We start from the raw sequence: 64,473 nt of genomic DNA, 5'->3' as shown, positions 1-64,473 counted from the left end.
GCAAAACTCTTTGTCAAATTGTCTTAGCATTACTGAAAATAATACTTCACATTTTGTGTTGTGCCTTACGGGGTTTCAAAGCCTTTTCATAAAGCTTTAATATTTGCAATAATCCCTTTGACAGGTGAGGCGAGCATTTGTTTCTCTACAGGCAAGGGAATGCCTTTTTAATGGGGATGATTTTATATGCCTTAAAAGTTTCAGAGAGGTTGATGAGAGTTTCAACAGTATAAGTGAGTAGAAGCGCCCACTTAAATGCGACATGTAAGTGGATCAGAATAGAAAGTGTTTAAAACCAAATATGCACCAGTATTTGGACTAATAGGAGCATCAGGAGAGTGTCTGGAGGAAGCTAACATCCCCATGTTCTTTATCAGCATCTCCTATTGTTTTTGGCACGGCTAATTAATGTTTTCTGAGTCTTTTGTAAAGTGTCACATAAAAGCAGCTTCAATGACCCCTTCCAATACCAAACTCCTCCTGAAGAGATACTTACCTTGGAACCAACCCTGGCCCTTTTCTGCTCAGTTTGGCTGTAACTTGCTTTTTATCCCTAGCTAGCCTTGTCTTGACTTTTCTGAGACTGAATTTTTAATCTTCAGTCTTTAAAATGAAGGATTAGATTTTGATATTCGAGATCATTCCACCTCTATGAGTCTTCCCTGTTACACAACACTACACATCTCTAATAGCCAGGAACAGTTTTGATTAAACAGATGCCCAAATGGCCTTACCTAATTTGAGAAAGAAAAAGAAATTCATAAAGGTCATTTAAAAAAGGGATTATGTGATTGATGGCAGGCTTTGCTAACTACATGTTCTATTTGCTGGGGGAAGGGGAGCAGCATCCACAGTCTTTTGGTAAGTTGGTGCCACATAACTTTGAGATTGTGATGAGTGTGCACAAACTTGACTGTTGTACTCTCAGAAAAGTGATTTGACCCCTGTGATAAGCAGAAAATAAAAGATTCCTGTCCTCCAACTCCGCCAGAAAAACCATACTAAGATAAAAACCATATGCAGGAAGCCATGATCAACTGGAGAAGAGATGGCGTGGCCAAAGTTCTAATGCTACCTGTCAGAAAACACCCCCTTTTGCGGAAAACCATCAATTGGACAAGAAATGGTGTGGCCAAAGTTCTAATCAGAAAACACCCCGTTTTAGGGAAAACCATCTTTACAGGTGGGTAGATCCAAACTACATCAAGCAGTACTCCAGAAAAAAAAAAAAGATTTGTTTTTTAGCCTCAATTTAGAGCTAATGTCCTTTAAAATGAATCTTGAGTCCACAAATATCTTTTGAACACTCATTACATACAAGATGCAATGCTTGGCACTGTGAGAAGAAGTCCTAGAAGATACACCCTGTGCTCTAAAAAGACCTATTCATCTAGCAAGCTATTACATTTTTGTGCAAATAAAAACTGTTTAAAGGTGCGCATGTGCCAAATTCAAGAAATGATACCACCTTAGTCAGCACTTGATAGTGTTCAATTTTATTTTGGTCCATTAAGTGATGCTGTTTTTGGTTACCTGACATATTGTTCAGCATTCCACATGATATAGAGTGGAGAACTAACAGGACTGTAATTCATCAATTTCCCTGGGATGGTTGCATTTGTATGTTAGACAAAAACTTCTGTCCTGGTCAGCTGCAAGTGCAGAGATGGCAGAGAAGCTAGTTGCTATCCTTCAAAGTGCCACAAAGTCACGGGGGAGAGTATGGACAAAGCAGGCTGAAGCCAGCGCTCTCAAGTTTTGCTGCCCACGGCCTTCTGTAATTGGCACATGGACATTATTCTAACAGCGATAGACGGTGGATACACCAAAGCAGAAAATGAATGGGTTGGTTGGGGCTGGGGACTCAAAGGAGACAGTCTTGACAGCAAATCTAGCAGCTAAATCCAAATTAAGCAAACCTGCTAATGCCACTCACTTAAAAAAAAAATCTTTCTTGCTCTCGCAACCAGAGCACCCAAGCATGATAACTGAGACCACAAGAAAAGGACAATGTGTGCTGAAAGGAAATTTGAGGGCTAACTTCTGTTGAGGGTAAATTTGAGTGATATTTTACTTATGAGCAGAAATCCAATTTTAATGTTGAGAAAGTGAGCTCTAATGGTCCGTTTGGAGCAGTGAGAAGGACGCTCTTCTCTGAAACACTGCATCAAGGACAAGACCACGTCTAGCCGGAATGAGAAGAAAAGTTTCTGGTTTACCCTAAAAGTGAAGTGAAAACAACACTGGGGAAGGGAGGAGATGTTGTGGGGGGTGGGGGCGCATGGGCGGTAGAGGTGGAGAGCCTTGGAAGGACAGGTTGTTTAACTGGAAGCAACTAGGGGCCTACATTATACCTATTTTCTGCTATCATCTAGAAATCAAAGCAGCAGCATTAGAAAAATTCACCCTTGTTCCCTTTTTGTATTGGCTGTCAAGAAACTCAACACTGCTTCTGAACCTTTATCTCATCAACAGCAAATATGTCAGCAGAATATAATAATGTTTTCATAGTACCCTGGGTTAAATAAAAAGGCTGCTGTAGGGCTAGAGGCTACTGCTGAGGGCTCCTGGGAATGAGCATCTAAGGAATGTCAGTATTCCATCAGTGGCAGTTAGTGGACACACACCAGTTAGGAGATTCTGAATTACAAATTGGCCTATTATATGTATCTATATCTTATATATTACATATTATGAATTGGCATATTATATATATCATATGTATGCATATATACCATATATGATCTTAGTTTTAGGCCCATATATTGGTCCATATTTTTGTAGTACTTGTTCTTTCCTCATAATAGATGGCGTTATATCTTTTATTTCTCTTTACATAATCTTACTTGATTTTAATTTCAAATTTCTCAGTTATTCTTTAGGTAACGTGTGGAGTACAAATTTAAAATACCATGCATATTACTTGGTGTGTTTGCTGTGTGCTAGGACCTATGATTTTACTGCTGTAAACCCACAGCAATAATAATAATCCTACTTCTTGGCAGGGTGAGGAAGCCAGCTTTTTTGAGGATTGGATAAAATCAATTCAGATAAAACATTTAGCCAATGCGTGGCACCTAGTAGGTGGGCTTTACACGGTAGACTTATTATTTTTCCATTTAATACTCCAATTTCCCTTTGTGGGGAATCGGGGGGATAAGAAAATGCAAGCTTCAAGGAGTAAAGGGCTGGACACAACCACATAGATACAAGACACTAAGCAAGAATTAGGAGTGCTCCCTGGCTTCAAAGCTGGTGTCTAAAACGTCTATCCCCTAAGGGGCCCTTGTATCGTGTCATGTGTCAGACCCCGGGTTGAACGCGAGGATTTTTGTGCTGTTCCCAGGGTCTCTCAAGAGCTCTCCTAGTACCGACCTCCTTGTGCTCGGTGGCCCCTGGCCCGAGGACCCCAGATGGGTGGCGGAGAAACGCAGGGGATAGAGACTAGCCCCCTAGCCGGGCTCCGTGGGCCCGGAGTGGATTCAAGGACCGGTGGCAGAGGGCGACTGCAAGTTGGCCCCGCAAAGCCAACAAGGGGAAGGGTAGGGTAGTGACGACATCACCTGGTCCTTCAATAGCCTCCCGGGAGGCTTCAGGAACTCACATCTCTTTCCCTTGACGAACAACGCAGGTGGTTTGCTGAATTAAGTGTTCCCGCCCCAAATTGAGATACAACGGGCTTTTTAGCCAGATTGGCGCAGACTGGGAGTTAAATCCAGCATTTTCCCGGCAAAGCTGAGCCTGGCCGCCGCGGAGCCCTCTTTCCGCTGTGCGGTGCCTCCGGCTCCGATCGCGGGCCCGGCGCCCCGGGACGCGCCGCCGAGGGTAGCTACGCGGCCGGGCTGCGGCCTCTCCCGGAGAGCCTGCGTGCGTGGTCTCTCTAGCTTGCTGCCCGCCGGCCAGGAAAACTCTGGGGACAAGCTGGAGCTGGCGGAGGTTCCCATCCGGCCACCCTTCCCGTCTGATTTCCTGAGCTGACGGTCACCGCCGGCGTTCGGGGACCAGCGGTTCCCTGTGCAAAGGGCTCGTTTCTCGATCGCCGCTGGATAGACCGCAACCGGGTTCTCAGAAAACACCCGAGCTACAGACCGCATGTAGCTTTAAACAGTTTTTAAAATGCGATTATGCTTGCGTCTTTATGAAAGCACATGGATGCAGTTATACGTATGCATTAAAAAACACAAACAATTCTGCATTGATTGCAAAGGAGCGCTTTCTGGTGGCAATGTAAACGGTCTAGTTTGAGACCCGTGATGACACACGTGAACTGAGTTGCCAAACTCATAGAAACTCCACACGGTAGATCTGTACATTGTGTCCCGTGTTAATTGTACGTCAACTGAAAAATCAGAACTTACATGAAAAGTACGAAGTGCCACTGCATACACGCATATCTAAAAGCCGGTAAGATGCGGCTATAGATGAGCACATTTACAGCAATGAAGGGCCACTCTGCCGGGTTGCTAGCTTATTCAAGCTTCGCATCGCCGGGAAAGGGATGGAAAGGCAGCTGACATCACTCGGGGCGGGGCCGTGAGTCCTGTGAAAAGTCGATGGGACTCGAGCAGCAGCCTCAGCTGCCTTGCACAGCCTCGCAATGAGCTGCCACAACTGCTCCGACCCCCAGGTCCTTTGCAGCTCCGGGCAGCTGTTCCTGCAGCCCCTCTGGGACCACCTGAGGAGCTGGGAGGCCCTCCTACAGTCGCCCTTCTTCCCGGTCATCTTCTCCATCACCACATACGTGGGCTTTTGCCTGCCCTTCGTGGTCCTGGATATCCTGTGCTCCTGGGTGCCCGCCCTGCGGCGCTACAAGATCCACCCTGACTTCTCGCCATCCGCGCAGCAGCTGCTACCTTGCCTGGGGCAGACCCTCTACCAGCATGTGATGTTTGTGTTCCCCGTGACGCTGCTGCATTGGGCCCGCAGCCCGGCCCTCCTGCCCCACGAAGCTCCCGAGCTGCTCCTGCTGCTGCACCACATCCTGTTCTGCCTGCTACTCTTCGACATGGAGTTCTTCGTGTGGCACCTGCTGCACCACAAGGTGCCCTGGCTGTACCGCACCTTCCACAAGGTGCACCACCAGAACTCGTCCTCGTTCGCGCTGGCAACGCAGTATATGAGCGTCTGGGAACTGTTTTCTTTGGGCTTCTTCGACATGATGAACGTCACACTGCTCGGGTGCCACCCGCTCACCACCCTGACCTTCCACGTGGTCAACATCTGGCTTTCCGTGGAGGACCACTCCGGCTACAACTTCCCTTGGTCCACTCACAGACTGGTGCCCTTCGGGTGGTACGGGGGTGTGGTGCACCACGACCTGCATCACTCTCACTTTAACTGCAACTTCGCTCCGTACTTTACACACTGGGACAAAATACTGGGAACGCTGCGGACTGCATCTGTCCCAGCGCGGTGATGTGGCTGCGGTGGGTGCCCCTAAGACTCGGGACTGCTGTGCCTTTCACACTTGAATGAAGAGAAACACCTGAGCTATATATTTTTTTAAAGCAACTAACTTATTGCTTTATGTTTATCTATGAAAACCATAGATAAAATCTGATGCATTTTTGTAATCTGACAAAGTAATTTACATACTGTTTGTGTATCAATACAATTTTGTGTTCTTGGTATTCTTAGTCTAGCTCACCTCAATAGCCTTGAATCCTGCATATGAATTAGACATTCATCACTGGCATATTTAGAATATCTCTAAAAGGACTTGTTTGTAGAATAAGGAATTTTCTATGTTTCAAAGTGTTCTAAAACCTGGCTAAAAGAATGTATTTTTGTGGATGGTGTTGACTTCTGACTCTAAAAGCAATCAAACATGTTTCTGCTGGACAGTGACCAAGAATTATAGTACCTTCTTATATTTTTTTATAGAACTGTATATTTATTTTGAAAGAAATGTTATTCGTGCTTTAAAAAGGAAAAAAAACCATGAATCAAATAAGTATTGACTTCCGTTTCACTGGTATTTTGACTGATAAAAAAGGGAAGAGGGAGCGGGCATACCAAGTGTCCTTCTAAGCCTCCATCAGCCTCACCATGGAAAGAGAGGAATCTGGGTGTAGGGTGTTCTGTTGGGGGTTGTTAGAGAAAAGGAGGCAGGAGAAGGGGCTCTGTTTGTTGTGCTCTAGCAATTTCATGGAGGAAAAACACGCTAATATTCTTAATGCTTTTCAGCTGATTTCTGTATAACAGGCAAATGATAGGATTACTCTGTAAAGTTTCATAGAAAGATTAACGCTGAGCAGTCAATCATTTTATTATTTGTGGGAATGGATTAGGGGAAGAACAGAATTGGAGGCGTGCCTTGCTTTGCAAAACTGGTGAGTCAATAGTATACACTAGAGTGGCTGATAGATGTGCAAGGGGATTCTGAGGAAGCCCCTGTTTTCATGAATCCATCCATAGCTACTGCAAATGAACATCAAAGCATTGCTTCTGAAATCTGGAATTTCTGTATATTCAGTTTTCTTAATTAAAACATACATGCAGCAGGTACAGCCCTTTCTAAAAGAAAGATAAAGTGAAATTTGGCCCTGGATCCCTGATTCCTCATGTGGAAAAGGAGGAGGTGTCCCAGATGTTCTTGCAGATGACAGTAAATATTCCTATTATTAACCACACACCCATCACCCATCACTCACCCCATCTAACTCCTGCCTATTCATTTTAGTTTTGTTTTTGGAATATATATAGTGTAGAGTTAAAAATCAAGACAATTTAGACACAATATAAAGAATGGCAGCTTTGTGTGTAATTCTTGGCTCATTATATTTGAACCAAACTGTCATGTTTAAAGGTAAAGCATCCATTTAGAGACCTGGTCTCCACGGTCTGCCAAATGAGACTCCCAAGAAATATGGTTAGGCCCTCCAAATGTTTGGCAGAATGCCCCAGAATGTGGAAGCTCACAGCCAGTTTTCCCATGTTCCCTTCAACGTGTGTGTTCCTTTAGCTTCTTGACTGAAGTTACCTCCTCCTCTGTCTGTATCAGGACCAGGCTGGGATTTAAAGATGATATTGATTTATAAAAGTGAAATCCATGAAAAGAGGAAGTGAGATGTGAGGAGAAAATGCTACATTGACGGTAGTATATTATTATCATGATGCACGTGGCACCTGGAGTAAGAAGAGACGGATAAACAGGCAGGTGTGGAATCTATGGTGCAACTATGAGTTGTAAGCAGCTGTAGGCACTCCAAAGCTGCCCTGTAAATCATGGATAATAACAATTTATCACAGCGTATCCTCAGAGAATTGTAAAAATGTATCATGTTGCATCACTGCATAAGGTAATTTTAGATTTTGGGCAAATTATACACATGGAAAGTGCACAATTTGGATTTAGAAATACTTTCTTACAATCGAATGTCTTAACAGTTTTTAATGCCTTGGGAGGTAGAACCGCGGAAGTGGAAAGGATGAGCAATTTTTCAGATAGCTTGAGAACCTGTTAATAAAAATAGTAAAGAAAAAGTTCATATGCGCATGCGCTGTCACACAATTTCTCACTTGCTCCTTACAACAACACCATAGGGATGTAGAATAGTTACTATTATCATCATCACCTCTGTTATGGATAGAGGATTGGTACCCACACAGGTTAAGTACTTTTTTCCAGATTACAAAATAGGAGGAGTGGGAGCCAGTTCTACTAAACTTAGGTCTGGTGGTGTATACTGTGCTTCTCTTCTGATAACTGCCAGAGAGCTGCAAACCCTGCAACACCAACAAATGGCCTCCCTCTGTTGTTCCTCCTTTGTTACTACCCCTAAAACAGTGTTACCCTGGCCCACTACTTCACTTCCACATGGCTGCCAAAGCCTCTGCCTGGGTAGGGGAGAAAGCCAGGGGAGGTAGAGCAAGGCCAGTCTAAGCAAGCCCTGGGAGAGCAGGAGGCAGGTCAAGGACTGTTTTCTGCATCCTTCATTGCACCTGTGCTACAAACGCAACTATTGCAGCCAGATTACCTGGGTGGGAATCTGGGTTCTGGGACTTACTAGCTGAGTGGCTTTGGATAAGGTACTTAACCTCTCTGCCTTAGCTTCCTTATCTGTTGATCATAGACTGTTCCTTGCTGAGTTGTTGTGAGGGATTTTTGAGTTACTAGACGCAAAGTGCTAGATGAATCCGAAATCCTGGCTGTAGTCGTGTTTGCTGTGACTGATGCTTCCCAGTGTGAGTGCTAGGACTGCAGTTCAGAATGGTCAAAGCTTTTTGTTCACAAACATGCTTGTGCTCGCTCATATTCCGGGGAATCAAATAAAGCCAAGTTGTTGGTTCTGCTTCCATCACAAGCTACTTCTCCCACCATCCTTTCAAGGCAAAAGTTTTATAAAGAGAAAGAAGTCTATGTTTGTTTGATTCTACTTCTTTACCTCTGAGTCATTCTACTCCCATTCCTCTGGAAACTTTTGCTCTGGGTTGCCTACTAATTTCCTAATTCTCAAATCCAGTGACTTTTCCCTGCTTGGTGTTCCATTTCCTTGGCTTTCTTTTCTTCTTCTTCTTTTTTTTTTTTAGAGGAATTTTATTTACAAACCAGCTCATCTTGGAATGTGGTTCTTGCTTTGCTTTAGTGAGGTTTCTCTCAACTCCTTTCCATCCTCATTCTCCAGCTGTTCCTTCTCTCTTCAATGGCTCTTCTTTCACCACAATAGGGAGGCAAGCCTCAAGGTGCTCCTCATTTTACTAAAAAATACCTGTATTGTTTATAATTAATATCCTCCCTACCATCTCCTAATGTAGTCTATAAATGTCCTACTGCATTGCATTCTAGTAAATAAGCACAATGTGTATACGCATGTATATTCACATACACCATGTATATGTGCATATGCATGTAACATGTAGACACGCTATATATGTACACACTATACACACAAACTCTATGACTACATGCTATTATATGTACACATAGATGTATTTAAACACTATATACATATGCTGTATATATGCACACATATATAAGCACACTGTATAGTATATATGTGTACACATTATATGTACACACACTATATATGTAAACATGTACAAACCTGCTATATTTGTACTAGATGTGTATACACACACTATGCCTCCTCTTCTCTCTCTCTTCACATACATAAACATAAACACACAACTATTTTTTTCCTATCTACCATTTATTTCTGCCTGTAGTACTATGCCTAGTTCTTAATAAACATTGGTTCAGTGTTGCATGAATCCTGGAAGAACTAGAAACACACCTTAGCCATTAATCATGCATTTCTCAAACATTCCTTCTTGTTCTTCTCCATCTTCCATCACTAGTCAGTTCCAGATTTCTAACTCAGGCCATGATCACCACTCATAAATCTCTGTTCTAGAGGAAGTCACACTCTACTGGGAAAGAGAGTCAGGCAAGCAAATGCATTTAATCTAATGTGGCCAGTGCTGTAATGGAGGATGTTAACAGGTTGTTAAGGGAGTTCAAAAAGAGATGGGACATTTGAGCTAAATCATGAAGGATTTGTGTCTTCACTAAGCAGGGTACAGGGCATACCTGGCAGAAGAAACAGCAGTTGCAAAATTAGAGAGAGATCAAAGAACTTGACATTCCTGAAACATGGCAGGAAGCTCTGAGCACTGAATAAGCAAGGAAGAAATGTGTCCGACACTCAAGGTATTCAAGGTACATGTCTAACAAGGCAGTTACAGCCTGGAATTGGGTCCCAGCAACAAACATTTGCTGTCTTGCCTCTTCACAAGCTATTGAAACTTTTTAGAACTGTTGACTCACCTGCTTATGTCCCAGGGTTTTTGAGAGATTGTATGTAAAATTGCTTTGAAACAAATGTTAGAGCTTCTTGTTATTTGTCGATTTATAATGAATAGACGGATAAATGCATTGAAACCTGGACTTGGGCTATTGAGGGAGTGGGGAGGGTGGTCCACAGATTTCAAGCAAGGGAGTGACATTAGATCTGGTTCAAGAAGGTAACTGGCAGCAGTGAACAGTGACAGTGATTCCAGTTAGGCGACCGTGGCAAGTTCTGCCTGGATTCCAATCCTGGCTCCACTGCTTATAAACTCTGTGACCCTGAACAAGTTACATACTGTCTCTTGCTGAGTGAGTATCAAGAAGGCAGTTATGGGACACTACTTAGAAATTGCTGCTATCAATATTCTTTGCTAATCATTTGCCTAAACCCAACATAAATAGCTCCGCCGACTTGTAGCAACTTGAGTGAAGTGTTTATTTCAAATTTTGCTAAGATCCACCCTGCCACATACTTTTGTGGGTTCATAGTGTGAACATTTTTTTTTATTTCTGCGAACTCTGAAAAGCTTTGTTTAAAAAATGTTTAAAAAAGCATTCACACAACGGACTATGACTCAGCAATAAACAGAAAAAGATGATTAATACATGCAGCAATAAGGTTGTGTCCTAATTATGCTGAGTAAAAGAAGCCAGACAAAAAAGATTATTTACCATATAGTTCAATATAGTTCAATCCTATAAAACTCCAGAAAATGCAAATGAATTCATGGGGACAGAAAGTAGATCAGTAGTTTGATGAAGGGAGGGGCAGCAAACATAAATTACCAAACGGGTATGAGAAAACATTTAGTAATGAGGGATATGTTCACTATCTTGATTGTGGGGATGGTTTCACAGGTGTATACAAATACCAACAATTATCAAATCGTATACTTTAAATATGTGTAGTATATAGTACGTCAATTAGACCAAATGTTGATGGTGATGATAAATTAATCTAGGACCTCATGTTCTGAGTTTTAGCTTTGAAGTCAATTTACCATGAAAACACACACACACACACACACACACACACACACACATACACACACCAGTCTATAATCCATCCTTTGCTCATCCATTCTCCTGACCTACCAGAGAAAGCCTCTGGTAGGAAGGCATGTCTGGGAGCCTGCAAAACCCATACCCCTTTCTTTAAGAACTTCCTCAACTCCCACTATGTACACACACAAACACAGATTGGGTCCCTGTATCTATTGTTATACTATATGATCCCTACATCATGGCCACAGCTTTCTGTACCAAAGTTGGAAATCTGATCCACCTGGGAAGAATTAGGCTATTTTCCAGGAATTTAGGATATGTAAACCAGCAGATCCAGGTGACCATTTTGGGGCTGCCATTCGTACTGTGTGAATAATGATGCCAAGAAAGCCCATCTGTACATAGAATGAAAGGAGGATGAGCAGATTTTCAGGGAGTGGGAAATGAGAGACACATACCCCTAGAAGGAGTGGAAAGGGCAATGGCAGTTCTGGGAGCAGACCACTGACCTGGTTTCTGGAAGCTCTATAGGCCCAGGTTCTCGACCCTAAACCTGCTACACTTTTTGCCTTTGGGTTCCATGACTTTCTAATAGATTCCTCTTCTTGGGCTGGTTAAATACCTTTCTGGTTCTTGTATGTAAAGAGGACATTGGTTAAAACCTGAGGGTTCTGTGGTGTCCTTTTGCATTTAGGTTGTAGGAGGAAGCCCCTTAGCACAAACCTCTATAGGAGGTTTTTTGTGGTTGTCATCAGTGGACAATGAATAGCCACATCCTAATTGACAGCCAGAGGCTGTGGTGCCCCACAGGCCAGGAAGGCAAACTGACTATGTGTGGTTGTTAGGGGCCAATGTGGAGAACAAAATGAGCATTCTGACATTATTTAGTACCAGCCAACCCCATCTTGACCTCCTATTACCCAAGGTGAGCAAGTGCTGTTTTATAGCAATTCAAATACAGACTTTATTCCAAATGTTTGCTAAAGACATCTCAAGTCTCATAAAAAAGACTTTGAACCAAAGCCTAATTGGAAGCCCAAACTTTATCTCAATCCCATCCTTCCCATGGAGGGTATATCCTTATTTCCTAACAGACCTCTTATGGGTAATGGGTCCTATAGTGCCACATTGTGTTCTCCATGGGTTTGAGGTCCCGGCGGATGCTAGCAGCTTTCTAATACACACCTTGACTTCCTCTGTTGGGCTAACTTTCCATTTGTCACATCTTGACACCTCTTGGTATTTTTCCTGTCTCAGTGTTTGTTTCCAGCTGTGTCTCTTTTCTGCCTTGTTCTTTTGTTTTGTTCTTGGCTGACATTTATCAAATGCTTACTAGGTACGAGATTCTCTCAACTCATTTTACATCCAGTAACTCATTTAATTCCTAACAGCAACCCATGAATGACACAGAGACATTCAGAAACTCATCTCATATCTTTTAGCTAGTAAGTGGCAGAACCATGGTACACACCAGGCACACCCTTTTGGAACCTGCCCTTATCAGTTGTCATCACTGGACTCTGCCATCCCCTCAGGAGCTCAGTTTTTCTTTGTCACATCTTCTTCTCATGATCTCATAGAAAAATGAATCAAAGTTTGCTTAGAAGAGTTTTGTCTTTGAGAACTTGTTCCATTTTCTGCAAGGAAAAGGTGAGTTGCTACAAGCACAGATTATATTTTCATAACAAGAAGCTAGACTGTGAATCAACCCATTCAAAGGGATATGACCATAGGCAGCTTTTCCCATATAACCCACTACTAGACTTGCTCACGGGGATGGTATGAGATTGGATAGAAGGACTAGTATTCATCGATGAAAGAAAAAAGTGGACCATAAATGAAAAAAGTTTGCAAAAAAAAAATTTGTATACAGTGCAGGTATAACATACATTATTCTGGTCAGATGGGGAGGAGACCTCCTGAAGGGCAATGAAGAGGGACGAGAAAGGGACTGCAGAGGTGGGTTTCAGACCTGGTAGCTGTGCAGCCAGCCAGCTGTGCATCTAGCCAGGAGCTGTGGTCTGGTTGTCCAAGGTTGGGACTTTTTTCTGGTTTGACCCTCCTAGTGGGCTGCTCTGGTTGAGGGCTTTGACCGTGTTACCAGCACAGAGCCCAGCACATCAGGCCATTCAAAACTACTCTATGTTGCCTCCCTGGCCTAATGCTCAGCACTTCAATTCAACCAACACCTTAATGAGCACCTACAGTGTGATAATAAATAATCATGGTAACAGTGACAAGAATAATGATAATAATGGCTATTATAGAACAATTACTGACTATAGCTCATAGGTATTGTGCTAAATGCTTTGCACATATGATTCCTTTTCATCCTTAAAACAACCTTCTTTTCTTTTCTTTTTTTTTTTTTTTTTTTTTTTTTTTTTGAGATGGAGTCTTACTCCGTCAACCAGGCTGGAGTGCAGTGTCGCGATCTTGGCTCACTGCAACCTCTGCCTTCTGGGTTCAAGCAATTCTCCTGCCTAGCCTCCCAAGTAGCTGGGATTACAGACATGGACCACCATGCCCTACTAATTTCTGTATTTTTAGTAAAGATGGGGTTTCACCATGTTGGCCAGGTTGGTCTTGAACTCCTGATCTCAGGTGATCTGCCTGCCTTGGCCTCCCAAAGTGCTGGGATTACAGGCGTGAGCCACTGCGCCCGGCCAAAACAATCCTATTTTCAAAGCCAACAATCTGCTTGGTTAAGTAATACCTTTATTAACTCACCTCAAAGATCCACCCCAGATGATAAACAAATACATAAACAAATTAATTTCAGATTATGTTAATGCTATGAAAAACAGTGAACTGATTTGATATGATGGAGAGGATCTGAGAGGTGGGGAGGCTTCCTGCAGAAGGGGGATAAGGGAAGGCCTCTTTGAGAAAGTGATGTTTAAGAGGAGACCTGAATGACAAGAGGGAGCCAGCCAGGTGAAGTAGGTTGTGTGTTCATTCCTATTTCTCAGACAAGAAGGAAAGTTTAAAGTAATTGCCTAAGATCAAATAGCTCTATGGTAAAAGCCAGAGCTGGGGCCCAGGGTGGTCCTATCATTTTGCTCCAGTCTCTTCCAATGTGTTCACTCAGCATGTCATGCCCTCTTTCAGCTGCCATTGCTTCACCTGTCCAAGGGTTCTTCCTTGTTTCCGGCTATTGCCATTCAAATTCCTTTCCTGTTATCCATTTCTCTCTTACCTCTGATTTTCCAGGTTCAAGCTCATTAGCCAGTTGTTAAGGCAGGTTTTATCCTTAGATAAAGATTATCTTCTAAAGCGGTATCCGGCCTCCGTAGTAACTGTGGCCTAGGGTTGTACATGCCTTGTGCAGAGGCACTGTGTCTGTAGGATGCCCTTGGGGCTGAAGAGCTTCCATTCCATCCCAGATCCCAGCCTGCAGAATAAAGATAACTAAACTCTGACAGGTTGGGATATGGAATGGAATGGACGTATGCAAATAAATTATGTATGCAAATAATGACATTCTACCTCTTCCTTTTCTGTCTAGATGCCTTTTTTTTTTTTTTTTTTCCTTTTTCTAGCTTTCTTGCTCTGGCTAGAAGGCTATAACCTCCAGTAAAAATGGACTAGAAGTAATATAAGAGAGGATATCCTTGCCTTGTTCTTAATCTTAGAGAAAAAACACTCATTGTTTCACTGTTATGTCTGAAATTATCTCTAAATGTTTTGTACATGACCTCCATCAGATTGAAGAATTCCCTTTTATTCCTAGCTTTCTGAGAGTTTTAAATAAAAAATGGATATAATGTTAAAAATGAAATTTTCTTATTATCCTCGTAGTATCTGTAGAATGTATATTTATCTCACATACCCATACCTAACATAGATAAGTTGTGTCTTTTTTCCCTCATCACTTTAAATAGAGGTTTATCAATTTTACTGGTCTTCTGAAAGAATGTGCTTTTGCTTTCATTTGTTTTTTATATTGTTTTCTTTTTATATTTCACTTATTTCTATTTTCATCTATATTAATTCTTGTAGTCAGCTTACTTTGATTTGAATTTGCTCTTCTTTCTGTAGGTTCCTAAAACATGAACTGGGTTGATGTATGGAGAAGAACTGGAGGTGAGGGAGAGTTCCTGCCCAAAGGGTATAAGGGAAGGCCTCTTCCAGGAAGTGCTATTTAAGAGGAGAAAGTTGATGTCATTGCTTTAATATTTTCTTTTCTAATGATATAGATATTTTGACACTATAAAGTTCCCTACAAGCACTGCTTTGGCTGTAACCTAAAAATTTTGTTATGTTGTGTTTTCATTTTAATATAATTCAAAATAATTTCCGATTTCACTTTTGATTTATTTTTTTGTCCCATAACCATGTCAAGTATGTTATTTAGTTTCAAACATTTGGAGAGCTTCCAAATATCTCTCTGTTACTGATTTCTAATTTAATTCCATTTTGTTCAGAGACCATAGTTTGTATGTTTTTTAAAAAAATTGAGATAAAATTTACATAACATAAAATTCACCATTTAAATTACTTTAAAGTGCCCAACTCAGTAGATGTCAGTATATTCACAAAGTTGTCTGTCACCACTATCAAATTCCAGAGGATTTTCATCACTCCCACCCAAAAATCCATACTCCTTACCAGTTACTCCTCATTCACTGCTCCTGCTAGTTTCTAGTAGGGAACATTAATCTTTCTATCTCTATGGCTTTATTTATTCTGCCATTTTATTAAAAATAGTATAATTTAAATATTATAGCTATTTTGATGGGACAATAGTATCTCACTGTGATTTTGATTTGCATTTTCTAATGACTAATGATGTTGAGCATCTATTTATGTTTTTTTTTTTTTGAGACGGAGTCTGTCTCTGTCGCCCAGACTGGAGTGCAGTGGTGCGATTTTGGCTCACTGCAACCTCCGCCTCACAGGTTCAAGTGAGTCTCATGCCTCAGCCTCCCAAGTATTGGGATTACAGGTGCCCGAAACCATGCTTGGCTAATTTTTGTATTTTTAGTAAAGACAGGGTTTCACCAGGTTGGCCAGCCTGATATCAAACTCCTGACCTCAGATGATCCACCTGCCTAGGCCTTCCAAAGTGCTGAGATTACAGGCATGAACCATTGCACCCGGCCTATTTATGTTCTTACTGATAAAATAGTGTGGAACTTCAAATATAATGTTGAATAGAAGTGATGAGATTAGACCTCCTTGTCTCATTATTAGGGAGAGCACTTACAGTCTTTCACCATGAAGTGTGATGTTATCTGTGGGGTTTTTATGCTCCTTATCATGGTCCCTCTGTTCCTAATTTGTTGTGTGTTTTTGACAAGAAAGGGTGTTTGATTTTTGTCAAATGCTTTCTCTGTATATATTGAGATGATCGTGTAGGATTTTCCCCCTTTATTCTATTAATTTAATCTGATTGACGTTGAAGCACACTGGAATAAATCCACTTTGTTATGATGCATAATCATCCTTTTAATATGCTGCTGGATTTGGTTACTTAGCATTTTGTTGTGTATGTTTACATCTATGCTTATAAGGGATTTTGACTTGCAGTTTTCTTTTCTGTATTGACTTTGGCATCAGGGTAATTATGCTGCCTTTCTAGATTGAGTTAGAACATGTTCTCTCCTCATCTATGTTTTGGAATAGTTTGAGAAGGTTTGGTGTTAATTATTCTCTGAATGTTTGATAGAATTCACAAGTGAAGCAATTCGAACCTGCACTTTTCTTTATTGGAATATTTTGATTACTAACTCATTATCTTTACTTGTTAAAGTTTTATTCAGATTTTCTATTTCTTCCTGAGTTAGTTTTGGTAGTTTGTATGATTCTAGAAATTTGTTCATTTCATCTAGGTCATCTAATTTGTTGTCATAAAATTGTTCATTGTATTCTCTTATAATCATTTTTATTTCTGTAAAGTTGGCTGTAATATCTTCATTTTTATTTCTTATTTTACTTATTTTAGTCTTCTCTTTTTTATTGATCAACATAGCTCAAGATTTTTCAATTTCATTAATATTTTCAAAGAATCATCTTTTGGCTTCATCAGTTTCCTTTTTTTGTTCTTTTTTAATTCTCTATTTCATTTATCTCTATTCTAATTTTTATTACTTCTTGTCTTCTGCTGGCTTTGGGTTTTGTTTGCTCCTCTTTTTCCTGTTCTTGAAGGTGTAAAGTTCTTGATTTGAAGTCTTTCTCCTTTTATTTTTGATTTTTTTATTTTTGGAGATGGAGTCTTGTTCTGTCACCCAGGCTGGAGTACAGTGGCATGATCTTGGCTCACTGCAACCTCCACCTCCTGGGTTCAAGCAATTCTCCTGCCTCAGCCTCCCAAGTAGCTGGGACTACAGGTGCACACTGCCATGCCCGGCTATTCTTTCTCCTTTTAAAATGTAGAAACTTACAGGTATAATTTTCCCTATGAGCACTCTTGCTGCGTATGATAACTTTGGCATGTCATGCTTCCATTTTTTTTCATCTCAAATAATTTTCTGGTTCCCATGTGGTTTCTTCTTTGACCTATTGGTAATTAACAAACATTATTTAATTTGCACATATTTGTGAATTTTTAAATTTTTTTGTTATTGGTTTCTAATTTAATTCTTTTGTGGGCAGAAAATATATTTCACATAACTTTAATCTTTGGAAGGTAAAGGGAGGGAAAAAGACATTCTATATGAATGGACACCAAAAGCAAACAGGAGTAGCTATTCTTATATCAGACATAACAAACTTTAAAGCAACAGCAGTTAAAAAAGACAAAGAGAGACATTATATAATGACAGAAGGCCTTGTCCAACACGAAAATATCACAATCCTAAATTCCTAAATGTATATGCACCTAACACTGGAGTTCCCAAATTTATAAAACAGTTACTACTAGACCTAAGAAATGAGACAGACAGCAACCTAATAATAGCGGGGGGCTTTAATACTCTACTGAGAGCACTAGACAGGTCATCAATACAAAAAGTCAACAAAGAAACAATGGATTTAAACTACACCCTGAAACAAATGGACTTAACAGATATTTACAGAACATTCTACCCAACAACTGAAGAATATACATTCTATTCTTCAGTGCATAGAACTTTCTCCAAGATAGACCATATGATAGGCCACAAAACAAGTCTCAATAAATTTAAGAAAATTGAAATTACATCAAATACTCTCTCAGACCACAGTGGAATAAAACTGAAAATCAACTCCAAAAGGAACCTCCAAAACCATGCTAATACATGGAAATTAAATAACCTGTTCCTGAATGATCATTGGGTCAACAATGAAATCAAGATGGAAATTAAAAAATTCTTCCAACTGAACAATAATAGTGACAAAACCTATCAAAACCTCTGGGATACAGCAAAGCAGTGCTAAGACGAATGTTCATAGCCTTAAATGCCTACATCAAAAAGTCTGAAAGGGCACAAATAGACAATCTAAGGTCACACCACAAGGAACTAGAGAAACAAGAACAAAACAAACTGAAACCCAGCAGAAGAAAGGAAATAACCAACATCAGAACAGAACTAAATGAAACTGAAGCAAACAAAAAAATACAAAAGATAAATGAAACAAAAAGCTGGTTCTTTGAAAAGATAAATAAAATTGATATACCATTAGCAAGATTAACCAAGAAAAGAAGAGAGAAGATCCAAATAAGCTCAATTAGAAATGAAATGGGAGATATTACAATTGACACCACAGAAATACAAAAGATCATTTAAGGCTACTACGAACAACTTTATGCACATAAACTAAAAAACTTAGAGGTGATGGATAAATTCTTGGAAAGATACAATCCTCCTAGCTTAAATCAGGAAGAGTTAGAAACCCTGAACATACCAACAACTCGCAGCGAGATTGAAATGGTAATAAAAAAATTACCAACAAAAAAATTCAGGACCAGATAGATTCACAGCTAAATTCTACCAGACATTCAAAGATGAATCGTTACCAATCCTATTGACACTATTCCACAAGATAAAGAAAGAGGGAATTCTCCCTAAATTATTCTATGAAGCCAGTATCACCCTAATACCAAAACCAGGAAAGGACATAACAAAAAAAGAAAACTACAGACCAATATCCCTGATGAACAAACATGCAAAAATTCTTAACAAAATACTAGCTAACTGAATCCAACAGCATATCAAAAAGATAATCCACCATGATCAAGTGGGTTTCATACCAGAGATGCAGGGATGGTTTAACGTACACAAGTCAATCATTGTGATATACCACATAAAAAGAATTAAAAACAAAAATCACATGATCATCTTAATGGATGCAGAAAAAGCATTAGACAAAATCTAGCATCACTTTATGTATCAGTCAGGGTTCTCTAGAGGGACACAACTAATATATATATTAGTTTATATATAAACTCCCCTTTATATATATATATATGCACACAATAATATATATATGTACACTACATATATATAATATACCCCTTTATGTATATATACACAAACTAATATATATATTAGTTTATATATATTAGTTTATATATAAACTCCCCTTTATATATATATACACACATATATACATACACACATATATATGTACTTTATATACACATATATAAAAATAAATAAAATGGATAGACCATTAGCAAGATTAACCAAGAAAAGAAGAGAGAAGATCCAAATAAGCTCAATTAGAAATGAAACAGGAGACATTACAAGATATTACAATGGGAGAAAGATGTAGGCTGAGAGGCTAAGCCAGTCTCGTCTTTTCACGTTCTTCTGCCTGCTTTTTATTCTGGCTGTGCTGGCAGATGATTAGATTTCGACCACCCAGATTAAGGGTGAATCTGCTTTTCCCAGCCCACTGACTCAAATGTTAATCTCCTGTGGCAACACCCTCAAAGACACACCCAGGATCAATACTTTGCATCCTTCAATCCAATCAAGTTGACACTCAGTATTAACCATCACAGTTTATGACTAAAATCCTCAGCAATATCAGCATACAAGGGACATCCCTCAATGTAATAAATGCCATCTATGACAAACCAACAGCCAACATAATACTGAATGGGAAAAAGTTAAAATCATTCCTTCTGAGAACTGGAACAAGACAAGGATGCCCACTGTCACCACTTCTATTCAACATCACGCTGGAAGTCCTAGCCAGAGCAATCAGACAAGAGAAAGAAATCAGGGGTATCCAAATCAGTAAAGAGGAAGTCAAACTGTAGCTGTTTGCTGATTATATGATCGTACACCTAGAAAACCCTGAAGACTCCTCCAAAAAGCTCCTTGAACTAATAAATTCAGTAAAGTTTCAGGATACAAAATTAATATACAAATCAGTACAAATCAGTAGCTCTGCTATACACCAACAGCAATCAAGCTGAGAATCAAATCAAGAACTCAACCCCTTTTACAATAGCTACAAAAAAATAAAGTACTTAGAAATATACCTAACCAAGGAGGTGGAAGACCTCTGCAAGGAAAACTACAAAACACTGCTTAAAGAAATCATAGATGACACAAACAAATGGAAACACATCCCATACTCATGGATGGGTAGAATCGATATTGCGAAAATGATCATGCTGCCAAAAGCAAGCTACAAATTCAAGGCAATTCCCACCAAAATACCACTACCATTCTTCACAGAACTAGAAAAAACAATCCTAAAATTCATATGGAAGCAATAAAGATCTCTCGTAGCCAAAGTAAGATTTAGCAAAAAGAACAAATCTGGAGGCATCATATTACCCAACTTCAAATTACACTATAAGGCCATAGTCACCAAATACCATAGTGCTGGCATAAAAATGGGCACATAGGTGAATGGAACAAAATAGAGAACCCAGAAATAGACCCAGATATTACAGCCAACAAATCTTCGACAAAGCAAGCAAAAACATAAAGTGGGGAAAGGACACCCTATTCAACAAATAGTGCTGAGATAATTGGCCAGCCACATGTAGGGAATGAAACTGGATCCTCATCTCTCATCTTAAAAAAAAATCAACTCAAGATGGATCAAGGACTTAAATCTGAGGCCTGAAACTATAAACATTCTAGAAGATAACATGGAAAAACCGTTTTAGATATTGGCTTAGGCAAAGATTTCATGACGAAGAACCCAAAAACAAATGCAATAAAAACAAAGATAAATAGGTGCAACTTAATTAAACTGAAGAGCTTCTGCATGGCCAAAGGAATAGTCATCAGAGTCAATAGACAACCCAAAAAGTGGGAGAAAATATTCATAATCTATACATCTGACAAAGGACTAATACCCAGAATCTACAAGGAGTTCAAACTAATTAGCAAGATAAAAACAAACAATCCCATCAAAAAGTGGGCTAAGGGCATAAATAGATAATTCTCAAAAGAAGATATACAAATGGCCAACAAACATATGAAAACATGCTCAACATCAGGAATGATGAGGGAAAAGCAAGTCAAAACCATAATGCAATACCACCTTACTCCTGCAAAGATAGCCATAATCAAAAAATAAAAAAATAATAGATGCTGGCGTGGATAAGGTGAAAAGGGAACACTTCTACATTGTTGGTGGTAATGTAGACTAGTACAACAAAGAACTAAAAGTAGAACTACCATTTGTTTCAGCAACCCCACTACTGGGTATCTGCCCAGAGGACAAGAAGTCATACAGAAAAGATACTTGCACACGCAAGTTTATAGCAGCACAATTCGTAATTGCAAAAATGTGGAACAAACCCAAATGCCCATCAATCAATTAGTGGATAAAGAAACTGTGGTATATACATATATGATGGAACATTACTCTGCCAGAAAAAGGAATGAGTTAATGACATTCACAGCAACTTGGATGGAATTGGAGACTATTATTCTAAGTGAAGTAACTCAGGAATGGAAAACCCAACATTGCATGTTCTCACTCATAAGTGGGTGCTAAGCTATGAGGATGCAGAGGCATAAGAATGATACAATGGACTTTGGGGACTCTGGAGGTGGGGGGGAAAGGGTGGGAAGGGGGTGAGGGATAAAAGACTACAAATTGGGTTCAGTGTATACTGTTCAGGTGATAGGTGCACCAAAATCTCATAAATCACCACTAAATAACTTAGTCATGTAACCAAATACCACCTTTTCCTCAAAAAACATATGGAAATAATTTTTTAAAAGGTAAAAAGTCTTGTATTTCCCTGCTGATCTTCCATCTAATTATTCTGTCCATTATTTAAAGTGGGGTTTTGAAGTTATTGTTAAACTGTTTCTCCCTTCAATTCTGTCAGTTTTTGCTTCACACGTTTTGGGGATCTGTGCTAGGTGCATATGTGTGTTGAATAGCTATATCTTCTTGAAGAATTGAATCTTTTATCATAATCCAATCATTTTTGTCTCTTATAAAAATATTTGTCTTTTTTTTTTTGAGACAGCTTCTCCTAAGCTTTTCCTTTCAAGTCTTTCCTCCCAAGGTTTCGGTTAGTTAATTGCTTGCCCAATTGCTATCTATTGCCCAAGCAGCAGCACTGGGTGAATCCAAATTAGGTTAGATAAAGGCAGGCTTTTTGGGCTTATCCTCCAAGCAGACACCAAACTGGTCATAACAAATGACCAAAGTTCTTTGGGAACAAAGTGCATTCTGCTCCTGCCATTACCAGTACCTGTAATAGGAATGCAGAATGTTATCTTTAAGGCAACTGTTGAGATGGGAAATGGGGCATGAAGCCAGGGTAAATTAAAAGGACAAAAAGTTATCTGTTCTTATTGAGAGTCAGCCAATTTTTATTCATTAAGCATTTTCCTGGTTCTTGCAAGCTTTTGTTTAGTTTCCAAAGTTCCAATAAAAGTTGATTCTGATAGTTTTTGATAGTTTTTCCGTTACCTTTAAGAAGGGATAATTTTTTGAGTTTCTTACCCTCCATTTCAACTCCTACTTTGTATGTTTTGAATAATTTAAAATTTCTGAAGGCTGTTTGTGGTTGAGAATATGATCTATCTTGGAAAATGTTTCACGTGTGCCTGTATGAGTCAGCTTGGGCTGCTATAACAAAATACTATAGATTGGCTGGCTTAAACAATAGATATTTATTTCTCATAGTTCTGGAGGCTATGAGGTGCTGGCCAATTCAGTTTCTGGTGAGGGTCCCCTTCCTGGCTTGCAGACAACCACCTTCTCACATGATGCTGAGAGGGCAAGCGATGGTCACTCTTCCTCTTCTTAGAAGAACACAAATTCCATCATGGGAGCCCCACTCTCATGACCTCATCTAAACTTAATTGTCTCCCAAAGGCTCCACCTCCAAATACTATCACATTGGGGGTTAGAGCTTCAATACTTAGGGCTCCAAAATAATTTTTTTTTTTGTTTTTGGAGTGGAAACAAACATTCAATCTATAACAATACTTGCAAAGAATATGTATTCTCTTCTTGGATGAAGTATTCTGTAGTTGTTTAGTACATCAAGTTGATTGAAGTGTATTCCATGTTTCTTATATCCGTATTTTCTTTCTACTTGTTCTCTCAATTATTGAAAGTGGGTTTTGGAAATCTCCGATTATAATTGTAGATGTGTCTGTTTCTTCTTTTAGTTTTATCAATTTTTGCTTCATTTATTTTGAACTCTGTGAGGTATATTTTTACATGAGGTATACAAAAACTTAGGATCATAATGCACTCCTGATTTACCAAGCAACTACTGTGTGACAACCATTCTTCTACTTGCTTTTTTACATGTAAACTCCTTCACTGTTAAAAGCTTATTCAGTAAATGCCATCTTATTTTTAAAGAGGAGAAAAAAATGGAGGCACAAAGTGGTGAAGAACCTCACACAAAGTTTTATATAGCAGAATAAAAACCCAAACATGAGGCTGCAGTGCTCTCAATTTTAACTAGTATGTTATTTTAGGTGTGGAGGGGGGATTTGAACTTAGAGTAAGGTCACACAGAGGAATATGATTAAATTGCAAGCTCCCTTGGAAACTGAGCCTTTGTCGTAGCAGTTGTTGAACTGGTTCAAATCATAGCATATCAAGTATATCTATTATTAGACGAAAGCACAAAACATATTTTCTTGCAAAACAAAAGTAATTTAGCTTGGAGGCATCATTTAAATTTCACATGTTTCTGTTTCCATCTTGGTAGTCATGTGTGGTCTTAGAGCTGATTTCTCTTTTCCTATCCCTGGATTATACAAAAGCAGTCCCAAGGTGGCTGATGAGAAGAAAGGATATATCTTAAAAAGATTTTAGTTAGTCCTGTAAAAGCCATTGCCAAGGAAGCTCAGTAGTCAACCCCAGTTGGCCAATAGAGCTTTATTCAAATGCCTTCTGCAACCTCCTCTGTTTCTTGCTAAATCATTTAGAGATAGAACACTGGACTTCTAATGAAAAGAAGGGATTTGAGTTTTAGCTTTTTCACCTACTAACTTTGTGACTATGAAAAAGTGACATAACTAATCTGCACCATCAAACTACTATAGTACCTACTAAAAAGGTTATTTTGAGGGTAATACATAAAGCACCATTTAAATATGGGGTATTTTCCTTATTCTTATTTTTCTTCTTTTAAATAAAGGATGCCTGCCTCCTCCAGTATCTGCTTGGCAGCCTGCAAGTCATTACAAATAAATATTATTTAATAAGTTCCTTCCATTTATCAGGCACTTTTGTCTACACCATCTCATTTAGCCCTCATTAACCCAGCAACCTTATAGAATCTTTTTCACAATTGCCAAAGGAGGAAATTGAGGTTCAGAGAGATTACATGACTTACCCATAACTACCCAGAGTGTATGTGGAAAACCAGGGTACAAATTCAGTTTGTAAGTAAAGCGTTTTTTCCCCACCCATCACCTCCTCTCTCCTCTCTCCAATAATATGCTCTCTAAGTCAGCCATGTACAGCCATGCAGGTTGTACACTGAACAACTCCAGGGAGTGTCATTTTTGTAGGCGGTAATGTGAATGGCACCCCCTAGAGATGTGGAGTGCTCAACTTGCAGAGCTATATGAGGAGGCCCTGGATCCTGTAATGTGTTTTGTTCAGAGTCAAGAAGATTTTACTGATAACCATATCCTCACCTCAGCCTTCTTTCAATCATTCTGGAGTTGCTTTCAATGCTTTTATAAATCTGAGTAAATGACCTAAAGGAATCTGTCTGATCACACCACCTCTCACCATGTGGTGGGACTTTCTCAATGTCATGGTAATTCATATGCCTGCATTTGTTCTATTAGTTGAGTATTTGCTTTCCACATGCTTCTACCTGCCTGCCAGCTTCCAAAAATTACCGTGAAAGAAATTGGCTGGATTTGGCAGGAAGAGGCCAAAACAGGCAAAAAGTGAACTACTGCCTTTGAGTTTGTCTTGACAAATTGCCTTAATGCACTTGTGAGTGTTTAAACCATTTAAAGACTTAGAGGCAGTGTTCAAAGAAAGAAGCCCTTTCATGTCTTATTTTCCAGAAAATGCAGATTAGCACCACTCTGTGCTTTTGGCTGTGAGATATGACTTCATCCATATATGGGAGGAAGTAAAATTAAGAGATAAATTAGAGAACATGAATACTTTTCATTTAGGCTTATTTCTTTCTTCGCTAGGACAGCTCCCTAAATGCTGTGGTATAGAGGCCCTTCCTACCAGCTAGGTTTTAATAAAGGTGTTTGTACTCAAGGGAGTGCAAGCAGTAGAAACACTTTTGGTGCAACTGAGAAGGTCTAGGGCCTGGGTTGGGCCCAGTTAATGATTTGATTTAGTTACCTCAGTTTTATAGAATGCTTTCCAGTCAGGAATGTTTATATATATTATAACCTTGTGAGTTTGGATTGATAGACAATTTTTCATCTAGCAAACAAGTCATCTGGAGCCTGAAGCTGAAAATGTCAAACAAGATGTCCAAGTTCACAAAACATTTTCACTTTCAATTCAGGATCCCCATAGCAACTTCTGTATCCATTTGGAGGTCATGGAGATTTAAATCCTTTGCTTTCTCTAGTCCTAAACCCAAAGATGGATAACATTTAAAACCTCTCCAAATTATTATAGTGTTTCTAGACTAATTATAGTTGAGTGACCATTCCAGTAGAGTAAATTCATAACAATGTAAGCAGCCTTATCCAGAAACAGCCCTTTCTATATTAACAGCCCTTTATCTCAACTGCAAGTGCCAACATAAACAGTAAGTGGGAGGAACTTCAATCATTGTCTATTAAGAATTGCTTCAACAAGGACTACCTCAAGACCAAGCAGATATTCACACCCCAATGTAAACATGGGGTGTTTACATTGTTACCCTGGGATATAAATAGAAATGTGATAGGAGCCTAATGTAAACTTTACATTGCACTCCTGTAAACTTTACATTGGCCTTCTATTGACCTATGGAGTTATAGGTGGCTAGAGTGAAGACAGCCCAGCCTATTGGTTGTCATGCAGCCAGATTATGATGCTATTTTCATCCACTGGGATTTGGAAATAACCATCCTCTCCAGGAAACCTGTGTTTACAACCCCGAATGGTCTCCTTTCCTACTCCTATCTTAAAATGTGGTCTCCCAGGAAGCACGGGTCTTCTGTGTCTAAATGTGTATGTTGATAGAAGCATACATATTTATACATGATTCACTGATGCCAAAGAGTCTCTTGTTCTTTTTCAACATCTAGGTTCCTGTGAACAATTGAACGAACTTGAAGCTAGGCTCTTGATGTGAAAGGCAAACATTATTTTGGAAAATGGAATTTGGTGTTGATTCACAGTTCAACACAGAGTTAAGCAAAGAGATTGGCCTAGACCAAGAAAAATTGGAGCAGGTTGGAAGGAGAGGGATAATTCAGGACATCAGAAAATTAACATTGGTAGCTTCAAATATCACCTGTGTGGCTTGACACGGTCCCAAAAACTTCTTCTTCCAAGTAATATAATAGGGCAGTCTTTTCCCTGAAAGTTAAGATTTCTATTGCTTCCAGCTCACTTGAGGGCAAATACCTTTATAAAGCTTAGCTGGTGGGGAAAGAGGTTTTGCACGTAAGCACCAATTTGAGGCATATTTTCTCTGATTTGCCAGAAACACTGAAAGAAGTCAAGAAGGGGAGAGTTGAATATAGAGTTGGAAACTTTGTTGGAGATAAATATTTGGAAATGTGTCAATTCTACACTGTTGTTTTATAAACTTTTTATCTTGTCTTAGCTGAAATCTTGTGTGGAAATGTAATAAAAATAAATATAGAAAAACGGAGCTGTTATGGTTGAAGGGGAAGTAGTTGTACAGAGCCAACTTGACCTGCCACCCACACATCCCCAGGGGAACATTGAGGCACCTCAGAACTCTAAGAAACACAGTGTAAAACCAGTGAACTAGGAGATTTCTAGAATTTCTTTGTTTGGAATAGGGTGTTTGTTCTCCAGCCATTGCTGGGGGGCACCAGGAAGAAAGGATTCGATTCTAAACTCTTTGATGTGAAGCATCCAATTTCATTAATCTCCATGCTGTTGTTGACAAGCACGAGATCCAGGTCTTGCCAGGGGCTGATTAATAGTTGTCGAATAAATGAATTCATCTTTAAAGCTATGTATTTGAGTGACCAAAGGTATCTAGAACCAAGGGAACACAGGAAAGTGAGTATATTAAGAAGAAAGAATGTGGGTTTGATGTTGCCTTGATGTCCTCATGATTTCCTTCCTACTTGATCCTAACGAAGAATGAAACACATGACATAAATGCACCTTCCAGCTCAACACAACTTTACATTGACAAATTATCAGGTCTAGTTCCTATGGTGCCCTAGAAGTCAGGCTTAAAGAATCCATCACACTATGATTCTCCAATTTTAGAATGCATAAGAATCACTAGGAGAAACTGCAAAAACAAAAACAAAACCAAAACAGCACACACACAGTAACATTCATGGTCTATAATTCCAGAGATTCTGATGTAGTGGGTCTGAGGTAAGGACAAAGAGTTCTTATGTAAATGGTTCACGGGCCACAATTCAAGAAACCTTGACTGCACTCAATGAAACATGCAGGAGATGAAAAGTAACTGCTTGTTCTTTGAGGTGACAACTGTATTTCCAGATTGTGTGAATTCTCAGCAAACCAAAAACCCCAACATTAATCGTGAAGGCAGCCCTAGAAGTATCCCCATTCCCCAAGAGTTTCTCAGAATGGTAGCTTCCACCTTGCAGGTTCCCAGCTCACATGATGTGGTAGGGCTTGCAAGGATGGAGTCCTGGGAAGATGACTCCAATTGTAGCTGAAGCCTAGAGTTGACACATTTCTTTCCAAAGCTTGGAACAGCCTCCAAAAATATCAGGTAGTAGTCAGAATGAAGCCAAAATAATGTGGAAAGAGTATCAGAGCAATTTTCTCTGTAACCACATTCTTACAGAGAAAGCCATTCTTACAGAGAGTATATTCAAATCCATGAGTAGGACAGAATGGCAAAATGAAATTCCTTTGTGATTACAGTATTTTCTGGTTTCTAAATATTATGACTGTAAAGGCATACATGGTAAAAAACAACCTACATTTGTATACAGTGTGTTAACAAAGGACTATTTAAATCAGTCTACAAAGAAGCCTTGAGAAGGGAGGTAAAGGCAGATTTGACTTTAGATTATCAAGTATATTTTTAAACAAAGAAATCTCATTTTAAATGATTTTGGTTTTATAGTCAGTTCCAATGTCAAAAAGTTTTTTAATACTTTGGAAAATGGTTAAAATACTATATAGCAGACAAAATCCTCTGAAGGTACTTTCAAGAGAAAGAGAGAGAGAGAGATCTCTCCCAGAATATTCTGAGCAACAGTGGCATCAGTATACGAGGTGTAAATTAGTCCCTTGAATTAGTCTTTGAAATGGATCAGTTATGGTATGCTTGTTTGAACAAAATAGGGAATAATCAGCTTGTTAGCCAAAATATTTGTAGATTATTGCTGAAGTCTACCATCTCATCTATCCCTCAATACTGTCAGTTTGTACTCAGAGATAGCTGCATGTGAAACTGGCACATAGGTTGTAGCAGGTTGCAGCAGTACTCTTCGCAGGCAGTGGGGGTGTGAGTGTGTGCACACTCTGATGAGGCCTGAGTGATTTTTGCCCTTTTGGAAATGCTGACTAGACTGTCATCCTGCAGCTGAGTATGAGCCTCCTGATATGATGAAAAGCAACTAACGAATAGGCTGATAGATCCATGGGAACTGGAAAATGGCAGGGAAGAGTCACAGGACAAGTTCTTTCTAAACAATTCTTGGTGTTTGTATGAAATTTGGCGTTTACCGACACCTGTCTTCCAATTCTTATAATAAATATGCTACAGATGAACAGCACATTGAACAAATCATTACGTTAAGGAGTCACTAGGAAATCAATAATTTTTCTCATCAAAGAATTGCATTATGTACTTTGCCCATTAAAATTACATTCAAATGCTTACAACATTTGTAGATACTTAAAAAAAGTAGAGAGTTGTAATATAGTCTAAAAAATATACACCAAAATTTTAAAAGAGGTAGTCTCTGGATAATAAAGTTATAATGGTTTCTTTATATGTTCTTTCCTTATATTTTCAATTTTTCAAAAAACACAAGCATATATTACTTATATATTAAAGGAAATATAAATGTTGCATAAAAACAATTTAATAATAACTGCTAATAATTGTCAACTTTATCTGCATCAAGCTCTGTGCTCAGTACTCTACACATTGTCTATTTTTAACCCCCTCCAAAGACCCTTTGAGAGTAGAACTTGGTCTGTCCACAAGGTTAATTGTCCTTAACCAATTAAGGAACAGGTTTATCTAGGTTCAGTGACTTACCTAAGTTTGAATATGTGAAATATATGGCAAAGCTGAGATTTAAAATGTGAGACAAAGCAGCAAACCTATGTTTGCTCACTTCTGCTCTCCAGCATAATTTCACACAGCCCCTGACTCTATGAGCAGCTCTATGGAAGAATGCTCTGAAGACAAAGCAGGATAGAGCACCTGGCCCCTCATGTCTCTTTCCCAAGTCACTACATCCTTAAAAGATATATAATCCTAGTCCTTGCCTTTTCCTACTCATAAGATAATGTCTGACAGAGTTAGTGACTATGCCTCTGTAATCTATAACCAGATGTACTCTTGCACCTAAACTTTAGGTGATTCTGCTTTAATGTAACTTCTGAACAAATTTGATGTAACTTCTGAACACATACTGAACTTCCACTACCTTTGTGTAAGCTGTGAGCTGGAATACTGTGTCAGAGCCGTCTGACAGAACCTCTCTGATGGGCGCTTCCAGGGCTGTAGTTCTCAACTGATAGCCCTCAAGGCTTCTGAAAACAAGCTTTAATGAATAAACACATTAATTAATTAATTAATTAATTAATAAAACATATGTTAATTTTTTAAAACATTGCTATTTTCTTTAGTCAACAGAATTCAGGTTTCTTGTGACCCTAGGGCTTTTGTCCTTGATTCTATTAATAGAATCAGAACACTTCTTCAACTCTTATTGTTGTCAAATCCTAATACCCTTTATGGGATATCTCTAAAATATCTCTCCAACATGGCAAATTCTGAATTATTTCAAGCATCAGATATTTCCTTCACATTTTACCATCTTACTCCTCTTTTTTTAAACCTAGAATATCAGGAAATTAATCTTTTGAGCAAATGACAAGAAAAATGATTCTCAGGTTCATTCTCATTTGTCAGGACTTTTTAGATAGCCTAAGAGCCTGGCTGAGAATTAATGAATGTCAGAAAATTAGGTATTTTCACAAATTTTTTATTTTGATTTTTCTTGTGAATTACGTCTCCCTTTCTAAAAGGACAGAACTCACATACTTTTGATTGAATAACAGTTCTTTGGACAAGTTCTGTTTAATGGAAGACTTATTATGTTCCCTATGGGAGAGAAGTCAATGAGATATTTATACACAAAGGTGATATTAAAAATATCTAACATCAAACACAGCACAGGTACTAAGCAATCAGAATGGTGGTCTTCCGCATTTTAGAGGCCGCTCCTAGACCTTCAGCTGATAGACAATGGAGAGTTCTAGGAGGGTGCGTGGCTAGAGGCAGAGGACAGGGCAGCCAAGGCAATGGGAAGACACTCATCGTGGGTAGGACTAGTAGTTACTTACTAAGGAGTGTGGAAGTACATTTGATTCTTGTTATTCATAATGGTATGTTCTATAAAGTTGCTATAAGCACTGAATTAGTAAATCCTGAACCATTGCTCCTAGGGGAAATATAGGGTTGGGTTCCTGAGAGCTTCTGATCACAAGATTTTTTGTCAACTGACCAATAGATAACCTTGTTTTATGTGTGTTTCTGTTTAAAACCACCTTATTTAAGACATATTATTGATTCATTAACATTAAACATGGCCAATAGCACTATAACTCATGTCTGAAGTAAGCTTTTCTAATACATGTATTTTCTCCATAAGGCACAGCATAGCCTCCTTTTATTTAGGATCACTAGAAAGCACTTTGGCATTATGCTTGGGGCGATTTTAAACAGCAAAATCACCAACAAAAACACAAAAGTGTGAAAAACGTGGCACTAAATAGACCATAGCAAGGACATGTGTTTACAGAAAGAGAGCTAATGCAAGAAGATAGAACATTGCCTTGTTTGACCTCAGCTGGGAATGTGCCCAATGGGTGACTCAAATATTTTGCTGCTCTGAGCATGTCCACAAATGACAATGAAAGTGCCATGATTATTGATTTTTGAGGTTACATATACATTTTAGCAAGTAGGAATCTGTGAAGAATGAGGATGACTGATTTCAATATTTTAAAATCCAATAAAGCCATACTTGTGTACGGAGCTAAAGATCAGCAATGGCATAGGATTCCATGGCCTTGGACAGCTTAGCTGTGCTCTGTGAAGCTGACCTTCTCCCTCGGACCTTAGACCACCATCTATGCCTCCAGTCTGGCAAATTACTCCTTCCTTTTCCCCATTTAAACTCATCTTAAAAGCCTGTCAAAAATTAAACTTCCTCCATAAGGTCACCCTTGATAATTTTATATTAACCCCCTAACTCCCATCATAAATACCACTCTAATGATATCTTGCTTCTCAGCAATGGAACTCCTTCTTCTACACCTACTCAAGGGTTACAGTAGAGTTAATTTTTGGGGACTGTGGCCTCTCATTTCATGTCTCCCTTACCCCCACCAAAATGCTCCCTTCTTCCACAGAGTTCAGTAAAATAAATTTTTAGGCAGCCATAAAATGCAAAAGCTTTTATGGGCTGCTGGGTTAAAACTTACATTCATAGATTAAAGCTTCATTGAGTTCATTTAGCCTAAAACTTTAACCCATAAATCTCTTTCTTTTCTTTTTCTTTCTTGCTTTCTTTCTTTTTTTTTTTGAGATGGAGTTTCCCTCTTGTTGCCCAGGCTGGAGTGCAATGGTGCAATCTCAGCTCACTGCAACCTCCACCTCCTGGGTTCAAGTGATTATCCTGCCTCAGCCTCCCAAGTAGCTGGGATTACAGGCATGAGCCGCCATGCCCGGCTAATTTTGGATTTTTAATAGAGACGGGGTTTCTCTATGTTGGTCAGGCTGGTCTCGAACTCTCAACCTCAGGTGATCCGCCTGCCTCGGTATCCCAAAGTGCTGGGATTACAGGCGTAAGCCACCACACCCGGTCCCATAAATCTCTTTCTTAACAGATCTAATTGAATTCTACTGCAGACTTCACAGTTCCTTAAGCTCTGAATTTTGATTTGGGTGCTTACATTGACATCTCTAATCCAGTTCAAAACCACTTTTCTCTCCAACTTGGCTGTAAACCTCATTGTGGGGGAAGGACCATGTGTGCCATGTTTACCATGGAATCTCCAGTGACCTGTACAAAATAAATGAATATAGTCACTTAAACTTCAGTGTACAGATTCTATTCTCAGGTTGTTCTGAACCTGGTTAAGCAAATCTGAGTCTGCCTTCCTTGACACAAAGTGGTTACTTGTCACACATTCTGAGTCTTCTCAACACAACCCGCTTTGAGATTTTTATTACTCCCTGCCCGCCCCTTGTCATAGCACTTAATACACAATGTTTTGTGTTATTGTGATTTGTGTTCACTTAGCATCTCCTCTTCAGCACTATTAACACCTCAAAGGCAGGAATTGTGTTTCAGTGGCCTTCCACTCTCACGATAGTCCTCAATGCCTAGCATGTATGTAGGTATATTTTCACTAATTTATTAATTCATTCACCAAATGCGCACCTACCATGGGCCAGACACTGTTCTAAACACTAGAATATAGTTGTGAGTTAAAAAACATTCCAGCCTTCCTAGAACTTACATCATAGTGGGGGAGACAGGCAATAACCAAGATGAATGTGTACATTTCACACTATGTTACAGACTACCTAGTGCTAAGGGGAGTAAATAGCAAGGGAGGAGTAGAGGAGAGTTTGGCCAAGGTGGTGGGGTTGTCATGCAATTTCATGTAAGGAGCGAGGGAGGGAAAGCTTCCCCAAGGAGGTAACATTTAAATAATACCTAAAGGAAATGAGGGAAACATGAAATTAACAGGAGGGAATCCTAGGTAGAGGGATCCCAAGGGTAATAGTTTCTGAGGTGAACACATGCTCAGTGCCGTGAGGAACAGAAAGGCTGAAGTGTATAGTAGGGGTGTATAGAAGAAGAGTTCAGAGAGGCCAGATCATGTAGATCCTTGTAGATATTATGAGGACTTTAAGGTTCATCCTTCCATGAAAAGCCACGGAAGGATTTGTGCAAAGTCATGTCATATTCTGACTCTTTAACATGCTCACTCTGGCTGCTGGGTGGAGAATAGACTATAGCAGCAAGTTTGGAATTAAGTAGAGAGTTGGGAGATGGCTTGCACCAGGGTATAGCTGTGAAGCTGGTGAGAAATGCTGGGATTCTAGATAAAATTTGAAGGTAGAGAAAACAGAATTACAGAGTAGACTGAATGTTAGGTATGAGGGAAATTGACGGGTTTGTCATGAGAAGGTAGAAGAATGGGATTTTTGGATTACTAAGATGGGAACATCTACTGAAGGAACAGAATTTGGGATAGGTGAAGATGTAGAAGCTCAGCTTTTGATATATTAGGTTTAAGATGTCTGTAGAAATCTAGATGGAGATTTCATTTAGGCAGATGAATACATATATCTAGGGATCAAGGGAGAAGTGTGGACACAGAAATACACATTTGAGAATAATTAGCATACAGAAAGTATTAGAATCTGTGAAACTCAATGTGATTCACAAAGGAAAGAGCATGAATAGAAAAGAGAAGACTTCATTTTAATATTTACTGTGAAGAATGAACAAAAGAAACTGAAAAGGAATAGATGGAGAGGTGGGAAGAAAACCAGGCATGAGTGGTATCTTCAAAGCCAAGTGAAGAGAAAGTTGCCAGAAGGAGTAGGGGAGCTGCCAGCCAAATGCTACTGATAGTTTGAGAAGGAAGGCAACTGAGCACTGACTGCTGGATTTCATGATATTGAGACTCTGGTGATCAGCAAGAGCCATTTTGGCTGAGTGGTCAGAGTGAAATTCTGATTGGAGTGAGTCCAAAATATAATACGAGGAGATAAATTACAGATAAGTTTCACAGATTTTTTTCCTATAAAAGGAGAGAAATGAGAAAAGTGAAGTGACAATTTTTAAAAAGGTAGGTAAATTAACAGCAGATGGCATGGTTATGGGCATTGTTGGTGGAGGAAAGTGGAGAGTTGTCAGAGCTATATCTGTGAGGAAATGGGACGAGGTGGGACCCAGTGCACTAATGGATGTGCTGGCCTTTGCTAGAAGCATGGGAAATTCTTCCCACAATGATGGGGAGAAGGAAGCAGTATGAGCATCTGTGCAGATAGGTGGGTAGAGGTGGTAGTGGGTACTTGTGGAAGTTTATGATTGCTCCTATTTTCTCAGTGAAATAGCAATCAAAATTACTAGCTGAAGGAGAACATAAGGGAAAAGGGACTGGGAGTTCAAGGAAAAAGGAGAGGGAATAAAATAATCATCTAAGAGAGTGGGAAAATGAATGAACTACGGGAAAAAAAGAGTGTGAGTGCCAAGCAACATTACAGTCCCACCTAGAGTGAGTGGCCATGAGTTTAAAGCATAGTCAGTCAGCATGATTGTGTTTTTTCTCCATTTCAAGCAGTTGTGTGGGGGCAGGTACAAAACAGGTGGAGAGCTGGATTTAACAAGGCTTAGGGTTTTGCCAAGCAGCTATATCAAACAACAGAGGTAATAAAGATGGGGGGAAAGATTAGAACAACTAACCATGACATTTAACCTTGGGAAGGAGGAAAGTGAGAATACAACTGGTGAGGCTACTGAAAAGTGAGAAGAATCTATGAGTTATAGGTTCTGGTGGGGATGAGAAGATTGATGAAGCTGGAATATTAGGGAAAATGAGGTGCAAAGACAGGTAGTGGGGTGGTCAAAAATGGCAGGGATAAAATAATATTCTGGTTGGAAAGCAGTTATTGATAATGACAATATCTTGGCTACGACTATGAGAGTGAGTGACTTAGATTGATCTTGTGGTGGACAAGATCATTGGAGCACAGGAAGTAATAAAATTCAAAGATCAGGGAATTGGAAAGATCTTTTTTTGGCGAATATTAAAATCATCAAGAATTTTGGAGAGAATGACAGTAGGCCAGGAGCTAAAATCTTCAAGGAATGACAGGAAGTAACTCAGGCATCTTTAGAAGACTGAAACAAGGATGGATGGAGAATGTTACAATTTGATGCCATGAGAATCAAAGCTAGGTGATTTTAGGGAGGAGGAAGGGAAAATGGTTGGAAGAAGCATTAAAGAGCAGGAAAGACACCTACTTACTCATCTTCAGATCCAGTATACAGTATGGGTGAGAGAGGATGGTATTTAAGAGGCCTATGGGGGAAGTAGTATCCTCAGTGGGGAGCCAGGTTTCAGGTAGGACATGGAGTTGAAAGGAATCCTCACAAAAATGTTGCAGATAGGGGAGATTTTGCTGATCTGTCTTGGACAATGAGCCTGGGAGCTGATTTTCATTTTGGTTACAGGAGATGGAGGGAGGTAGGAGATGGGATCAGAATAGGCAGTGGGGATTAGAGCACAGCATTTTTAAGGCATGAGTAACTTGCTTCTTTTTGGATTATCCCTAAAGTTCTCCATCTTGCAACATACCATTTGGTCCTGTTTTGATCAAAGTCTCCTGCTGCCTATTCAGCACACAAAGCTAGAATTTCAATCTCTACATTAATAAGGTAGTCATCAGAAAGAGCATGAGGGATTTGTGGCTGCAACACTCTTCCTCTACCCTGAATCTATGTTCTAAATTTCCCCTCTGTGGGACGAGACTTCTGCCTTCTGAGGTGATAAGATACTCACTCAATTCAAATATTAATATGTATTGACTACCACCAAGTGTCAGGCACTCAGCTAGACACCGTGTGGAATGCACACCAGCCAAGGACACTTATATTTCATACTTAAATGATAAGTTTTCTAGAAAATTATCCATTTTTTATTTTCTTAGAATTCCACTAATTTTGGCCAGAGTTGCAAATTTACTTGCACAAAATTTAGCAAAATAGTCTCTTATGATTGCTTTAATTTATTGTTTCTGAGTTTATTTTCTCTTATTTTATATTCTGTCTATTAAATATGAAATTTGTCTATTAAACATTCCCCTTTTCCCCATGCCCATACTTTTTGTAGAGTAGATTTGTTGGTGGTTTATTTTATTTATTTTTCTATTTTCCTAAAATAACTAGCTTATATATTTATTATTTCTATCTTTTTTTGGTTTTCTAATTTATAGATTTCTGGATTTATCTTTATTAATTCCTCCTGCTTTCCTTTGATTTATTATGTTGTTTTTTTTCTAAATTTTTATGGTAGAGACTTTATTTGATTTGATTTTTTGCTATTTTTGTGTTTTTGGAAATTTGGGGGTTTTGGCAAGAGTCAGTTTTGTGACTATCCTAAGGACTCTTGAAAATAAAGAATGTTCTCTAATTTTAGAGTGTAAGTACGTACAATCAACATTATTGGTTGTTATTTAGATCTTGTATATGTTGTCTTACTTTTTATCCACTTATTTTTCATGTACTGAAAGAGATGAATTAATGTTTCTCACATCTATCAAATTCCTATTTCTTATCATATTTCCTATATCTTTGATTTATGAATATTCTTATGATATTATTTTACTTACAGATATTTGTAATTATTATATATTAATTATGAATTATACTTTTTAGCATTATAAAGTATTCTTTTAGTGTCTCCTTTAGTATTTTTCAACCTGAATTCCACCAGGTTTGATATTAAAATAATGACCTCTACTTTCTTTTCATTTACATTTCCTTGGTATTACTTTGTTCATATATTTATTTTCAGTCTTTCTAATTAGCTTTGTTTTAGGTGTGACTTCTATTTAGCTTAGAGTTGTGTTTTGTGTTCCACTCCAAAATCCTTTTCTTTTAATTGATGTGTTAAAAAATTTAGATTTATTGTTTTACAAGTATATTTGATCTTAATCTTGCCATATTACTTTACATTATGCTTTCTGTTTTTATGATTTCTTTTAAAATTGTTGACTATTTTGTCCTTTTTTGTTTTTAGTTCTTTTGATAGTTAAAAAAAGTTGAATTTTTGTTTAGTGATTAGCCATATACATAGCAACTTTAGAGCTCTCTTTCCTTAGACATTATATATTAGTTCCCATCACATCATTTTAGTCAAAATTATTTTTCTTGGTGTTTTTGTTCATAATGTTAATATGTTACCACATTTATGATTGATTTTGTCAGCTTTAAATATCTCTGACTCCCAAGTTTTGCAGATGAGGCAATCAGCAAATTTACTTATGTGTTCCCTTCTTTCCAATCCATTTCTAATTTTTTGTAGTTTGCTCATTTCTACATTGTCAGAGTCTAGAAAATTTATATTCCATTAATGTCAGGGTCTAGAAAACTTACATTGCACCTACTACATTTGTTTTATTTTTAGTTCTATAGTAAAATATATTCATTATCACTAATCTTTTTTCCTATAGTTTACTCAGTCATCCCTTGTTTGGATAAAATTTATCCTCCTGTGGTTTTCTCAAGAAAGACTCACTAGAAAAGTGTTCCCTGAGGTCTCCCACATTAAAATAGATTGGTCTGCAGACTTTATACTTGGAAGGAAAGTTTGAATGGATATAAAATCCTTGGTTCACATTTTCTCAAACACCTTGTGGTTTTGGTCTACTTTTTTTTTTTTTGGAATTGCAGGTAGCTATGGACAAATCTGAGGTCAACCTGATTTTCCGCCACTTAGTAATTTGGTTTTCCTGCCTGGCTGTCCAAATGAATTTTCTTTTTAATCTTTGAAGTGCATAACTTAATTAGGATATGTCTTTATGTCTAAATACATTCTAGGTCATTTTTATAGGATACATTGTACTCTTCCATTATGAAGATTCATTACTTCTTTTATTTCAGCAACTTAAAAAAATATAAATTTTATAATCTATCTTTGTTTGGAAATGTTTCACACTTTCATTCTTTCTGTCTTCTTTGGATTTTTTTTTTTTTTCCTATTTCTGTATAGGTTTATCCCTCAACTTTTGTTGAAAACAAAAGATACAGCTTTTGCCTTTCAAAATGGGCTCTTCTCTTTCAGAAAGTTTATTTGCTGGCACATTCTAAGATCTGCCATTACTAGCTCTCTTATAATTCTTTATGCTTCCTCTTGATTGGCTTCTTCCCAATCTTACCACATTTTGATATTCTATCCATTGTGGAGTTTTTTTTACATCTCTTTCCCAGCTTTACTGAAACTATACTTTTGTTGTAGTCACTGTTCTCCTCCTCTTCCTTCTCCTCCTCTTTGTTTTCCCCTTCCTCTGCATGATATCAAGAGTGAAAAAAAAATGCTGACTCATAAAACCATTTTTATGTGGCAAGGTTGTGTTAATTTAAAAATAAATTATGTATGTACAGTTATCTTTTAAAAATGCCAACTATGGTTTTACTTTTCATATTTTAATCTTCTAGAGACACTTGTTAATAATTGTGTCTCTTATACTGTGGCCTCTAACATCACAAGTTTCTCTTTTCTTTGCTCTTCTAAATCCCCTTTCCTCTCCTTTCCTCTGTCTGCAAATACCACAGTAGAAACACTACGTGGCTACCATTGTTGTTTGGCCCCTAACAGTCATTCATTCCTTGAATCCCTTTTGTGTATCGTATACTTCTTGCTAAGAAGTCAAAAAAATCTAAATGCTTCTCTTTCTGTCTCTCAGCAGATGCAAATTATTTTTATAATGAGCTGACCATGCCAGTAGATGGGAACTCACTGATCTTTCCACAGTTGTTTCAATTTAAATAAAAATCTGAAGAAAATATGTAACCCATATATGATTTCAATTTGCTTTACTCTTTTGATCCTTGTTTTTTTGGCAAATACTGAGCATTCTCCCTCTTCTTGTATACTAATTATGTGCCACAAGGGAATATGAATCATCAAAATATCCCTGAGGACAAATTGCAATGTAGGAGTGAATGATGTTACACACACACACACACACACACACACACACACACACTGCACCCTGCCTCTACCTTTTAACTTCCAGAGACTACCCTGTACTCAAATGGGCACCTTCTTCCTAATGCAGCCATTAGCTGCATTTCATCAGCATGAGGATAATGGGGAAGACTCAGATATTAGAAACAGAATCTTGACTTTGCCATGTACAAGATGTGTGACCCTATTCGAGTTTACTTGACCTCTCTGAGCATCAATAATACTGAATTCCTAGGGTGGATCTGACCATTAAAGAGACAATGTCTTTAAGCAGTCTGGCACTTAAGTACTACACAAAGGTTTGTTTCACATAGAGTATATAGTAAGCTGGCAGTGGATGGGAATAGAATAGTGAAAAGATAGTCTACAGACAAATCGGGTGTCCTGCATTCTGTAGTACTGACTCAGATATCTGGTAGGCGTGCTCCCTTGTGCTCTGGTGATCCTTCTGAGAACATGGAAGGATCATGGCTGCCTCTTTGTCTGTGCCCCAGAATAAACACACATGGAAGAGATTTGAACCAAATGATAGCTTGAAGCCAAGCCTAGTCGAAGTATAGCCTGAAGCAGAGCTGCTCAGCCAAGCCCGTTCAAAATTAGCCCATGTATAGATGACCTGCAGATTAATGTGCTTGAGAATAAGTGTTTGTTGTTTTAAACCCCTAAGTTTTGGGGTGGTTTGTAACTCAGAAATCTTAAAGGAAACCTTCTCTGAATTAAATGGCATCCACAAAGGACATAACCCTTGGCATAAAGGAGAGTCAGAACTAAACTTCCTCTCCCACCTCAATTTTAGGAGACTTTAGAGAAAGCTCTTGTGGTAGTGGCAGAAAACAAAGACAAAGAGCAGGAAAGACATCCCCGGGAATTTGTGGTTGCAGACTGGCTTTCATATGGATCTGCATCTTGGGTTCATACAACCCATACCTGCCGGGGGACATTGAGCAATGAACTTGACTTGAGGTTTTCACCAGCTGCAAACACCAGAGCTGTCTGCCAGAAGCAAAGGTAAGGGCTTTCTGAAAGAGGATATACTCAATGTTAGGCCTCAGGGATCATTCACAAATAACTTTTTTTTCAAGAGCAATGACTAGCATGCAGGCAAATTTAACAGGTATACAAAGAGACAAGGCTACATGGCTGCTAAGCAACTGAAACAACAGAAATAGGAAAAAGACTCTTACTGACTTCAGGCATTGGAATTTTAGAGGCAGACTGAAAAAAAACACACTTACTAGGTTTAAATAATTCACTGGGTTTGGAAATATCTGCAAAGAACAGGCCACTAGAAAAACCAAGGAGCAAATTTGGAAAAAGTATAGATATGGTAAAAAAAAGAACTAAAATTGAAACTTAGGATATGGCACAGATTGGACATTACAGAATAGAGAATTAGCAAATTAGAAGATAAGAAGAAGAAATTATCTGGATTATGGTACAAAGAGACAAAATGTTGAAAAATATAGGAAAGAGTAAGAATATGGAAAATACTTTAAGAATTACTAATAAATACAGTACAGAACATGTACAGAAGGATTAACACGTTTGATTAGTGAAAAAATAAAGGAAAGGCAAATTTTCAAGAGATAACTAAAAACTTTCCAGAGCTGTTGGTACCCAACCATTCATAAGCTTATGCAAGCAAGATAAATGTTTAAAAATCTACATTTAGACATCATACATGTAGAGAAATACAAAAGCCAGGAGAAGGTTTTGAAAGCAACCAGAGAAAAGACATCTTACTTTCAAAGCAATGACAATTAGAATGATTACTCACTCAATGAAAAGAACAGTGGAAGGTAGAAACCAGTGGTATGGTATCTTTAATGTGTTCATTAAGAAAAACTACCAACCTAGAATTTTTAACTCAGTTAAAATATCTTTAAAAAATGAAGATAAAAGTAAAGGAATTTTCAGAAAAATTATGTGAGAAATTTAGTAATCAATAGATTACTGAGTTTCCAGGTTTCTGGTTTGCCTTACATACTTAGGACTTGCCAATGTCCACAACTGCATGAGCCAATTCCTTAAAATAAATCTCTGTAAAGACATACTTTCTTCTTGGTTCTGATTCTCTGGAGAACCCTGAAAAATATAGAGGTCATACCACATCTTTTCCTGACAGTGACAACGGGTTTTAAATGAAAGTCATTCAGATAAGTTCTCAGGTATTGATTTACCAGGGATGAGAAGAAGCAGATGGTAGCTGATGCTTCATTAGACTTGCCTCATGAAACAAAGGCACAGTATAACAGCTTCCTTTAGAGGAGAACTCAAAACCAAATTCATCCAAGATACGTTGACACTTAGAAGAGTAGCAGTGAGGTACTAAAATGCTTTTTCCCAGGTTTTTTTTTTTTTTTTTTTTTTGCCATAGCTCAGTACATACCCCTTGAAACATAGCTAGTATCCCTCGATGCCCTGCAAATCTTCAAGCATATTCATTAATTCCTATATTAATTTATTCATTCATGAACTACTTATTGAATACGGCAGGGACTCTTTGTCCTGTTACTACTATATTACCAGCATATACCACAGTGCCTGGGATATGGAAAACATTCAAATATTTGTTAGATGAATGATGTATAAATTGCCTATTTGTGTGTCAATTGCATAAATAAGTAAACCATAACATCTGCAGAGGGTTTTCAGCTTCCTAGTTTGCTCTACGCCAACTCCTGGCCGAAGTATTTACAATAACCTGCCTTATTTATTGCTCCCACATTAGAAACCTTTTAAGTGCAAGGCACTTGGCTCCTATCTGCAGACTAATTCTGACTCTGCGTTTGGGACGGGTGATGTTCTGGAAGGCAACACTTGAGAAGCTTTTACTCTGCTGTTTTGGGTAATCAGAAGGCATCACTCATTCCTGGGCATGCTCTGACTGTAGACTTCTGTGCCTGTGCTAGGCGCTTGCATTTCCCTTGTTTAGGGCATGCTCCCACTTTTTAGTCCAGATCATTAATGCTATGGTAGATCCTTCTACTCCAAAAGGGCAGTGTGGTGCAATGTCACAGTCATGGGCTTTGAACTGCCTTGCACCTGGGTTCAAATTTTAGTACTACCTTTTATTAGCTTGAGCCCTTTCTCCCTCATCTGAAGAAATAAACATGATAATGCCCCTCTTGTACAGTTGTTTTAAGTATTAAGTGATGATATAAGCTCTACCACTGAAAAGCACAGAAGGGTCACCCGATAAATGTTAATTTCTTCTCCTACATTCTGGGATTTAAGCCTATCTTGATTTTCCTTGTGCTTCCAGTGGATGCCATGATTTGGGCAAGCCAATTTACCTCTGTGGGCGAACATTTCCCCACCTATCCAATAAATGGTTGAAACCAGATCTTATTTTCCAAACTATATTTTGTGAAACAACAGATGTTTTTTGAACAATTTATGACAAACAGTTTTTGAGTGCTAAATTTGTTTCAGGCACTTCTGTGTGCTGAGGATACAGTGGTGAACAAAGAAGAAAAGAGTCATGTTTACCTGGAGTTTTTACTTAACATGCAGAAAATTAGGCATCACTGAAATATGACAGAGTGGACCAATGGCTAGTTTAAATTTGGTACTCAGGAAAGTTTCTCTGAAAAGGTGCCATTTAGCCTGAGATTCTAATAACAAGAAAGAGGCAGTCATGTGATGATTAGAGGGAAGATAATCTGAGGCAGAGGGAACTGCTCATTCAGAAATCCTCATGTCACATGTTGATGTGATTGAAGGAAGACCAATGCAAGTCAAGCATAGAGATTGAGGAAAGAGCGTTTGATGTGCCTTTGTGCAATGTGAATCTTCAAGGAGATAATTTGGTTTACAACACTTTTCCAAGTTTATTGGACAAAGAATTGTTTTTGCATAGTTAATATCTCTTGTCAAATAATATTGCAACACCAGCTTCTGATTTATTTCTGTTTTTGTTTTTGTTTCATTGAGACGCAGTCTTGCTCTGTGGCTCAGGCTGGAGTGCAGTGGTGCAATCTCGGTTCACTGCAACCTTTGCCTCCCGGGTTCAAGCGAATCTCCTGCCTCAGCCTCCTGAGTAGCTGGGATTACAGGTGCACGCCACCATGCCCGGCTAATATTTGTATTTTTAGCAGAGACGGGGTTTCGTCATGTTGGCCAGGCTGGTCTCAAACTCCTGACTTTGGGTGATCTGCCCACCTTGGCCTCCTAAAGTGCTGGGACTATAGGCATGAGCCAGCATGCCTGGCCTATTTCTGCTTTTAGACTTTCCTATCCAGCTGCAGTTCTGGCCAAACATCTCTTTGAAGAGAAGTCATGTGATGCCAGGCATTGAACAAATTTTGTGTCTCTCTATGGAAAGGTGCTAGCCCCAGTTGTGGTAGCTGAGTGTTCTGGTTTTGGTCCAATCAGAAATCATTACAGGTTTCTTTCACAAATGCAATGACAAGGCATTTCTTTCTTCAGCATGACAGCAGCCTGCTAGAGATTTCTTTCCAAGTAGAGATTAGTTCAAGGGATGGGCTGGGCAAAGGCTGTGAGTTGGGAGAGGTTTACTTGAATGTCTGCTGTGGTAATCCACCCTCCCTCTCTCAGTGCCATGCCTTTGCCCAGACTCATTCTCACAGCAAATTGTCTAACAGAGAAATGGGCTTATTCCTTTATACATTTTAATTCTTATTCTCATTTGTGAAAGGAAAATGGTTACTTCAAATTGGAAAGTCAATTAGGTACATACTATTTCTAGATAAAGAAATCCTCAGCAAAAGCTACAGTGCCACAGAATGATGGAGCTAGGCTGTAAGCCAGGACTTTGAATTACAAAGTTTATTTTTCTTTGCATGGTAAGATGCTACTTTCTTGAAATTAAGAATTGTCTTCCCAATCAGATCCATTGTGTGGCCCTAGTCTGCAAACCCCTTTTAATGGTTCCACATTCTTCATCTATCCAATGCATACCCAGCAGTAATTTTCCATTATTTTCATTTTACTATTTTTATTACACAAAATAAAGGGAGAATGCTTACTTTCTTGGAGGGATTGTATCAGAATCCCAGGGAAAGCAAGCCCCTAGTGTTAATCCCTGGTGAATCCAGTTCATTGTCAATATTCAGTCCCTAATACTGGAATTAAAAGATGTTTAAGTAGAGTGCATGGCTACATTTCTTGAAAGCTCTGTGAGGCAGGAGAGTGAAATCTGGCTTCTTATGCCTGACTCTGGCGGGTCATCAGTGCCTGGGAAACCTTAACCAGATTTAACCACTTTTGGGGGTCTTGGTTATTGTGAGGATGTTGCCAAGGAGGTAACCGGCTGCTTGTGAAGAAATCTTACAGCACAAAACTGGATCACAAGCTCCATGAGAATAGGATCTTTGTCTTGTTCTTTATTCTCAGAACCTGGCATGATGCTGGATATACAGAGCTCAATATTTTTCAAATAAAAGTGGATTCAGCATTGTGTAGCATCCAGTACACAGTCCAGACTCTGGACTCAAACTGCAAACCCAGATTACCAGCTTTACTGGAAACTCCCATGAGTTAATTAGTTTATCAAAAAAAAATTAACAAGGAAGAACTTCCTTTATCCACGATGCCCAGTTCTTAGTATTTCAGCACCTAAGAAGCTGAAAGCTGGACTAGGTGCCAAGTGGTGGTACCTCCGCCATGTTGGTTCTAGTAAGCCATCTTCACCTCATCTTTGCTTCTCCAAACTGCATTTCTCTAAGTTCTCAACCTCATCCATTGCTACATTCTTGGTTTACTTGAATTATTATTCCTCATTAATCTAGATAATCATTCCCACTGAGGTAGTGATGTTTACGGATTTAGAATATTTTCTTCCTTTTCATCCTAAAAGTCCATTCTCAAGTGGCAACCCTAATTTCCCTTATTTCTTAGTTCTTGGAGAGAATGGGACTGTTGTACTCATGTAACTCCAAAATTGCCCTGAAGGAACTATCAATTTTTTCATTTTCAGCATTAATCAGAGATCTTTTCTTAAACAATTTACTTCTTGGCTCTGTCACAGTGGTACTCTTTGGTCATCATTGTTATGATGGTATTCAGACATTTTTTCCCAGGATTTTTGTTTTTTTGTTTTGTTTTTGAGACAGAGTCTTGTTCTGTCACTCAGGCTGGAGTGCAGTGGCATGATCTTGGGTCACTGCAGCCTCTGCCACCCGGGTTCAAGTGATTCTTGTGCCTCAGCCTCCCCAGTAGCTGAGATTACAGATGTGCACCACCATGCCTGGCTAATTTTGTATTTTTAGTAGAGACAGGGTTTTGCCATGTTGGCCAGGCTGGTATCAAACTCCTGACCTCAGGAGATAATCCCAGTCTTGGCCTCCCAAAGTGCTGGGATTATAGGAGTGAGCCACCATGCCCGGCCTTTTCCCAGGAGTAAGTGTAGTTTCTGAGTGTCTTACTTTCAGGCTTATAAGAAAGCATTAATCAGGAAAGATGAGACTCGTGTAGGAGGATAGGGCAGGTTGCTTTGTCCTGTGAGTCATCTTGACCATGTTGTGTTAGAACAGCCTGAAGATATTTCGGGAAAATGAAAAAGACCTCTCCATCTATTTGAGTCATGCAGGCATGAAATTCATTTTACTTTCTTCAGAAATTTAAACTCAAGCGAAGGTGCTAAATTTCATATAGTTACACTTGGCTGAGATTTCATGCTACATACAAATTAGTGTAAACCATATCAAAAACATAATGTTCAGTATCAATCAATCTAGGTATGATGTTTACATTTACACACTTGAGTTGTTGAACCCAGGTGTGGGAACTTACACTTTCATTTTGCATTCTGTGAACTTTAGTCAAGCCTGTTCCTCCGGCTGACTAAAATCTTTTTGGAACCTAATGCTGCCATCGTTCATAGTCCTAAACTTAGCTTTTTGTCTCATACATTTTGATATTCAGTCTCTTTCTAACTGCATTTAAGTTATTGGAGGGAAAACGTAAACAGGATAACACGGAGGACAGATCCCTGCAATAGATCTCCCAAAATCCACTACCACCTTTAGAGTTGCTATTCCCATCAGATTTTTCCTTTTGAATTCCAAATGCCTGTGCGCAGAAATAAGGACAACAAAACCTCTTTTCAACCAGGAGGAAGAAAGGAAACAAGTATTTGTTGAGCAACTGCTACATATCAGGAGCTTTTGGGCTAGATGCTTTATGGTAATTATATGCTATCTCATTTAATTTAATCTTCATTACAATGCGAAGAGAATGCTATTATTGTGATAGATTTATAGGTAGGTAAACTGAGGCTACAGAAAATGCAATAATTTTCCAAAGGCCATTTCATGATAATTGAAGGAGCTAGGATTCAAACCTAGGTCACCAGGTGCCATGTTGGTCCTTTATGTCTCTTTAGCTCACTCAGCTTCTTTCCTTCAAACTTCATTGTCCCTCAGACCCTTCTGAGAGGGTTATCTGCTCCCTGACTCAGCAGGAGAGAGCAGCGAGATAAGGTTCAGGTAGCGTACGTACACTCACTCCAGTAAGACATCCCTAGTGGCCATATCAGGACTCCACACAGCTGCTACCATTCCCACTGCAGGACTTTGCATACCATTACCTGGAAGTGCTTGGGATCCTCCAAGTACTTCTATTGCTTCGCATTTTTTTCCATTTGGAGGATAAGCCTTATGTCTGTCATGATATTCTGTGAGGCAGAGTTTATTCCTACTTCTTTTCTTTGAAGCTGTTTTTACTCCTCCTCCTCCTCCTCATTCATCTCTTATTCTCAGCCTCCTCATCATTCCTCCTCCTTCTCCTCTTTCCTCCTCTTCTCCATTCAACTCCTCTTCCCTTCCTCTTCTTCCTTACCATCCTCTTTCTTCATTTCTTTTCACCTTCCTCTCCTTGCTCCAACTCTTTTCCCTTCAACTCTTCCTCCTCTTCCTTCTTGTTGTTCTATATCTTCTTTTATGTTCCCTTCATCTTTGGCTTTGATGGTCTTCAGTGGGATCATCACTATTTTGTGTAACATGGGACACTGTTTATTCATTAATTCAACAAATTCTTCCGAGGTGCTCATTACATACCAGGATTTGAGCTTGGTGCAAGGGTCATGACAGTGAATGAGGTCCCAGCACTGTCCTGGTAAATTTTTGACACTTGTGGAAAGAGAGACAAGTAAGCCATTGGTTAGGATGTTGTGCAATGCAGGCTATAACAGGTGGAAGAGAAGGTGCTACTTGAACACACACAATGACTCTTTAAGTCAGTTTTGGGGTGTAGGGGAAGTAGTGAAGGCTTCCTAGAGGATCTGATATTTAAAGTGAGACCTAAGCGCGCAGATGCTTCCTCTGTGGAGAGCTTTATACTTACTGTTAGTTCTAAAGACACAGCTTCCTTTTTCTAACACTCTTGTCTCAGCTTTGGTTACTTAGACGTTATAAGGTTCTTGATATCTTATTGTATTTCCTCTAACCCTGCTACAAATTCTTCATTTTTTCCAATGTGTTCAACTTTGAAGAAGCATCCCTCTGTTCACTCCACTTCTCCTTGAATACAGCATTGAGTTGCATTATTGCAAACAGAGCTGGTTCTGACTTTTCCTCCCACCCCCTAATACCACAAATTTAGTGGTAGAACCACAAGTAGAATTTCCAGTGAAGAACTCTCTACTAGATGACACTGAATCAAACCTAACAGTGCTATCAATTAAAATTCATGTACTCTGTTGCATAAACAGGCGATTACATAAGTTGTGTGCTGACGGAGCAGTGTTGAGACACGCTGTCTGGCAATTGGTCTCTCTCGTTTGGTTGCAAGTTTCAGTTTCCTGGCAAGTCTTGTTTCGCCGTCCATCTGGTACAAGTGAGCACAGCAAGACAGCCAGGGTGAGCAGAAAGCCCACAGATACAGGAAAAGGTACTTAGCTTGCAGGTGATGTCAGTTCTTTCAGACAACTAGTCACTTTTTCCTTTCTGAAACTAGATTACAACCTATTTGTCTTTGGAGAGTTGACTGCTAGTGACACTGAAATTTTGGCTTAATTTGCAGACTGGGATGATGAGCATCTATTTTAGCTTCTTAGGGACATGCATAGAGCTGCTTATCTTGCTTGGCACAGGACATAGTTCTACTTTACATAAAGGTAACCACTAAGATTGGCCTTACCAGGGAGGAGAATAGAAAGCTGCCTCTGAGAAGTGCCAAGCTGAGACCCACACTTACTACATTCTATCCAGGGCCAGTCCTGCCTCAGCCACCAGCACCAAGGTTACTACAGCCTGAGTTTAGGTCATGTAATTTCAGTCTCTTTGGCAGCTTCATTAACTCTGAGTTCAACTGCTTCATCTGTGAAATGAGAATAATAACATTTACCTTGCATGATTGTTTTAAAAATTAAATAATTTCAGGGCATACATTAGATGTGCAATAGATATTCCATTTATTATTCATGGAATGTTTATTGAGCATCTACTATGAGCCAGGCACTGTGTTAGGTATGGAGTCTTGCACTTAACGTGATTATAGGTAATCTCATGGAGGAGACAACAATTTTTTACAGATAATTATACTAAGAATGCAATCGTTACAATAAAAATTAAGAAAATAAGCAGAGGAAATTAGTTGCTGCCACCTCTTAACCTTAGGTTCACTGCTAAATTCAAAATAAATTAGAAGTTATAATCTCTAAATATATCATGAGCAAGTAACATCATACTTTGGCAGTTCATTTCTTTGCAGCAAATTGGAGCCATTACATAATGGGTTTTATGATATATACCAGAAAAGTTCAAAGAGGGGTCTGGTGGATGATCCTTTGTTTTGCTTACATCCAAACCAAACAAAGCAACTAGTTAACTCAGCAACAAATCAACCAACCAACAGACATAAAAGAATTAAGCAGTAAGATGTTGCTAACATTACAGAAAACAATTGCCTTGACCTTTATCACAGAATCAAATAAAAATGATGAGAATAACTGATATTTATTAAGTTCTTTTCATACCCCAACTCCATGCTAAGCACTTTCCTGTATGTTCCTATTTATGCTTCATAATTCTTCCAGATGTAGTTTAATATCCATATTTTATAGCTGAAAGAATTAGTTAGAGAACAACTTGCCAAAAGTCACATTGTATAAAAGAGGCAAAGCTGAGATTCAAGTAAAGATTGTTATAACTGAAAAACCTGGTGCCTTAACCAGTACACCATAAGCATTTATCTAAAAATAAAATTACTTATGAACCAACTTCAGGAAATATTAAATTCCCACATTATGAATAAATTCCAGATGGATAAAATATCTCAATATAAAATACAAAATCACATGAAAATATTAAAATAGAAGAGAAATATTTTTATACAAATATAGTGAGTGAAGAAGCCCTTTTAAGTATGGTATAAAGCCCAAAAATCATAAAAGAAAGTAATGACTGATAAGACTAATTAAAACGTTAACTTTATTTACTTCAACAAAGTTAACTTAAGTAAACTTAAGTTTACTTAAATAAACTTTATTCACTTCAATAAAGGTGAAATGATAACTGAGAAAAATGTGTAATCTAGATAACAGACAAAGGATTAATATCTATTACATATAAAAAACCTAAGCTAATGAAGAAAACAGTGAGCTAATAAGCTAATAAAGAAAACCAGTTAAAGTAATAATAAGAATATAACTATCATGGTAAAATCATTAACTTTACTGACAAATAACAAATTAGAACCATAAGGTTGTATTGCATGAGACAGAGAAAAATAGAAAAATGAACAACAGAGGACTGATTAAATAACTTATGGTGTTTCATATGATGGACTTTGCAGCCATTCAAAAAATAGGTTGACCTATGTGTTCTGATAAGAAGAATGTAATTTATGATACAATTAAAAAGCACCTTGCTGGCCGGGCACAGTGGCTCACGCCGGTAATCCCAGCACTTTGGGAGGCTGAGGCGGGCAGATCACGAGGTCAGGAGATGGAGCCGGGCGTGGTGGCGGGAGCCTGTAGTCCCAGCTACTCAGGAGGCTGTGGAGAATGGCGTGAACCCGGGAGGCGGCGCTTGCAGTGAGCCGAGATCATGCCACTGCACTCCAGCCTGGGCGACAGAGCGAGACTCCGTCTCAAAAAGAAAAAAAAAAAAAAAAAAGCACCTTGCTGAGCAGTTTTATTTCATTTGTGTTATAAAACTGTATTTCTATATATTCAGAAAAAGAGCCTTGAAACGTAAGTACTCAGATATCATTAATAGTTACCTCTGGGGAATAGGAAGGATAGAGGAGGCTTCAGTATCTCTTTTTGTATTGTTTAAATTTCTCAACACACATACACATATAGACACATATATTTCTCTAAAAGCCTTAGAGAGGCATCAGAAATAAAACACTTAGTTGTTTCATAAAAGAGAAAAAGGAGAGATTGTTTATTCAAGAGCCAACTGGTCAAAATATGATTTTAGGCTATGGATGGTTGGATGGTCACATTTATACTATTCTGATGTAGCTATTTTGGGGAATGCCTGAAGATTGCTTTCTTACTGTTTCTCAAGATTCCAAAGGCCCCTTTTTTTTTTTTTGAGATGGAGTCTCACTCTATTGCCCAGGCTGGAGTGCTGTGGTGCGATCTCAGCTCACTGCAACCTCTGCCTCCCGGGTTCAAACAATTCTCTTGCCTCAGTCTCCCAAGTAGCTGGGATTACAGGTGTGCACCACCATGCCCGGCTAATTTTTTAGTAGAGACGGGGTTTCACCGTGTTAGCCAGGTTGGTCTTGAACTCTTGACCTCAGGGTATCCACCTGCCTCGGCCTCCCAAAGTGCTGGGATTATAGGTGTGAGCCACCCCACCCAGGCCCCAAAGGTTTTTTTTTTTTTTTAATTTCAAAAGTTCTATCTTGCTTTTTTTCCTGAAAAAAGTTTAAAAAGCCATATTTATCCTATTGGTGGTGAGGACAGGTCTCTTGTCCTGGAGAGGTGTGTCTTTAAGCAGGAGCCTTGTTCATGCTGCAAACACAGCCAACCACCCTCAGTGTTGAAGCTGCTGTTTGCACATATGGTTATGTCTCTAATTTTTCTTCATCTTAACTCCTAGTGGAAATTCCTGTTCTGGTTAGCAGCTCCCAACTTTTAAGTGCCAAGCCTGAGACAGAGGAGTCATACCATTTTAAGTAGATAATGTTGCTCATTAAAAGACAATAGAGTTTGATTAACTCTGAGCTGGATATTCATCAGCTGGGCTATGAAATTCTCATACCAGAAGTGTTACCATTTCACTGGCCACAGGGACACTCAAGACCTTCCTAGAAGGAAGTCGTTTTAAGACATCTTATTATTATGGTCAAGGTATTATAAGTAGGTTTATGAAACAAGAAAATTTGATGGAATTTGGATGGGATGAATGGCAAAAGGAGATGATTAATAAGTACATCAGTATCAAATTGGAGGGAGGTCTCTCATACTGTGCCATCTAGGTTCTACTCTTGGATCTACCTTGTTTTATATTAGTCAGTAACTTAGAAAAATCCATAAATTTTGATGATCAGGTTTGAGTGTGACATGAAACTAAGAAGAATGTCAAGTTCATTGGTAGAAACAGTGTTGAAAAATCTCTTAGCCACTTAACATGGTGGGAAAGACAACTGGGCCAAAAGTAAGATCTGCTCTGAAATCCCAAAAGGCATAGGCACAGATTCAGTGTGGAGGAATTTGTGGTTGAGAAACAGTATCTGTGACAATGTATTATGATCAAAATCTTTCAAAAATGTGACGTGGCTACCAAAATAGCTAATGGTATCATGGGCTACATTAAGACAAATATAGGTTCTAGATATGTGTTTTCAACTTTAGCCACACATTTGAATCACCTGGGAGCTTTAATGAAAGTCAGATTTAATTGGTTTGGGTGGAAACAAGGTATGGGATTTTTCTCTTTTCTTTTCCAAAATGAAGTTGGTAGACCAATAGCAGCCCTTTGTTCCTTGGCTCTCATCTATTACACAGGTCATCTGGGAAACACACAAGCATTATTTAGAATTATAAAACAATTTATAGCATGCTAAAAAAATCACACATTTGAAGGAGGTAGAATGGTAGTGACTAACTGGTCCCATTCTTGCAAGGATTAGGAAAGAAGAACATTTGCATTAGGCAGCTTAGTTCAGATCTCAATTTTGCAACTTACTGGCCAAGTGACCTTGAAAAAGTTATCTACTCTCTCTTAGGTTTATCTTCAACTTTAAGATAAAGTTCACTGTAAAAGCTACTCATGGAGTTGTAAAAGCTAAATAGTATAAATATATTATATATTTTATTATGATATAAAATGTTCTTGGTATATTGCTAGTTTTACTTTTATTAATATTGCTGATATCTTTGGATCCAATTACTTTGATGGAGTCTTTGGTGGATTATAGTCCATGAAAGGTTGAGATCTACCATAGAGTTCATTCTTACCTATTCCTAAATAATTTTGTTTCATTTCCAGTTGGCCTTTCTTTTTTCTTTTTCTTTTCCCTTCTCCTTCACTTCTCTCCTTCTTTCTTTGCCTCCTTCCTTCCCTCCCTTCTTTCTTCCTTCTTTCCTTCCTTCCTCTCTCTTTCTCTCTCTCTCTCTTTCTTTCTTCAAATATCAACTTGTATAAACATCCACATTTTTAAATGTATACATGAAAACTGGCCATAACCATATTATGACATGTATACCCACGGCAGGGGGGGAGTGCATATTTTCTTGAAATCCTCTTCATTTACCTGAAATCCACTGGTTTAAATTATATCAAAATGTTCTTGCAGCAGTCAGTCATTTCTGACTCATCAGTATAACTGAGTCTTTTTTCATTACAGTGGTGTCCACAGTCCTAATGATTTGTTTTCCTTGAAGCCATGAGTCTAAAATCTGTAAGTAATTGGTCTCATTCCTGCTGGAATCAGAAGAGCCAGGTTTAAGAAGTGGAATCCAGATTACTTTCTGTCTAGCTGATCTCCCTGTGTTGTAAAATGTGTGTGGTTTTTTTGGAAAGCAATGAAAACCACACACTATATATTTTCAGTTTTACTGCTTTGAAGGCTCATGAATCAGTTTTCTCATTCTCTTTTTTTCTTCCCTCCAAATAAAATTAAGCTATTTCCCAATAAGTAGGCCCATTTCCCCAAGAGTATTACAAAGTCTAAATGTTGGATATAGCTGTTAAATATGGGAGCTATTAAAGAGAAAGTCAATTTAGTCATGTTAGTATTTGTGATTTTTATAAAACAAAAAAGAATAAAATAGTAAAATACATATATAAAGGATTCTCATGCCAATTATTCTTTCTAGAGTTAATATATGCATTTTCACATTTATTTCCTTAATTAAAATCTTGATTAAATTGTCAATAGGATTTATCTTGAGGTTAGAAATATATGGAGCCCTAGTATCTATTACACTAATTTTGGAATCAAGTCTCAAATAAAAAAAATAGCCAATAAAATGGCTTAGACTTTATCATTGCTTAATTCTAATCTGTTTAAATAAATATTTTTTAAACATAGATTTTTACTATCAAAAGATTCCCTTATTATTGAGTTAATCATTGTTAATTTAAATAAGATCACACTTTTGAACTCTTTGTTTAAAGAAGAAATACAACAATCTTAGATTTAATTTTATTTTTTAAACTTCAAGCAGTGTGGGAGGCAAGGGAATTTCAAACTAAGGTTCTGACTTAAAGAAAACTCAAGGAATTTATTTTTTTTCAGGTGACAGAGATATAAATTTAAATATCACGATCAGGGCATAATATTATTAAATAAGACAACCAATCAAAATTACAGACTCTTTCAGAAGTTATAAGGTTAGTTCCTCAAGACATTGAAACCATCTTGAAGTCTAGTAATTATACAGTACTAATTATCACAGTTAGAGACAGAGAGATGCAGAGAAAAGTGGGGGATTCTAAGATACAAACTTGCAATGCGGGAAAGAAAAGGGCAGAATAGAAGATGAGCAAATGAGCTGGGTGCAGTGGCTCATGCCTGTAATCCCAGCACTTTGGGAGGCTGAAGTGAAAGAGGCATTTGAGGCCAGGAGTTTAAGACCAGCCTGGGTAACAGTGAGACTCTTTCTCTTTAAAAAAAAAAAAAATGAGCCAAGAATGGAGGCAGATGCCAGTAGTCCTGGCTACTTGGGAGGCTGAAGTGGGAAGGCTGCTTGAGGCCAGGAGTTCAAGGTTACAATGAGCCGTGACTGTACCACTGCACTCCAGCCTGCGTGACAGAACAAGACCCTGACTCTATTTATTTTTAAAGAAGAAGTTGAATAAATGAAGCAATGAGTACATGATATTTTGTGTCTACATTTCTGAGTCCCAACTTTTGCAGAAGATCCATGAAATAAAGACATAACTTCCAAGTGATTACAATAATATTCTTAAAAAGTATCAATTTCTACATTTAATAACAAGTATAGAACTACATACTATTTGAGAAAAACTTCTTAAAGATAAGTTTAAGATCATTAATTAATTTGAAAAATTCCATCAAATGATGTTGCAAACTTAGTAACAAAAATGTTAGTATATCACTGGCCAATGTTTTTACTCACTACTAACCTCAAGAGAATGTTTAGGGCTGACCGGTAATCCTTCTATCTTTTCTTTAGTCCAATCATTTGCCAAGTGTCAGAAGTGCCTCTCCTCACTCCTCAAGGTTCAACACCTCCTCCACCCTTCTCATCTCATCTGAGGACCTTTCCTCTTATTTTTCTGAGAAAAGGGAAGCCATATGGACAGACTTTTCCTGTAGTCCCACTATCATACCTCACCGTCTAGACTCTGCTTTTCCTCCTTCTAAGGATGAGTGGCCATGTCCCTACCTAAGCCAGTTCCTCCGTTTGTCTCCTGGATCCCACATCTCTCCCACTCAGAGGCATGGCTCTTGCAATTGTGTCTTCTTACTTCAGTATCACTCATTTTTTCTCCTTTTACAGGATGACTACATTCAGCTTTCAAACATGCTTTAATAACCCCATCTTTAAAAAGTAAGATAGTTTCTTAATTCTTTGCTTCCCCTTATTTCCCCCTATTTCTCTGTTTGTAGCAGAACTCCTTGAATGTGTTGTCTAAACTCACTGTCTCCAGTTCTCCTTCCTTCTACGTTGAATCTATTCAGTGAGGCTACATCACCACTCCTTTGCCAAAACAGTGGTTTTCAAGGTCACTAATAAGCCCTACAAGGATACATTCAATGATTAGTTCTCAGGCCTCAGGTGAGAAGTTGGTAGACCAATTACTTTGTATACTGAAGTAGTAGGTTTATTTTCTTCTTTTGGAAACCTGTTCATCTCGGCTTCCATAACCCACTCTCTCATGGGGTTTTTCCCACCACACTAGCAGCTAGTTTTCATTCTCCTTTTAGTTCCTCATTTTCTCAAACTCGAAACTTTGAAGAACTTAGGAGTTCCATCCTTAAATCTCTTCACTTCTTTATCAACACAGATCTTTTAAGTAAATGCATCTAACGCTGTGGCGGATAACTTCTAAATTTGTATCTCCAACCTGGACCTCTTCTTTGGCTTATACTTGTATATCCAAACACCTAATCAACATCTTCATATTAATGTCCAATGGGCATCTTCCACTATACACATCCAAAATTGGACTCTTCTTTGTTTGCCTTTTTTCAGTCAAGTCTGCACCTTTCCATGGTCAGTTCTGTCTCAGTAAATGTCATCTTCATTTTGCTACTAGCTCAGTTAAAAAAAATCGTTGATGCTTCTCTTTCATTCATAACACGTTAATACATCAGTAAATTCTATCAGCTCTTCTATCAAAAAAATTTATATAATCTAACCACTTTTGGCCCAGAGCCTTACGTCAATAAATACTTGTAAAATATAATTTCTAATTTTTCGGTTCATGTTGGAAATAGTCCTGGCCCTCTATAACAAAGCTGCTGGCATCCATGGATAGAAGATAACATATTCGGTATTTACAGATTATTTTACACAGCATTAGCCCCCAGGAAGAGTGATCAGGCAGAAGATGAGCTAGGTTGTACCCTCTTCCTTCCTGTTTCTCAGTTATTCTTTAATGAGTCTTCTACCTCCGTGTTCCTAGGGTTGCCTCATCCTGCCCCTGACAGTTCAATCGTCTCCATTTCACTCTAATTCATTGTAGAATTTAGTCCGTCCAGGTCCTACACTTCACCCCACCTCCACTTTCTTCTCTTATCAGTGGCCTTTATTCTTCTTCTTTCCTTCTTACATTCTTAGACACAACTGTAAAGTAGATGAAATGCTCTCTTTAGTCCTCTAATTTCTCTCTCTAGGGTAACTCCTTCCCCTCTTTTGGTACCCAGAGACCTGTTGGTCTTTTCCCCTAGAATGGTGAAGACATAATGGTGAAGTCTGTACTGTACTACCTATTAGATGTGTGGGCTTGGGAGTAATTTAACCTCTTTGTGTCTCAGTTTCCTCACCTGTGAAATGGTGATAAAAGTAACACCTACCTCATAAAATGTCAGTACTTTGAATCAGGAATGATTAGGAAAATTTTGTAACGCAATTGAATGAATCATCAACAACATCACACAAGAGATTGTATCGCGTTGCAAATGTCAGGTGTGCAACTAACATGTGATAAGGACTACTGTGAATATATTACATATTAATAATATAACATATCTGGAATTCACATTTTGTTGCACAACCATATGTGAGAAAAGTAGATGTGTCTGAACCTTGTCTAACATTTACTTGAATGCTGGGAGCTATCACACAATATCGTACTCAACTAGTAATTTTACATGAGCAGATATGCATCAGCCTGAACTCTTCAAAATGCCATAAAACACTTCACTTTCTTAACAATGATACACTTACAAGAAGCACAAATATATTCATGAAGACAGTGGGAGAAGCTTTATCCTAATGCTTGCAAACAAAAAAGGAAAGAAAGAAAAGAATCAATTTGGCTGCATGGTGCAAAAGAAAAAAAGACTAACATTTATTGAATAGCTACCAAGTGCCATGGACTGATCTACATGATTTACATTCACTCTCCAGTTCACTCTCAAAACAACCCTAGAGATGGATACTATTTTTTAAAATCCAAAAGATAAGCATTTCATTTTTCTTAGGTTAAAAAGTATTGTATACTACAACTTGATAACCCCAAAAAACAATTAAAAATGGGCAAAGGATTCGAATAGACATTTCTCCAAAGAAGATATAACACAACCATAGGATAGATGCTCAATATCACTAATTATCAGGGAAATACAGATCAAAAGTACAATGAGATACCACTTTATACCTGTTAAGATGGCTACTATAAAAAAAACGGAAAACAACAGGTGTTGGAGAGGATGTGGAGAAATGTAAACTCTTCACACTGGTGGTGGGATTGTAAAATGGTGCAGCCACTGTGAAAAACAAAATAGAAGTTTCTCCAAAAGTTACACAGAACTACCATATGATTCAGCAATCCCACTTCTGGGTATATAGCCAAACAAATTGGAAACAGGACCTCATAGAGATATTTGCATGCTAATTTTAATTGCAGCATTATTCACAATAGCCAAGATGTGGAGGCAAACTAAATGTCAATGGATGAAAGAATGGATAAAGAAAATGTCACATATATACATACACACACACACACACACACACACACACACACACATAAACACAGATACAAATGGAATATTATTCAGCCTTTTAAAATGAAGGGAAATTCTGTCATATTGAACCTGGAGAACATTGTGCTAAGTGATATAAGCCAATAACAAAAAGACAGATGCAGCATTATTCCACTTATATGAGGTATCTAAAATAGTCAAACTCATAGAAATAGAAAGTAGAATAAGAGTTGCCAGGAGCTAGGAAAAAGGGGACACGGGGCATTTGCTGTTCAATGGATACAGAGTTTCAGTCATGCAAGATGAAAAAGTTGTAGATATGTTATACAACAATGTGCATATAGTTAACAACATTGTGCTATATACTTAAAAATTTAAGAGAGTAAATTTATGTTATGTGGTTTTTATTAGAACACAAATTTCATTTTCAAAAGGAATTAAAATTAAATCATTTAATGCATTACAGATGTCTCATTTTATTTTTGAGGAAATGAGATCACAAGAGAAAAGTGACTTGGTTCAATCTACATGGCTAAATAGAAAAGAAGCTGGGGGAAGAACTCCAGTCTTGGTGCCCTCAGTCCATTGCCCTTTCTGGTGCAACATCAAGTCTAAGTTAAATCAGTGGGCCCCAGAGAGCAAGCCCAATTCTGACACATTTGGGAAGAATGATTTCTCTAATTATTTCCCTCCCTTCAGCTTTACAGGTAGGTGGCATTCAGCTAACCCAATCTGATATCCCAACAGGATTAGATTTAACAGCGATAACCGGTTAATGCATCATCCACCCACAACTTCCTGTATTTCAGGATTTCCCAAAATCCACAGATGCATAAAGCAGTATCATGTTCTGAGCCGGTACCATTTCCAAATGAGAGTTCAAGGCAGCACACAGTGTTGTGGAGTTAGAGATGGAAAGGTGAGTATGCCTGAGGAAGACATAGTCAAGTGGCTGCAACTGTGTATGTGCATAATTACCTTTATTTTCTTTCACAAATGTATAAAGGTATTACATCTAATAACTTTTTTGTTTTATTTATTTTTTTATTTATTTTTTAGACAGGGTCTTTCTCTGTCATCTAGGCTGGAGTGCAGTGGTGCACTGCAGCCTCTGAAACTCTGCCTCCCACGTTCAAGCGATTCTCCTGGTCTCAAACTCCTGACCTCAAGTGATCCATCTGCCTAGGCCTCCCAAAGTGCTGGGATTACAGACATGAGCCACTGCACCCAGGCTTATATGTAATAAATTTTATTGATAAATGAACACACAAGTACATGCTTGTAAACCTATGTATTTATTATATTCTTTAGATTGGTATTTCCCTAACTGGATCAAGATAGGAGGGCTCTCTAAATTCTCTGCCACAGATGCAGAGGGACAAAGGAGTGGGCCAGGGCTGGATGACACAATCAGAATTTACCCCAGTGGTTTATGGGCTGGAGGTAGAGAAATGGTGATCTTGAACTTGATTTCCTTCTGAAATAGAACCCAGACTTTGGATTAGACAGTTCTGCATTCAATTCCCAACCACTCTGCTTATTTGCTGTGTGACTTTGGGAAGGTTACTTGATATCTGTAAGCCTCATTTTCCTCTTTTAGGAACCACAATAGGATTTTCCTCCTGTGGGATCATCAGGTGAATTGGATGAGACGATACATGTCAGGCGCCAATCCCAGTGTCTGGGATTGACTTCAAAGTCATTTTCACTTCAAAGCTCGCCACAAAACTTAAAAGCTAAGTCCTCATGAACAAAATCAAGCTATCGATTACTTACTGAGCACTTTGTATGTACGATTATACATATACAACTACTCTGGGCTCCTGAGAGTGACCTGGGAAAGAATGGTTGTGGTGTCCAGTTGGTGACCCCCTACTGAGTAGGATGTTTGGAACTACAGCTTTGCCTCATAGAGGTTTTTCCCACATTTAAAACTCATTTATAAAAAAATGTGTGATTGATTTTCTACTCTGTCTTGCCACCATAATTATTTGCTCTGGCAGACAATTAGCATTTTTTATGTGACTCATATGACGATTTGTTTGAAACTCACCCCATGGCACTGATCTCACAGCTGCTTCATTTCTAACTCCAGCTCCCTCATCCTTTAATCTTGCAAGAAAACATCTGAGGTATATTTGGGAGTGGAGAGAAAAAACTGCATACATGATTATAGCAATATTGCCTTAAAATTCTCTTGAGTCTTCCTTATCTCAATGTGTCTCTGTCTTCAAAACTCTCCTTTTCCCTTCTCCTCATTGCTCCCTAATTTTTGTAAGCCTCCAGAACACATAATGTTTTTTTGCCTGTCTACCTGTCTTCTTTCCTTCTTTAATAATTAAATGTAAATCTCACCTTTATGTAAATAATTATCTAAGTAATACATATATACTTCACATTACAAAAATTCAGACAATTCAGATAATCAAAATGTCATCGTAAGTGTCAACCCTTAGTCCCAGTCTCCTTTCTGGAGATAACCATGGTTATTAGTTGATACAGCCTTTGATGTCTTTCCCTCTGTAATTGTTGTTAGATAACATAAAATTACTGCTTTTGTAGGTCACAAATGATCAAATATCATTGTGCATAATTACCTTTATTTTCTTTCACAAATGTATAAAGGAGTTACATGTAATAACTTTTTATTTTATAAGATTCCTCCTTCTATCTATCTACCTGCAGAGGTGTAGAGTGTTATTTTGTGCACTTAAAAAACATAAATAGAATCATATTACACATATTTTATTGCGATTTATTTTTTCCAGCACAGCAATATATCCTGGATATCGTCTAGGTCAGTACATGTGTCTCTACCCTATTCTTTATAACAGCTTGTAAAACTCTTTAGAATGGATCACTTATTTAACCTATCTACCTACCTACCTACCTATCGATTTATCATCTACCTGCTTATCTATTACTATTTTAAATCCTACAGTACTTGACTATATCTCCTTGCTTATGTGGGAATATTAAACATTTAAAAAGCAAATGCATAAAGACACAAATTAAAAATAGGTTAGGTGTCATTCCCTATAGAATTAGTACTTGACATTGTCCTAATTGTTAATAGTGGATCTTTGCTTAGAGGCACCCTATCTGGGTTTAACATGTTTTGATCTGGCTTTGGGGGCCTTCCAGCTTTGTGTGTCTCTGCTATTTGGCTGTTAGAAGCTCTCCTTGGTATAACCATCTTTCTTATAATAAACATAGAAACATAATCATAGGAGCCAGATTCTATGCTTCTTGAGTAAATGATCTGCTCCATCTTTCTGTAGGATTTAAATGACTGACCTGCATGCTTCAAACCTTTCTGTCACAAATGGCCTACCTTTTGTATTGTTCCTAACCCCAGACACTTCAGAATTTAAAAGATTTATTTTTGACTACCAAACAGAATATATTGATCAATACATTTGATTTTATAAATACTTATCATAGGTACAGAAATATATAAATCAGTCTGATTGGCATGAGTGAACAAATGTGTCGCGCTGAGTTACTATGAGTCCAGTTCAAAGTGAGGAAATGTCATTGTTGGGTCTGACTCAGATCCTTATTGTAGATTGATCTACTATTTCATTAGGCTATTCAAAAGATGGAAGAAAAGCTCTGGGTCTCCCTACTACTTGTGCTAAGTGAATAAAAGCTGAGGTTTCTCATAGCCTAGCATGTAATCTCATTCAAAGAAACACAGTCTGCTAAATGAAAGGGATTCAAGCATTTTCCATATTTATTAAAATCTCTTGTAAAACATCTATGAGGACAGAATTTATATCCCACAGCAAAATTTTCATTTCCTATTCCTTTATAAAATTATATTTTCTGTTGGTTCAACATATCCAAATCAATAAGTGTGATTCGCCACATAAACAGAATTAAAAACAAAAACCACATGATCATCTCAATAGATGCAGAAAGGGTTTTTAATAAAATTAAACATCCTTTCATGTTAATAACCCTCAACCAGTTAGGTGCTGAAGAAACATACTTCAAAGTAATGTGAGCCATCTATGACAAACCCACAGCCGACATCATATGGAAGAGGCAAAAGCTAGAACTATTCCCAGTGAGAACCAGAACAAGACAAGAATGCCCACTCTCACCACACCTATTCGACATAGTACTGAAAGTCTTAGCAGAGCAATCAGGCAAGAGAAAGAAATAAAAGGCATCTAAATAGTAAGAGAGGAAGTCAAACTATCTCTCTTTACAGATATGATTCTAAACTTAGAAAATCCCATAGTCTCTGCCAAAGGGCTCCTGGAACTGATAAATAATTTCAGTAAAGCTTCAGGATACAAAATCAAGGTGTAAAAATCAGTAGCATTTCTATACACCAATAATGTTCAAGCTGAGAGCCAAATCAGGAACATAATTCCAATTACAATAGCTACACAATGGATAAAATACCTAGGAATACAGCTAACCAAGGAGGCAAAAGATCTCTATGATGAGAACTACAAAACATTGCTGAATGAAATCAGAGATGACACAAACAAATGGACAAACGTTCCATGTTCATGGATAAGAAGAATCAATATTGTTAAAACAGCTCTACTGCCCAAAGCAATTTACAGATGTAATGTTATTGAATTTATCAACATCATTTTCCACAAAATTAGAAAAAAGCTATTCTAAAATTCATATGGAACCAAAAAAGAGCCTGAATAGGCAAAACAATTCTATGTAAAAAGAAGAAAGCCAGAGGCATCACACTACCCAACTTCAAACTACACTACAAGGCTACAGTAATCAAAGCAGCACAGTACTGGAACAAAAACAGACACATAGATCAACAAAATAGAATAGAGAACCTAACAATAAAGCTACACACAACCACCTGATCTTCAACAAAGCTGACCTTTTATAACAAACAATGGGGGAAGAACTTTCTATTCAATAAACTGTGTTGCGATAACTGGCTAGCCATATGCAGAAGAGTGAAACTGGACCCCTTCCTTTCACTATCCACAAAATTTAACTCAAGATGGATTAGAGACTTAAATGTAAGACCTAGAACTATAAAAACCCAGAAGAACACCCAGGAAATACTATTCGGGACATTAGCCTTAGCAAATAATTTATGACTAAGAAGTCCCCAAAAGCAATTGCAACAAAACCAAAAATTGACAAGTGGTATCTGAGTAAACTAAAGAGCTTCTGCACAGCAAAAGAGACTATCAACAGAGTAAAGAGACAACCTACACAATGGGAGAAAATATTTACAAAACATGCATCCAATAAAGGCCTAATGTTTAGAATCTATAGGGTATATAACAATTCAACAAGCAACAATCAAACAACCCCATTAAAAAATGGGCAAAAGACATGAACAGACACGTCTCAAAAGAAGACATACAAGCAGCCAACAAACACATGAAAAATGGTCAGCATCACTAATCATTAGAGAAATGGAAATCAAAACCACATGAGATACTATCTTACACCAGCCAGAATGGCTATTATCAAAAAGTCATAAAATAAAAGATATCCGTGAGGCTGTGGAGAAAAGGGAACTCTTATACAGTGCTGGTGGGAATGTAAATTAGTTCAGCAAAAGTGGGAAGAAGTGTAGAGATTTCTTAAAGAAATTAAAACAGAACTATCACTTGACCCAGCAATCCCATTACTGGGCATATATCCAAAGGAAAATAAACTCTTTACCAAAAAGACTCATGCATTCTTATGTTGATCATAGCACTATTCGCAATAGCAAAGACATAGAATCAACCTAGATACCCATCAACAGTGGATTGCGTAAAGAAAATGTGGTACATATATGCCATGGAATACTATACAGCCATAAAAAACAAAATCATGCTTTTTCGCAACATGGATGCAGCTGGAGACCATTATCCTAAGTGAACTAACGTAGGAACAGAAAACCAAATACCACCTGTTCTCACTTATAAGCAGGAGCTAAATACTGGATACATGTGAACACAAAGGTACTAACGATAGACACTGGGGATTAGTTGAGGCAGAGTGAGAAGGAGTGAGGGTTGAAAAACTACCTATGAAGTACTAACTATGCACACTACCTGGGTGACAGGATTATTTGTATCCCAAACCTTAGAACACGCATTTTACTCATCTAAGAAACTTGCACATGTACACCCTAAACCAAAAAATAAAAATCAGGAAAAAAAACTTATTTCTCATTTCTTTTGCTCTTAAGATCTCTCAACCCATTGCTCTCATGAAGACTTTCTCTTTGCCTCTCAAATTCAACTCAATACAAACTTCCTCCACACTCACCACTGCATGGTTCTTGATTTCCTTGTCCCTCATCTCTCTCTTACAGTGTAAGACAGCAGTGTATGGGCAGCATGGACTCATGGTTGTCAGACACTTGTGTTCATGGGAGAGAGATACAAAGGTATAGGAAATTATAATCAGAAACCAGACATTCTAACACTGAGCATAAAATCCCCACTGTTGACATTCCAACACTGAGCATAAATTTCCAAATGTTTTCTTACAACACACCCATTTCTGTTCCAAATGAGTCCCAGTCATAAGTCGGTTATGAGGCTACATCTATAAAGATGCATCAGTGTCTCCCTTTTCAGTAAATATTTCATTAAGTCCCTGCTGAGGAAGGCCTCCTGGAATGGGTG

General features: G+C 38.3%; 1 protein-coding gene and 1 long non-coding RNA gene across 2 annotated transcripts, besides 3 other annotated features; one reads left to right on the top strand and one right to left on the bottom strand.

The window, feature by feature from the left end:
* Nucleotides 4,573–6,261, top strand: CH25H (cholesterol 25-hydroxylase). Its single transcript, NM_003956.4, has one exon. The coding sequence runs from the start codon at nucleotides 4,598–4,600 to the stop codon at nucleotides 5,414–5,416; it is 819 nt and encodes a 272-aa protein (NP_003947.1). The 5' UTR covers nucleotides 4,573–4,597; the 3' UTR covers nucleotides 5,417–6,261.
* Nucleotides 4,732–4,801: an enhancer, noted in NCBI's record as "active region_3736". NCBI's record gives its function as "activates an Ori minimal core promoter by ATAC-STARR-seq in GM12878 lymphoblastoid cells {active_cell/tissue: GM12878}" and the evidence as "EXISTENCE:reporter gene assay evidence [ECO:0000049][PMID:35858748]".
* A 1,129-nt stretch (nucleotides 6,262–7,390) lies between the features above and the next one.
* Nucleotides 7,391–32,608, bottom strand: LOC105378418 (uncharacterized). Its single transcript, XR_946180.4, has 4 exons — nucleotides 32,486–32,608; nucleotides 29,950–30,066; nucleotides 17,182–17,296; nucleotides 7,391–7,459 (listed from the first exon to the last, which is right to left on the bottom strand). It is a non-coding gene; the product is annotated as an uncharacterized LOC105378418 (long non-coding RNA).
* Nucleotides 10,063–10,232: an enhancer, noted in NCBI's record as "experimental_17965 CRE fragment used in MPRA reporter constructs". NCBI's record gives its function as "activates a minimal promoter by MPRAs in K562 erythroleukemia cells, with activity observed for the introgressed 10:90961500 variant allele {active_cell/tissue: K562}" and the evidence as "EXISTENCE:reporter gene assay evidence [ECO:0000049][PMID:34662402]".
* Nucleotides 48,262–48,311: an enhancer, noted in NCBI's record as "active region_3735". NCBI's record gives its function as "activates an Ori minimal core promoter by ATAC-STARR-seq in GM12878 lymphoblastoid cells {active_cell/tissue: GM12878}" and the evidence as "EXISTENCE:reporter gene assay evidence [ECO:0000049][PMID:35858748]".

This window comes from Homo sapiens, chromosome 10 (genome assembly GCF_000001405.40).
Source record: "Homo sapiens chromosome 10, GRCh38.p14 Primary Assembly".
In the NCBI taxonomy this organism is placed as follows: domain Eukaryota; kingdom Metazoa; phylum Chordata; class Mammalia; order Primates; family Hominidae; genus Homo; species Homo sapiens.
Note: the sequence above shows the minus strand (reverse complement) of the source record. Positions and strands in the feature narration are given on the sequence as shown.

What these genes read in the sequence shown, in the direction of transcription:
- CH25H (NM_003956.4), top strand. Translation starts at nt 4,598, where the DNA reads ATGAGCTGCCACAACTGCTCCGACCCCCAGGTCCTTTGCAGCTCCGGG.